Source organism: Motacilla alba, chromosome 4 (assembly GCF_015832195.1).
Source record: "Motacilla alba alba isolate MOTALB_02 chromosome 4, Motacilla_alba_V1.0_pri, whole genome shotgun sequence".
Lineage (NCBI taxonomy): Eukaryota > Metazoa > Chordata > Aves > Passeriformes > Motacillidae > Motacilla > Motacilla alba.
Genome location: NC_052019.1, coordinates 799,503 through 868,388, shown reverse-complemented (window position 1 = coordinate 868,388; position 68,886 = coordinate 799,503). Strand labels below are relative to the sequence as shown.

General features: G+C 60.1%; 3 protein-coding genes across 8 annotated transcripts in view; 1 reads left to right on the top strand and 2 right to left on the bottom strand.

Moving 5' to 3' along the window:
• Positions 1 to 9,954, bottom strand: part of SFXN5 (sideroflexin 5) — a 117,794-nt gene extending 107,840 nt beyond the window's left edge. For both annotated transcript variants that reach the window (XM_038136161.1, XM_038136162.1), the window contains exons 1-2: positions 9,851 to 9,954; positions 1,795 to 1,863 (exon numbers count right to left, since the gene is read on the bottom strand). In XM_038136161.1, the coding sequence (XP_037992089.1) occupies positions 1,795 to 1,863; positions 9,851 to 9,907 (126 nt within the window). In that variant the 5' untranslated portion in view covers positions 9,908 to 9,954. The remainder of the gene's footprint in view (positions 1 to 1,794; positions 1,864 to 9,850) is intronic.
• A 7,929-nt stretch (positions 9,955 to 17,883) lies between these two features.
• Positions 17,884 to 20,950, top strand: LOC119700870 (splicing factor YJU2-like). Its single transcript, XM_038136550.1, has one exon. It carries the CDS (start codon positions 18,131 to 18,133, stop codon positions 19,079 to 19,081), a length of 951 nt encoding a protein of 316 aa, XP_037992478.1. The 5' UTR covers positions 17,884 to 18,130; the 3' UTR covers positions 19,082 to 20,950.
• A 3,587-nt stretch (positions 20,951 to 24,537) lies between these two features.
• Positions 24,538 to 66,221, bottom strand: RAB11FIP5 (RAB11 family interacting protein 5). 5 transcript variants are annotated; one of them, XM_038135665.1, is made up of 6 exons: positions 65,766 to 66,221; positions 49,116 to 49,555; positions 46,517 to 47,183; positions 33,493 to 35,889; positions 27,078 to 27,258; positions 24,538 to 26,250 (listed from the first exon to the last, which is right to left on the bottom strand). In XM_038135665.1, the coding sequence occupies exons 1-6, from the start codon at positions 66,140 to 66,142 to the stop codon at positions 26,038 to 26,040; spliced, it is 4,275 nt and encodes a 1,424-aa protein (XP_037991593.1). In that variant the 5' UTR covers positions 66,143 to 66,221; the 3' UTR covers positions 24,538 to 26,037. The 5 variants fall into 5 exon arrangements, with proteins under 5 accessions (XP_037991593.1, XP_037991594.1, XP_037991595.1 ...); XM_038135666.1 differs by having other exon boundaries at positions 24,538 to 26,247; XM_038135667.1 differs by having other exon boundaries at positions 27,084 to 27,258.
• Positions 66,222 to 68,886: the final 2,665 nt, after the last annotated feature.

Here is a 68,886-nt window from a genome sequence, read left to right as displayed (position 1 = left end):
AAATGAAATACTGCCCCATTTCCCCATTTTCCGTGGATTCACCCCCACTCCCATCAGACGCTCCTTCTCTCCTCTTTTCCCCTGCAAGGCAGGCAGGGATGTGTTTGTTCCCTGCAGCCCTGGGAGAGGCAGCCAGGAAGGAGCTGCCTGCACAGCCCGGGGCCCAGCAAACCCCTGCTGGCTTCATCTGCCCCCTCAGTCACCTCGGAGTCCCAGACCTGCACCCCCAATCACTGCACACACCGAGCAGAGGGAGCAAAAAGCAGATTTTGCGCCCCGAGAAGTCACCCAGGTGATTGCTCTGCCAAGAGGCTTCTCCAGGGAAAGGGAATTTGTGGGGACGTTCAGGTCCCCTGAGGCATCCCTGCCACGGAATTCACGCCCCCAGAGGGAATGTCACAGGGCATCTCCCTCCCTGCAACGCCCCCAGGCCATTCCTGGAGCTCTGCCCTGCCCTGAGATGGACACCAGACCTCCCTGCTCTGTTGGGGTTCACTCTGGGACCCAAAACTGCTCAAAATTCACCCAGGATAAAACTGGGCCGCTCATCTTTGTTCTTTCTGTTCCCTGGGTTCCAGCTCCCTGAAAGAGCCTCACCAAAAGCTGTCTGGGAAAATGAACTGACACCAGCTGATCCCTCCGCACCCACACCCTTCCCAGCCCCCCAAAACCTGGGAAGGTTTGAACAGGGGACCAGGGGGAGGTGGAGAAGGGTGGGCCTGAGCCAGGGGTCACCCCAAGGGGCTCAGAGCAGGAGCTGAGCCCAGAGCTCAGCCAGGAGCCCAACGCCCCTGCAGCCCTGGGGAGCCACGAGCAGGAAAACTCCCCCAGGGCAGCAGAGACTGAGCCCTGGAAATGTGCTGGGAAGGGAATGGAGCAGCAGGAGGGGCTCAGGGAGCTGGGAAGGGGCTGCAGAGTTCCTGAGGGAGCCGGGAAGGGGCTGCAGAGTTCCCGAGGGAGCTGGGAAGGGGCTGCAGAGTTCCTGAGGGAGCTGGGAAGGGGCTGCAGAGTTCCCGAGGGAGCTGGGAAGGGGCTCAGCCTGGAGCAAAGGAGGCTCAGGGGGCCTTTGTGGCTCTGCACAGCTCCTGCCAGGAGGGGACAGCCGGGGGGGTCGGGCTCTGCTCCAGGGAACAGGGACAGGAGGTTCACAGGGTGGACACTGGGGAAAAGATACAATAAAAAGGAAAAAGCAGCTGGCCTTCACTGAAATTCCCAAGTTTTGTGGCCAAAGGGCAGAGCTCCAGACCAGGAGCAGAACTGTTCCTTCCCCAGGGCTCCCCGTCACCCTGAGCCATTCTCTGATGGAAGCACAGAGCTGCAGTAAAGCTGGACACCACCAAACAGAAATGAAGGGGCAGGATCCCCAAACCCTGCTACAAACAAGGCAAGACCTGAGGAGAAACCCCAGCCAAGACCTGAGGAGAAACCCCAGCCAAGATTTCCGAGTGCAGCCGCAGCAGAGCTGCCCCACAGCCACCCCGTCCACTCCCCCATGGAATTCCCATTTGCTCTCTCATCCCTCCACCTGCATTTCTGCCATGAAAACCTGCAGGAGTTTTCCTCCTGAGAGGACAGAATCAGAGGCAATTTTGCCCAAACCCGGTTCAGGGGGCAGGGGGAGCTGGGTGTGGGTTGACTGGTGCCAGGCAAGGTTGTGTTCCAGGTTTAGCAGCTCTCCTCGGGGCCATCAATCACCCGAGAGACACAAACCCACTGCGAGCACGGGAGATTCAGCTGCAGCTGCCAGAGCTGATCCCCAGCCCTGCCCAAAGGAGAGGAGGGCACATTCATTACCTCGGTCACAAAGAGAGTGCGGGGGTCGATGATGTCCAGGAAGTGCCTGAATCTGCCATAAAATGAAGTCTGGAAAACAGGAGACAAAACAAAAAATCGCATTCGGTGAGAAACTGCCTTTCAGGGTTCATTGCCTCTGCAGAATGAAGCATCAGCTGAAAGTAAATAAAATAGGAGGCTTTTACTGGTAGTTTGGGCTAGGACGCCCAGAGCACTCCAGGATTCCCTGGATCCCTCCCTTTGCTCCCAGCAGAAGCCTCTCCAGGCTCTTCCCAGCTTTTCCATCCCTGCACAAGCACAGCCAGCCTGGATGACTCCCAGAGTGCCCCCAGGAGCAGCCCGGGCTGCTGAGGGCTGCACGCCGAGCACCCCCAGGGGCAGAGGGCAGGGAGGGGACAGGAGCTGGGAACAGCAGGGGAAGCTCATGGACAGCTCCAGAGGAGAGGAGGAAACTCAGCTCAGTGTTCAGACAGCGAAAATAAAAACATCACTGCAGTCTGTGCCAACTCCAAGCGCCAGCCCAGGAAATACTGAGGGATGGGGAACCTTTGGGACACACGGACACCATCACTGCTGGCCCAGCTGCATTCCAGCCTCCTGAGGCAGGAGAATTCCACAGCCCCAGGCCAAGGGGACACACAGGGCAGCCCCTCTGGGCCTGGTGGCCTCTCCTCATCACCCAGAGCCCGTGGGGATCATGGCCAGGGACACCAGGAGCTCTGGGATCCTGGGAATTCTCCATCCTCACGTGCCTGCTGGGCTATGAATAAAGGCCTGGAGTGTGCATGGAGCATGGGAAGGGCGGCTAATCACTGCTGGATATTCCCAGAAGGTGTTGCTGCTGCTCCTCTGTTGGGTCTCCTGCCCACCCAGGGACACCAGATGTCGGGTTTCACCCCCGGGTGACCCCAAAAGATGGAAAAGTCTCTCCTCCAACCCGTGCCTTCGAAGAAAGGCTCAGCAGTCCTCTGCTGTCTGGTTCAAGGTAGTTTATTGTTGGTTATCTAAAGATTCTCCTCCTGAGCTGCTGTCCCCGTTCAGCAGGTCAGACAGAGGCACACTGCCCTCCCAGGGGCTGCTGCCATCTTTGATATCACACATTCCGTGTTCCATGTTTATGCTTTTTCCCCAATGCCTACTATCTATATTGAATGGTGACTTTCTACTCCAAACCAATCTGTGAGTGCCAACATCACCAACGAGATGGAGGCTGGGAAGGAGAGAGAAAGAGGACAGGGCACACCCAAATCCCTCCATCTTAGAACCCCTGACCCCCATGGACAAAACTTGGACCCCTGCGTGCAAGGCTTAAAACTCCCCTGTACAGCACTCAAAAACCCTTCCTTTCACTTTGTGATTATCTCTACTATGCAATCTAAACTTTTGTGTGTGGCTTGTGATTCTTCATACAGAGTTGGTGATTTGCTCCACGGGCTCAGATCCAAACCCCACGTGTGTCCTTGGCTGCTGCCAGGGTCTCAGAGCCCCCTGCCAGCAGCTCTGGCCACCCAGGGCACCCAGAGGAGAGTCCTGGGTTCTGACACTCCTCCAGGGATCCCCCCTGGTTCCTGCAGGAATCCCCCTGCAAGGCCCTGCCCCGGGCACGGCTGAGCACCCGCTGCAGCCTGAGCTCACCAACTCAGCATTCCTCCACCTTCTGCACCAAAAAACCCCCAAAAACAACCCCCCAGTGGAACCAAACAGCTCCACACGACTCCAGGAGAAAAGCACAGTGGTTTTTAATTAGCGTGGATCTAATTAATGCTAATTCTGGCGCTTTCCAAAGGATGTGAGCTTGACATTTTGCTGCCTCCCTTTTATTTTGGGTGTGGGATCCTTGCAGATGGCAGCAGCCTCCCAGCACGTGCCAGGGGTGGGGAGTGAGCAATTCCTGACTCAGCCAGCCCTGAGCAGCCCAGCGAGCAGCTCCAGCCCCCTGCCCATCCCTGAGCACCAGGGCAGCTGGGAGTGCTGCTAAACAACCCCTGGAATTACTGCTGAACAGCTGGAATTACTGTTAAACACATGGAATTATTGCTAACCTGCTGGAATTATTGTTAACCAGCTGGAATTACTGTTAAACACATGGAGTTATTGCTAACCTGCTGGAATTATTGTTAACCAGCTGGAATTATTGCTAACCTGCTGGAATTATTGTTAACCAGCTGGAATTACTGCTAAGCAACACCTGGAATTATTGTTAACCAGCTGGAATTACTGTTAAACACCTGGAATTATTGCTAAGGAACACCTGGAATTATTGCTAACCAGCTGGAATTATTGTTAACCAGCTGGAATTACTGTTAAACACCTGGAATTATTGCTAACCAGCTGGAATTATTGCTAACCAGCTGGAATTACTGTTAAACAACCCTTGGAATTACTGCTAACCAGCTGGAATTATTGTTAACCTGCTGGAATTGCTGCTAAACAAACACCAGGAATTATTGCTAAATAGTTGGAATTATTGTTAACCAGCTGGCACTGCTGCTAAACGACACCCGGAATAATTGTTAAACACCTGGATTTGCTGCTAACCAGTTGGAATTAGTGCTAAAAACCTGGAATTGCTGCTAACCTGCTGGAATTGCTGTTTAACACCTGGAATTGCTGCTAACCAGTTGGAATTGTTGTTAACCAGCTGGAATTATTGCTAACCAGTTGGAATTGCTGCTAACCAGCTGGAATTGCTGTTTAACCAGTTGGAATTGCTGCTAACCAGCTGGAATTGCTGTTTAACCAGCTGGAATTGCTGTTTAACCAGCTGGAATTGCTGCCTTCACCAACAGCAGAATGGGGGATCCTGAACCTGAGCGGCCCTGGCTTCCCCACTGCCTTCATCTGTGTGCCACTCTGAGAAGAGCAACTCCAAATGGAATTAAATGGAATTAAATGGAAAATAATGGAATGAAATAGAAAATAATGGAATTAAAGGAAATAAATGGAAAATAATGGAATTAAATGGAAAATAATGGAATTAAATGGAAATTAAATGGAATTAAATGGAAATTAAATGGAAATTAAATGAAAATTAAATGGAAATTAAATGGAATTAAATGGAAAATAATGGAATTAAATAGAAAATAATGGAATTAAATGGAAATAAATGGAAAATAATGGAATTAAATGGAATTAAATGGAAAATAAATGGAATTAAATGGAAAATAAATGGAATTAAATGGAAAATAAATGGAATTAAATGGAAAATAATGGAATTAAATAGGAATTAAATGGGAATGAATGGGATGAAATGGACCATCAGTGTTTTACACCCCCTTGACCGAGGAGTGGATGCCAAGGGAGGGGGAAGGAGCCCTCGGGTTCCAGGGGGCAGCATGGAAACGCCCTGTGGCATTCCCAGCTCCCACCGCCCGGCTGCCCAGGCCCTCGGGAGCCTGGAGCCGTGTCCCAGGGCTGAGCTCCTGCCAGGCCGGGCTCAGCAAGGCCCAGCTCAGGGACAGGTCTGAGCAGCTCAGCCTCACGTGCCCCGTGAGAGCGCCCAGACGCTGAGAGCAGCGAATGGTTTGGGTGGGAAGGGACCCGAATCCCAGCCAGTGCCACCCCGGCCACGGCAGGGACTGTCCCTCTGCCCCAGCCCCGTGCCCAGCAGGCCAAGGGCATGGCAGGAAGGCTCATCCCAGCCCTGTGCCAAGGTCATCCCAGCTCATCCCAGCCCTGTGCCAGGCTCATCCCAGCCCTGCTGTCCCCTGTGCCAGGCTCAGGCTGGTGGGATGGCTCTGGCCTGGCTCTCCCAATCCCCAGCCCTGCTGTCCCCTGTGCCAGGCTCACCCCAGCTCATCCCAGCCCTGTGCCAGGCTGATCCCAGCCCATCCCAGCCCTGTGCCAGGCTGATCCCAGCCCATCCCAGCCCTGTGCCAGGCTGATCCCAGCCCATCCCAGCCCTGTGCCAGGCTCATCCTGCCCTGTGCCAGGCTCACCCCAGCTCATCCCAGCCCTGTGCCAGGCTGATCCCAGCCCATCCCAGCCCTGCTGTCCCCTGTGCCAGGCTGATCCCAGCCCATGCCAGCCCTGCTGTCCCCTGTGCCAGGCTCAGGCTGGTGGGGTGGCCCTGGCCTGGCTCTCCCAATCCCCCCCCGGCTCCTTCCCCCTCTGGCTCCCGGAGCAGCTGCAGTGAGCCGGAGCACGGTGAGTTTGTCCCGTTTCCTGCCATCCATCGGGGCTATTTTGGGACCTTTCCCAGCAGCCTGCAGCACCGGCAGTGGTCGGGAATGTTAATTCCCTTCCAGCAGCTCGGGAGCATCCCGGAGCTGCAGCTGATCCCAAACCCCCGGGAAACAGCGGCGGGGATCATCGGAGAGAAGGGCGAGGTCATTAGCGAGCTGTTAATCACCTCCGGGAGGGAGAGAAGCCCGAGGAGCCGGGCTGGGCAGAGCAGGGCACGCACGGCTCCGGCACTGCGGTCACAGCCCGCTTCTAAACGGAGCTCATTGAGGCACAGCAAAGAGCAGGCAGGCTGGGGCTGGGGCTGAGCTCGGAACCAGGCTCACGGCAGCTCAGATTAATCAGGAGAGGTTTAAGCTGAAGCAAACCAAACTGAGACCATCGAAGCCACTGAGCAATGGGACTGGGACAGGGCACGGCCAGGGTTGTGTCATGTGTGACAGCCCCACTGCAAGGCTGGGCTAAAACTGGAACCCGTGGATGGCTTTCACTTGGTTTTCCAAAGCGGAGGAGCCAGGATTGCCATGGGAGAAGCTCCTGCACCACGGGCAGGGCACAGGAACCTGCCAGGAGCGGGAGCTGGGGCTTAAAACCCACAAATTCCCCTTTAAATCCAGTCCTGCAGGATGGAGATGGGGAAAAAACAACAGCAGGGGGATGTGGAGCTGCTGGAATAAACCCAGAGGAGGGCCTGGAGTTGCTGCAGGGCTGGAGCCCCTCTGCTCTGGAGCCAGGCTGGAGAGCTGGGAATGCTCCCCTGGAGAAGGGAAGGCTCCAGGCAGAGCTCAGAGCCCCTGGCAGGGCCTGCAGGGGCTCCAGGAGAGCTGCAGAGGGACTGGGGACAAGGGACAGAGGGACAGGAGCCAGGGAATGGCTGCCACTGGGAAAGGGGAGATTGGGCTGGGATCTTGGCAAGGAATTGCTGGCTGGGAGGGTGGGCAGGGGCTGGGCTGGAATTCCCAGAGCAGCTGGGGCTGCCCCTGCCTGGGGGCATTTCAGAGCCCGGGGCTGCCCCTGCCGTGCCCCCATCCCGGAGGGCAGTTCGGAATTGTGCCCTGAAGTGCAGCCCCAGGGCATCCCAGCACAGGATGGGAGCAGCGGCTCCGCTGCAGGGACAAGGGTGCCCCGGCTGTGTGGCAGCCCCTGTGGCAGCCCTGTCCCTGTGCAGAGCCCCAGAGCTGTCCCCGGGGCACGGGAGCGCTGCCATCCCCCCGGGGTGCGGCCGGGATTTGATTCCAGCTCACCCTGCCCTGAACACGGAGCAGGGTCTGGCTGTAGGGCTGGGACCTGACACTGAGCCGGGGGCAGGGAGGGCTGGGCAGAGCACAGAACGGCTGCAGGGAGCTTTGGGGACCCCCCGATCCCCTGGGAATGCCCTGGGGCTGGGCACAGCACAGAACGGCTGCAGGGAGCTTTGGGGGCCCCGATCCCCTGGGAATGCCCTGGGGCTGGGCACAGCAAAGCCTGCAAGGAAACACCCAGGCCAGGATGGGGAATAGGGAACTGGAGGGGCTGGAGCAGGGATGGAAGGGTCCCAGGCTGGGCTGGAGGGGTCTGGGCTCTCCATGAAGGTGTCCCAGGCAGGGATAGAGGGGCTGGAGCAGGGATAGAGGGGTTTAGGGCAGGGATGGAGGGGTCCCAGGCAGGGATGGAGGGGCTGGAGCAGGGATGGAGGGGTCCCAGGCAGGGATGGAAGGGTCTGGGCTCTCCATGAAGGTGTCCCAGGCAGGGATAGAGGGGCTGGAGCAGGGATAGAGGGGTTTAGGGCAGGGATGGAGGGGTCCCAGGCAGGGATGGAGGGGCTGGGCTCTCCGTGGAACAGTCTGGGATGGGATAGTGGGGCTGGGCTCTCACGGAGGATCCTGAAGCAGGGATGCAGGGGCTGGGCTCTCCATGAAGGTGTCCCAGGCTGGGATGGAGGGGCTGGAGCAGGGATAGAGGGGTTTGGGGCAGGGATGGAGGATTGTGAAGCAGGGATGGAGGGGCTGAGCTCTCCATGGAGGTGTCCCAGGCTGGGATGGAGGGCTGTTGGTTTCCGTGGAGGATCCTGAAGCCAGGATGCAGGGGCTGGGCTCTCCGTAGAACAGTCTGGGATGGGATGGGATGGGATAGTGGGGCTGGGCTCTCACGGAGGATCCTGAAGCCGGGATGCAGGGGCTGGGCTCTCCCAGGCCGCAGCGGGAGCAGGAATGTGAGTGGTGCTGCATCCCACACGGAGCAGAGCCGAGCGGGATCCACAGGCCCTGGGAACACCCCGAGCTCCTCCCTGCGTGACCCCACAGGGCTGCTGGCTCCCAGCCCGGGCTGCCCAGCCTTGGGCAGAGGGAGCAGCAGGGAATGTGCCATGGAGCCAGGGGGACGGCAGCACCCCAACGCCTGCCACAGCTCCCTGAAAAGCACAGGACAGGGAAAAAGCCCCTAGGGCGGAGAAGGGGGGGTTTGCCATGCTCAGGGCGGCCCCCTGGCAAAGCACTCCCACAGAACCCAGCACAGGGTGACCCTCGCCCGGGGCCCAGCCGCCAGGAGCACCTGCCCTGCTTCCCCCAGGGCTGCCCCAGTGCCCCAGGGAGCAGAAGGCAGCAGTTCCTGCCTGCCACGGGCTGTGCTGTCCAGGAGGGAGCAGGGAGCAGCTCCTCCTCCTCCTCCTTAAAAACTCCCCAGCTGGAGCGTCCCTCCCTTCCCAGGGGAGTCAGCCCTCCCTGGGGCTCTGAGATGTGCCTACAGGACCCCAAAGCCATTCCCAGCCCCAGTCCCAGTCCCATTCTCAGTCCTGTTCCCATTCCCAGCCCCATCCCCACTCCCTGGACCCCTCTGCTGCCCCAGGTCGCTCCAAGCCCGGAGGGATGTGGGATGTGGGAGAGGCAGGAGATCCACCCTGGAATGGCTCCCTGGGAAAGGCACAGCTCGGCCCAAGGGTGGCTGGGTCAAGCCAAGCACAGGTGTGGAGAGGGACTGGGGCTATGCAGGGGTTCAGTAGGGGTTCAATAGGGGTTCTGCAGGGGTTCTGGATTGTTGTGGATGGTGGGAATGGTCCCCAGTGGGGGCTGTCCCAGTGGTGGGACACGCTCACACACCCAGGGTAAGGAGCAGCTCCTCCAGGGGGTCCTGCCCAGCTCAGGAGGGACTGGCAGAGGTTTTGTGAGCCTTTTTTGTCAGCCTCAGTGGTTCCACCAGCACAAGTCCCCTCTGCTCATCCACACTGGGAAAACGAGGGCCACCTGCAGCTGCCCTGCTCACCTGGGCACAGGTGTGTGACCCAGCACAGGCCCACCTCAGATGTCAGCTGTGGCAGAGACTGCTCTTCTGTTAACCTGTACCCCGTCCTGGGGGCACCCCCCACCCCTCCATCCCGTGGCTCCCGAGCTGGGCTGTGCCTGGTGAGGTTGGCAAAGCGCCCAGCGGGCACCCCCGGCTCCCGGGAGCCCCGCTCCATGCCAGAGCTGCTCCTCCCCTCCCAGGCACCTCGGGCATTGCCCATTCCCTGGCAGCAGCCCCCAGGGGCAAGGACGAGCCCGCGCCATGCCGCACCGGGAGCGTGCCCGCCCCCGCGGGGCTCGAACCCGCCACCCCCGGGCCCCGCGCCCGCCGCGCTGCGCTCCGCGCCACAGGGGCGCGCGGGCCGCGCCAGTGCCCGCCGCCGCGGGACCCGCCGCGGGCAGGGGGCGGTGGCTCTGACGGACAGCTCGGCCGGCCAATGGCGCGGGGGCTGCGGGCCAATCGGCGCGCGGCACCGCGGGAGGGGCGGGGCGGAGCGGAGCGGGGAGCGGGGGGCTCCGTCCGCGGGGTGGGGGGGGGCGATGCCGCGCGCGGGGCGGGGGCGGCTCCCGCCGCCGCTCCCGGGGTCCCCCCCGCCGCCTCCCGCCGCCGGCAGTACCTGCTCGAAGCGGGGCTTCCCCAGCTGGAACGGGGGATAGTCCGCCGGCTCCGCCATCCCGCAAGCGCCACTTTAAACAGCCTCCCCCGCCGCCCGGCCACGCCCCCCGGCCGGCCCCGCGCTGATTGGCTGCGGCCAACCGCAGCTGCCGCGGGGCACGCCGGGACATGGAGTCCGCCGGCCACCGCCGGGGGCGGGGCCGCGCCGGCTGCGCCAGCCAATGGGGAGCGCGCTGGCCGCGGGGCACCATGGGAAATGTAGGCCCGCGGGGGAGAGCGGGGAAAGGGGGGATCCTGAGGGGGAGAGGCCGGTGAGCGGGACAGGAAAGAAGAGTTTCACCTTAATTGTGTAATAGACTGGGCTGATAAAGAAACACTGAGAGGTGAAAGCCCAAAACCGCCCGAAAAACCACCCCAAATGGTATTGAAGGACATCTGTGACAACAAGGACACGGAGGGGCTGGAGCAGGGCCTGGAGAGTTCCCGAGGGAGCTGGGAAGGGATGGAGAATCCCTGAGGGAGCTGGGAAGGGGCTGCAGAGTTCCCGAGGGAGCTGGGAAGGGGCTCAGCCTGGAGCAAAGGAGGCTCAGGGGGCCCTTGTGGCTCTGCACAGCTCCTGCCAGGAGGGGACAGCCGGGGGGTCGGGCTGTGCCCCCAGGGAACAGGGACAGGAGCAGAGGGAACGGCCTCATGTTGGATTATTTGGAATATTCCTACATGGAAAGGGTGCTCAGGAATTGGGATTGCCCAGGGAGGTTTGGAGTGGGCATTGGGGACACGGTCAGCGGTGGCCCTGGCAGTGCTGGGATGGCCGGACTCGATGCTCTCGGAGTTGTTCCCAATTCCACGAGCAATTCCCGGTGGAATTGCCTTTTGGGGAGCTGATGTGGGATGAGGAGCGGAGCTGATAACGATCCGGGCTGATAACGCCAAGGTCGGGCAGGGCAGGGGCACCCGGAGCCGTCCCCGGAATTGTCTGGCCCAGATTAGTGGGATGAGAAGTGTCTGGAGCTTCACGCGCCGGGAAATTGCTCGCAGGATTAGGATCGATTCCCCAGGGAAGCTCGGGGACGGCAAACACAGGGAGCGCGGCAGGGCTGGGAATGCAGGAGCAGCGTTTCCAGCCGAGGAGGAATTCAAAAATACACCTGCAACTAAAAAATCCCGTATTTTTGCCATTCAGGGAAAAGTGTGGATGCCCTGAAACAAGACAATCCCGTATTTTTGCCACCAGGAACAGCGTGGCTGCCCCGTTTCTGTGGAAATGCTGCGGCTGTGCCCCGTGGCTGCAGAGCCCATCCTTTCCTGTTTGCCTCTTTCCCTCTCAAAAAGCAAAAGCAGTTCCTGGTTTTGGGCTGAGTCAGCACCGATCCCCTTCAGGGAGCCCCAAATCTGCAGCTCCGGGGGGAAGGGACGGAAAAGGGGCTCTGAGGGGCAGAAAGGGGAGTAGGAAAGAGCAGGAAAATGGTATTTTGGCCCCAGAGCTCTGCAGGGACAGCCCTGGCCCCAAACCCAGCCTTGATCCCAAACTCAGCCCTGACCCCAAACTCAGCCCTGACCCCAAACTCACTCAGTTCCGACCCCAAACCCAGCCCTGGCCCCAAACCCAGACCTGGCCCCAAACTCAGTCCTGGCCCCAAAATCACTCAGTCCTGGCCCCAAACTTAGCCCTGACCCCAAACTCAGTCCTGGCCCCAAAATCACTCAGTCCTGGCCCCAAACTTAGCCCTGATCCCAAACTCAGCCCCAACCCCAAACCCAGCCCCGACCCAAGCTCACTCAGCTGCAGGGAAAACAAACCAGGTGAGAGCTGCGGGGGCTCTCTGTGGGAGCTGCAGAGTCATTTCTGGGGGCTGAAGGGAGCTCATGATCCTCAGGGAAAAGGCTTGAATGGAGAGAAGGAGCTGGGAAGGAAAAGGGCTGAGAGGGGAAAGGTGGGGGAACAGGAGCTGGGGAGGAGTCTGGGGAATCAGAGCTCCCAGGAGCACCGATGGAGCCAGGTCCTTCTCCTTATTCTTTCCTTCTCCTTTCCTTCTCCTTTTCCTTTTTCCTTTCCTTTCCTTTCCTTTCCTTTCCTTTCCTTTCCTTTCCTTTCCTTTCCTTTCCTTTCCTTTCCTTTCCTTTCCTTTCCTTTCCTTTCCTTCTTTCCTCCCTTTCCCTTTCCCTTTCCCTTTCCTCCCTGCTGATTTCCCCAAATCCTCAGCAATGCAGCCCCAGGCCCGACCCTCCTGCCGTGCAGGGGAGCCATGGAATGGTTCAGGTTGGAAATCAGAGACCTCTGGGATCAGAGTCCAGCCATCCCCAGCCCTGCCGCCACTGCCCCACGTCCCCAAGTGCCACCTCCCCAGAGCTCTGAAACCCCTCAGGGATGGGGGCTGCAGCCCTGCCCTTCCAGGATGGAATTCCCCAGTGCCCACCCTGACCCCCAGCCCCAGCCCCAATCCCTGGGTGCTCAGGAACCCCAAAGGATCCCAAACCCAAACCCCTCATCCAACCCCAACCCCAATCCATGGGTGCTCAGAGCACAGCACAAGAACCCCAAAGGATCCCAAACCCCTCATCCAACCCCAACCCCAATCGCTGGGTGCTCAGGAACCCCAAAGGATCCCAAACCCCTCATCCAATCCCAACCCAAATCCCTGGGTGCTCAGGGCACAGCACAAGAACCCCACAGGATCCCAAACCCCTCATTCAATGCCAGCCCCAATCCCTGGGTGCTCAGGAACCCCAAAGGATCCCACAGGATCCCACAGGATCCCAAACCCCTCATCCAATCCCAGCCCCAGTCCCTGGGTGCTCAGGGCTCACAAGAACCCCAAAAGATCCCACAGGATCCCAAACCCCTCATTCAATGCCAGCCCCAATCCCTGGGTGCTCAGGAACCCCAAAGGATCCCAAAGGATCCCAAACCCCTCGTCCAACCCAAACCCCAATCCCTGGGTGCTCAGGGCTCACCACAAGAACCCCAAAGGATCCCAAACCCCTCGTGCCCCACACCTGGGCCAGGAGCAGGATTTGGGGCAGAACTCGAGGTTCCTGCAGCATTCCCACTGCACAGCACTTGGGGACTGTCAGGGCAGGTGGGAAAGCTGCTGGAGGAGTTGGACACCCTCCTCCTCCTCCTCCTCCTCCTCCTCCTGCAGCAGATAAACAGAAATGTCACTCAGTGTCCAGGCGCCGTCAGCACAGACGCTGTTGTCAATGAATCAGAAGTGTCTAGGAACAGCTTGAACAACTTTTATTTTTTTTTAAAGTGCTTAAAACGTAAATAACAAGCTCTTTATAAACATTAGTTGCGACTCTGAAAACATGAGACACACAGAACCCACTTCCTGCGGACGTGAGGAACGGGGAAACCATCGACTCCAAAGCCCAGCACTTCTCCCACCTGGGGACGCTTTCCCAGGTTTTCAACCCCAAACTGGGGCTCCCTCCCAGACAAGGCTGAGTCCACGTCACACCGGAGAACCCACGTCCCTCAGGCTTGTTCCAGTTTGAGGACAAACCTCGGTGGCTCTGCTGGCCCACACGTGGCCAGGAGGACCAGGCAAGGGAAAAGAAACTGGCCAAAGCTGTTGAGAAGCAAAAGCCCAGCGGTGGGCTGGCAGCAAGGGCAGAGCACAGACCCTGCTGCAGCTCAGGGAGCAGCTCGAGCGTGGAAAAACAAACTCCAGGAGACTGCAAAACCACAGGGGCTGTTATGGCTGGGTTTAAAACAGAACAGGGAGAAGCTGCTGCCGGCCCAGAAAACCCTGGGGGCGTGCTGGGCTCAGCAGAGAGGGACAGAGCTCAGGGCACGGCCAGGACACGGAGCAGGAACGCTGCTCCTGCCCCTGGGACCCCAAATAAATCACTAAACAGGAGATTCAGTCACTGAACACAGAGATAAATCCCAGATGGGCAACTTGAGAACATTTCCCCAGTTCTCCTCCTCATCCCCTCCCTCTCTGGGGAAGCATTTAGGCCCTCAAAGCTGTTCCCTCGGGAAGGTGGAGGTTGAACACCAACACTGGAGACTGCGCTGCAGTGCTGCTGCGCTGCTCCCATGCACAGAACAGAACCTGTGTGCTGAGGGGGGAACCCCAAATCTGCAGCCCAGCGGGGTGGGGAAACACAGAACAGAGACAGGAGCGTCTGCAGGACACCTTTCCCTGCACGGGGAGGGACCTGCTGTGCACTGGAGGACAGACACGGGGACAGACACGGGGACAGACACGGAGCATCCCTCGAGGACGGACACGGAGCACCCACCGCTGCCCCACGCTTCTGCAGCCCCTGCAGCCCCTGCAGCCAGGCACACCTTGGCTCCTGGAGCCGGGAGGGGTGGGGATGGCTGCAAATGGGAGATGAGGGAGCAGGAACTGCTGGAAAGGCTGGAGATGGAAGGAGCAGGAACTGCTGGAAAGGCTGGAGATGAGGGAGCAGGCACTGCTGGAAAGGCTGGAGATGGAAGGAGCAGGCACTGCTGGAAAGGCTGGAGATGAGGGAGCAGGCACTGCTGGAAAGGCTGGAGATGGAAGGAGCAGGCACTGCTGGAAAGGGTGGAGATGAGGGAACAGGTATTGCTAGAAAGGCAAGAGGTGTGGAAGCACCTATTGCTGGAAAGGCAGGAAATGAGGGAACAGAACAGGTATTCCTGGAAAGGCTGGAGATGAGGGAACAGGTATTGCTGGAATGGCAGGAGATGGAAAGAGCAGATATTGCTGGAAATGGGAGCTATGGAAGCACCCATTGCTGGAAAGGCAGGAGAGGAGGGAATAGAAGAGGAATTGCTGGAAAGGCAGGAGGTATGCAAACACCCATTGCTGCAAGGGCAGGAGGTGAGGGAACAGAACAGGAATTGCTGGAAAGGCAAGAAGTGTGGAAGCACCTATTGCTGGAAAGGCAGGAGAGGAGGGAACAGGTATTGCCAGAAACAGGAGGTGAAGGAATAGTACAGGAATTGCTGGAAAGGCTGGAGACGAGGGAACACCCATTGCTTCAGGGGCAGGAGGTGAGGGAACAGAACAGGAATTGCTGGAAAGGCAAGAGGTGTGGAAGCACCCATTGCTGCAAGGGCAGGAGAGGAGGGAACAGGTATTGCTGGAAAGGCAGGAGATGGAAAGAGCAGATATTGCTGGAAATGGGAGCTGTGGAAGCACCCATTGCTGGAAAGGCAGGAGATGAGGGAACACCCATTGCTGGAAACAGGAGATGAAGGAATAGTACAGGAATTGCTAGAAAGGCAGGAGGTGAGGGAACAGGTATTGCTAGAAAGGCAAGAAGTGTGGAAGCACCCATTGCTGGAAAGGCAGGAGATGAGGGAACAGGTATTGCTGGAAAGGCAGGAGATGGAAAGAGCAGATATTGCTGGAAATGCAGGAGATATGGGAGCATGCATGGCTGGAAAGGCAGGAGGTGAGGGAACGGAACAGGCATCGCTAGAAAGGCAAGAAATGTGGAAACACCTATTGCTGAAAAGGCAGGAGATGTCAAAGCATCTGCTGCTGGAAAGGCAGGAAAGGAGGGAACAGGTATTGCTGAGAAGAGAACAGGTATTGCTGCAAACAGGAGATGAGGGAATGAAACAGGTATTGCTAGAACAGAACAGGTACTGCTGGGAACAGGAGATGAGGGAACAGGACAGGAATTACCGGGAACAGGACAGGTATTGCTGGGACAGGAGATGAGGGAATAGGACAGGAATTACCGGGAACAGGACAGGTATTGCTGGGACAGGACAGGTACTGCTGGGAACAGGAGATGAGGGAACAGGACAGGAATTACCGGGAACAGGACAGGTATTGCTGGGACAGGACAGGTACTGCTGGGAACAGGAGATGAGGGAACAGGACAGGTATTGCTGGGACAGGACAGGTATTGCTGGAACAGGAGATGTGGAAGCACCTATTGCTGGCAGGGCTGCACACCTGGTACAGCCTGCTGAGCTCTGAGAGTAACTTTTCATATTCAAGTGCAAAACGTTCAGGCTTTTGGAGCAAAACAAGGCAGAGCTGACTAAGGCAGAGCGGGCTGAGGGAGGCGGTGAGACACGACGGGAGAGGAGGGAGGTGGGAGGGAGGGGCCGTGGGATCCGTATAAACATCGGCACTTGCTGGGGAGCAGCCAGAGCCCTCCCGGCAGGGGCACGGGGCCAAGAACAGGATGTTTGTGAGGGCGGCAGTCAGAGAGGGGCCCTGGCTCCCGTGGGAGGTGTTGGCTCTGCACCTCCCCCGTTGGTGCCCGCCTGAGGAATTGCTCTCCCTTTTCCCAGCACTCGTTCCCGTGCCCGGCTGCATTCCCAGGGCTGCGTTCCCAGTGCCCGCAGGGACACAGCTGGGCACCCGGAGAGGCGCTCGGGCTGCCCGGCCACGGGACCTGACCCCACAGGCACACAGGCTCCTGGCACCTTCTGAAACGTGAGAAACGCCTTCCCCTGGACACCCCATCCCACCCCAGACACACAGAGGGAGGAGGAGCAGAAACACAGGAGGAGCAGCTGGAGCGGTGCAAGCCTCAGGTGTTTCCCAGGAGGGGAGAGGCCAGCAGGAGAGTGAGGCTGTCCCAGGGAACACATCCTCCTCCTCCTCCTCCTCGTGCAGGGGTGCAAGGCTTGCACAGGAGCAGAGCTCCTTCCCTCCTGACCCCATTCTGTCCCCAGCTGCATTTTAGCTCGGAACGCTCAGCCCGCCCTTCCCTGCTGTGCCAATTCCCGGTTTTACCCCCCAGCTCTCCCGAGCTGCTGTGCAGAACTCCTGGAAGGAGCCAGGGCACCTGCACGGGTGGCGGGGATGGCTCTGCTGTCCGTGGGTGACAACCAACTCCCTTTTCTTGGATGGGAAGGAAGCAGAGGAGGACCCTGCCCCAGGCGGGGTGTGTGGGGTGGAGGATTGGGTTGCAGAGCCTTTGTGGGGTAGGAAACTGCTACTGGCCCAAGGCAAAAGGCACCATTCTTCAAAGGCATGGTCACACTGAAGAGAGTAAAGACAAGAGCAGGGAGGTTTTAAAGGAACACAGTGACTTTGGGAGGTAGAGAAGAGGGAGACGATGCCTTTCATGTTGAAATCCCATCCCAACTGCCCCTCTGCCCGCACAGGCATCTCTCACAGCCAAAATCCTGGCAGGATGAGGGAGGGAACATCATCCTTCCTATCCCCTTCCACAGTAGCTCCAGTTCAGGTAAATCAGGTGTGCAATCCTTTGAAACCTCCAGGCTTGACCCTGGAAAGATCTACCATACAGTTTTCCCCAACAAGGCTGAAAGAGAAGACTTCCCCACGGAGCCTCACAACACTGATCCTCCCAGCCTGCCTTCCCCAGATGTCCCAGGCTCTCGGGGTTTCCCCTTTCCCTGTGTCCCCACAGGCTGTGGCACCCCTGCAGGGCAGGGCAGGGCAGCGGGCACTGTGCCACCCCTGTGCCCTCAGGTCACTGCCTGCTGGCCCCATACTGAAGGTTATGCAGAGCACATGGTCTCAGCTTCTGTCCCTGCTTTCCCTTCAGCCTGCTGGAATGAACCTCGCTGGAATTTATCACAAAAAGGCCCTTCTTGCCTCCCTCACTGAGCCAGTGGTGAGTGCGGTGTGTGGACCTGACTGCTTTGCCTGAATCCCGACCCAAGCAGGGGACTCCCACTCCTTTTCCACAGGAGATGTGTCTTAGGCTGGAAGGTTTAGTTGTGTATTCTGTTCCCATCTGTCAGAGCTGGGGCAGGTATCTTCTGTTAATTGAGCAGTTTTCTTTATCTCTTCCACAACCAATCCTCCCTCGGGGAATATCTTCTGTCACTGGGCTATTAATTATCAATTATCTTCTGTTAATGGGCTATTGAGTCACACTGATAAAATTCCATCATCCCACTGGAGATGCTCTGCCCAGGGGAGGAGCCAAGCATTCCTACCTGGATACAATCTGAGCTTTGGGACACCACAGCAGCCTCTGCCCCCTGCATTCCCAGAGGAGCAGCTTTCTCCTGCCCTGCATTCCCAGAGGAGCAGCTTTCTCCTGCCCTGCATTCCCAGAGGAATTCCAGGCCATCTCCAGCAGCCCTGGAGCTTCAGAGGGAAACTCCCCCCTTGTCCAGGATCCCTGCTCCAGCAGAACCACAGCTGTTTCCATCTTCCATTCCAGGGGAGGCTCCTGCCTTCCTCAGCAGACACCTGGCTTTTCAAACCAAGGCAAGACCCTTCTTGGGAATCAGGCAGCATCTTCCACCATCTAAACCCCACGCGGGTACAAAGTGGTGCCCAAGGTGGGTTGAGCAGCGCGGGGGCAGCTCCGGGCACCGGGAGGAGCCGCAGCCATGTCGGAACGGAAAGTGCTGAACAAATATTACCCCCCGGACTTCGATCCCGCCAAGATCCCGACGCTGAAGCTCCCCAAGGACCGGCAGGACATGGTGAGGCTGATGGCCTCCTTCAACATGAGGTGCAGGGCGTGTGGCGAGTACATCTACAAGGGCAAGAAGTTCAACGCCCGCAAGGAGACGGCGCAGAACGAGGCCTACCTGGGGCTGCCCATCTTCCGCTTCTACATCAAGTGCACGCGCTGCCTGGCTGAGATCACCTTCAAGACAGACCCCCAGAACACGGATTACGCCGTGGAGCACGGCGCCACCAGGAACTTCCAGGCAGAGAAGCTGCTGGAGGAGGAGGAGAAGAGGAGGCAGAAGGAGAGGGAAGAGGAGGAGCTCAACAATCCCATGAAGGTCCTGGAGAACCGAACCAAGCACTCCAAGCTGGAGATGGAGGTCCTGGAGAACCTGCAGGAGCTGAAGGAGCTCAACCAGCGCCAGGCCAACGTGGATTTTGAGGCCATGCTGAAGCAGCACAAGGAGCTGGAGGAGGAGCAGAGGCACAAGGAGCAGGAGGAGGACGAGCAGGAGATGAAGGCCTTGCTGGAACAGGCCCAGAACCGCCGGCTCCTGGCGGATTCTGACTTGGATGAAGAACCAGCCAAACGCTGTCCGAATCCCACAACCCAAACAAAACCCACGGACATCCTGCAGGAGGACCCCCGGAGCAAGAGGCCGAGGATGGAGAGCTGGGAGCGCAGTGTGGGCAAGCTCAGCACCAAGGCCCAGCTGGCCGGGCTGGTGGCCCGCAGGAAGCAGAAGCCAGATCCTGCCCTGGATAAGGGGATGGAAACCCCAGGCACCACGGCCACCACCGGCTCATTTCCAGCAGCAGCAGCAGCAGCAGCCACGTCCTCGCTGGGTTTGCTGGGAGCCTACTCAGACAGCGCCAGCGACTGAAGAGCCAGAGGGACAGGGACAGAGCAAGGATGAGGCTGTCCCTGCTCCCTGCTGCTCCTGGAGCCCCACCTGGAGCAGATCCCACCCCTGCACAACTGGGGGGCTCCTCCAGCCCCTCACTGCGGGGACAGGGCTGTCCTGCCAGCACCAGCTCCCCTGGATGTCCCCAGGAGCTCGGGGACAAATCCCTCCCTGCTGTTCTGTGCCTGCTGGGCTACAGCAGCCACAACTCTAGAATAAATGGGATCTGGCAGAAAAAAAACCAAAAAAGCACCAAAAAAACCAAACAAAAACAAAACAAACAAACAAAAAAGGACTTGACTGCTTTGCTTGGATTCCTACCCAAGCAGCTTGTCCACAGGAGATGCTTCTTGGGATTTAGGTAGCAGCTTCCCCCTCTAAACCCCACGCTGCTACAAACTGGCACCCTGGCCGTGGGGCTTCTCGTTAGCCCTCAGAAAGCGTCTCCACTGGCCAGCCACTGGATTTTAAGTTGCAGCCAAGTGCTCCAGTTCCCTGAGGGAAAAAACCCAACGTTCTGGGGAATTTCTCAGGGGCCAAGTGACAACCCTCAAGGCCTCGAGGGCTGGTGGACAAAGGGAAACTCCTGTGAGATCTTTCTTTTGAGCTGTTTTGTCCCTCTTTTCCCAACAATCTCAGAGCACTGAGGCACCGAGAAACCATCTGTGACAGCACTGCCTGTGAGGAAGGGTGCTGACTGTCCCAGGCCTACCAACACCTTCAGGCAGGGACATGGAGCACGCTGGTGAGAGCCCTTTCTGCTGAATCCAAGGATGAAGCGATCGCCGAATTCCAGCTGCTAAACCTGGACCTCCTGATGGGCCAGGAGATGTTTTAATCACAGGAGACTGTCACCATGATATTTTAGGAAAATCCCTTTGCCAGGATTTTTTCTCCTGAGAAGCTGAGAAGCCTCAGAGGAAAAGAAAAACAATAATTATCTGCTGCTGTGGAATGCAACTGGGGCATCTTTGAGTGGTCCATGTGAGCTGTTTCTACTTGATGACCAATCATCAGTCCAGCTGTGCCGAGGCTCTGAGCAGTCACGAGCTTTTGTTACCATTCCACTCTATTCCTTTCCAGCCTTCTGATGAATTCTTCTCTCTATTCTTTTAGTGCATTTTTAGTGTAGCATTTTTAATATGATATATATCATAATATAATAAATCAGCCTTCTGAAACACAGAGTCCAGATTCTCATCTCTTCCCCCGTCCTGGGGACCCTCGAGCACAGCCACAGAGATGCTGTAAATGAGTTCCATGTGTTTCCAGGAGTGCAGGCTGTGAGACAATGGATGAGACCACAGTGACTGCAACACGTGCAGACCCGCCTTGGTGCCTGACTAAGGGCACACCTACCCCCAAGCTTTTCTTGTACCACCTGGGCTGATGTTTTGCCAGAAAATCCTATGGGTTTTTGGGCAGAGCTGCTCTGCCAAGACAGACCTCTTATAGAGTGTGGTTATCTAACAAAGGCATCAAAGTTTCTCCTGCAGGTGTGGCTGACACCTGGTCAGATGTCACCATCACTGCTCACCCCAAGTGGCCACAGGGCTGGGAAGTGCCAGCCAAGGGAGTCATCTCTGGGACTGGAGCAGCTGCCACCTCTGTGTGGAGTGAAAGGCCAATCCTTACTGAAGGTCCCAAGGGTCAAACTGCCACAGTAAGACCTTTCATGGTAAAGGCACCTGTCATTCTGTGGGGCACGGAGCTTGGAACACGAGCTGTGTGAAGAACGGCTGAGGGAGCTGGGGGTGTTCAGCCTGGAGAAAAGGAGACTCAGAGGTGACCTTGTCACTCTCTGCAGCCTCCTGAAGGGGGGCTGTGCTGAGCTGGGGTCGGTCTCTTTCTCCGGGCAGCACTGACAGAACAAGAGGACGCAGTCTCGAGCTGCGCCAAGGGAGATCCAGGCTGGAATTGAGGAGGAAGTTTTTCACAGAAAGAGTGGGCAAACACTGGAATCATCTGCCCAGGGAGGTGGTGGAGTCACCATCCCTGGATGTGTTTAAAAACAGACTGGATGTGGCACTGGGTGCCATGATCTGGTTGAGGTGTTAGAACATGGGGTAGACTCGATGATCTTAAAGGTCTCTTCCAACCTAGAAATCCTGTGACTCTGTGATTGTCACAATGGGAGCCAGACTAGAAATCCCTCCCCACCTACAGGATTTCCAGCTGGGGCCACTGTAGAGAGCCCCACCCCACCACTCACGTGGAAGTCGGATGGTCCCATTTGGGTGGAACAGTGTCAAACCAAAGGCACTCGACTCCCTCGTGCAGCAGCAGCTATCTAAGGGCACACAGCACCATCCACTAGCCCTTGGAACACCCCTGCTTGTCATTTGCAAACCAGGCAAAAACAAGCAGAGGCTCCTGCAAGACCTCAGAAAGGTCAACGAGGTCATTTTTACAGCCTGGCTTGCCCTCACCTTCAATGCTCCAGAGAGACTGGAAATTGGCAGTCATTGATATTAAGGATTGGTTTTTTAATACCCCATTCCATCCTAGAGATGCCCCAAGATTTGCATTTCCTGTGCCATCGGTTAATAGACAAGCCCCTCTCAAAGGTGTCAACGGGAAGCTCTTTCTCAAGGGATGAAAAACTCATGAGCCATCTGCTAAATGTTTGCTGCCTGCATTCTCTCGCCCATTCGGGAAAACTCCCTGATGCCGTAACTCATCACTGTATGGATGATATCCTCACACGCACTGACTGCTATCTGGAGCCTGTTCAGGCCCTCCAAGGAGCAGGGTTTGAAACTGCGACAGAGGAGATTCAGCACACCTGCCCGTGGACCTGCCTTGGACTCTGGATCAGCAAAAGAACCATCGTGCCCCAGCAGCTCACCATCAAGGACGACCCAAGAACCCTGAGGGACCTCCACCAGCTCTGCGGGAGAATCAGATGGGTTTGTACACTGCTAGGGATCACAACTGAGGACGTGTCACCCCTTTTCAACCTCCTGAGAGGCCCTGATGACCTCGACTCCCCAGGAACCATCACACCAGAAGCCCAGGCAGTGATCCAGAAGGAATCAGAAGCATTGTCCATGAGACAAGCCCACTGCTGATCCTACCCTGCCTTTCCAATTTGTCATCCTGGGTAGGTCACCCACGTTCCATGGGCTCATTTTCCAGTGGGACCCCGCTCTGAGAGATCAGCTCCTAATCACAGAGTGGGTGTTTCAATCACACAGACCAAATAAAACCATCACAACACCTCAGGACCTCATGGCCCAGCTTACCACAAAGGCCAGAGCTCGCCTCAGGGCCCCAGTGGGGTGTGAATTCACAGGCATGTACCTTCCAGTGACATTAAACAGTCTAGAACCTCTGCTCCAGACCAATGAGCACCTCCAGTTCGCTCTGGACAGCTACCCAGGCCAAATCTCCACCTACCTACCAAAACATAAACTGTTTAATGCTTGCTTTAATTTGGTCCCAAATTCATTAAAAAGTAGAACTCCCCTAAAGGCATAGACTGTGTTGACTGATGGTTCAGGGGGATCCCACAAGGCAGTTATGACGTGGAAGAATCCTGACACTCAAGAGTGGGAGTCTGATGTTCAGACTGTTCGAGGATCCCCACAAATTGCAGAATTAGCAGCTGTTGTCAGAGCCCTTGAGAAATTCAAACAACCCTTAAATTTAGTTACTGATTTGGCCTATGCTGCTGGGATAGCTGAAAGAGCAGAACATTCCTCGTTAAAGGAAGTGCCAAATCCAGATTTCTACGGCTTGCTCTCAAAGTTAACATACCTCCCCTCCCACCGAGAGCAACCATACCACATCATGCACGCGAGGTCACACACTGACCTCCCAGGACCAGTTACAGAAGGCAGCTGGAGGGCAGATATTTCAGCCATGGCAGTGCAGACCACCCTACCAGACATTTTCCATCAGGCTAAACTGAGCCATCAGTTTTTCCACCAAAATCTGCCAGCCCTGGTCTGGATGTTTACAGTCACAAGGGAACAGGCAAGAGCAGTCATGGGCTCCTGCCCCAATTGCCAGGAGCTTGCTCTGCCCTCTGTGAGGGCTGGGGTTAACCTTGGAAGTCTACAGTTGTGGCAAACAGATGTCACACCCCATGCACGCTTTGGGAGACTAAATACATTCATGTGTCCATAGACAGGTTCTCTGGGGCAGTATTTGCATCAGCCCATGCAGGAGAAAGGACAAAAGATGTCATCCAACATTTTCTCCTAGTGTTTTCCACCCTAGGCATTGTCCAAACGGATAATGGTCCTGCTTACACCTCCAAAAATTTCAAACGGTTCCCAGATCAATGGGGGTGAAACACACCACTGGCATTCCCCACTCCCCAAGAGGGCAATCCATTGGAGAGAGGGCTCACTGTACGCTCAAGAGAGTCCTTGATCAGCAGCACGGGGGAGTTGAAACACTACTGAATGTAGAAAGATTATGTAAGGCTCTTTATGTCATCAATTTTCTTAATAATTCATGAATGGAGCCAGATCCCCCCACTGCCAGGCACTTCTCCAACACGAGCAGAGCTCAGCTCTCAGAGAAACCCCTGTGCTGATCAAAGACCGAATCCAAACAAATAATGGGCCCATTTCCACTCATTACTCGCGGGAGAGGCGATGCTTGCATGTCTACAGGATCTGGCCCAGGGTGGATTCCAGGCAGGAATGTCAAGCTGTACATCCAACTGCCAATGCAGCACCCAGAGAAACTCCTCCTGGACCTCAGAGACAGCACAGACATCGAGCTCGGGTGGCGAGGAGGAAAGAAGGAAAAGGAGTGAAACACAGCTGTCTGTCACAGAGGATGACTCTGCAGTGCTCCAGAAGATCGTCAGACTCTGCTGAGTTTCATTCACTCACTGTTTGGCACTGTTTGCCCTCTTTGGTTGGTTTTACTGCTGCCCCTCTGGAGTTTGTTGCACTCTTACCCCTTCTTGTTTTCCCTCCCCTTTTCTACTCAGTACAAACTGAGGGGGTAAGGTGGGAAGATATGAGGGGCTGGTAAAGTCATATAAGTCTAAAAATCCAATTTTCCCAAACTCACAGATCAACTCCTGCCCCCCAAGGCTCCTGCCATGTCTCCAGTGGCAGGGAATCCCCAGCTGCTCCAGATGGGATTGTGGATGCTCCTCACCTTTCCACCAGCTGGTGCATGGATCGTGCCTCAGCCCAGCCAGAACATCTGGGTCACACTGGCCAAGACTTTGCAGCAGGACAATCTCTGCCTGTCCACGGGCAGCGTGGACAGCCCTCTGTCCATCTGCCTGGTGGGGATTCCTTTAGCAGCAAATGAACACCCACGTACAGGTAAGAAACCCGCTCCAGCACACACTTGGGATGGGAGCACCAAGAGCCTGCCTCGAGCTGCAGAGGAACCCCAGGAATTAGAGCTCCTCCAAAGCTCATTACTGTGTCCAACCTCATTGTCAACCTCCTGACCAACACCTGACCCACCTTGAACTTATTAGGTCTACCCACAGGAAAGATGTAACCCCATCTAACAAAAATTATACCCCACCACATTATTTACCCCACCATAATTATACCCCACCAAATTATACACCAGCCCCACACTTTCTCCATCCTCACTCCATCCCAAAGTGCTGCCCTGGGGAGTGTTCCTTATCTGTGGAGACTGAGGATGGGCTGGGATCCCCTCAGGCCTTCAAGGGGGTCCCTGTAGCCTTGGCCAGCTTGCCACCCTCACCCCAAACATAATTTACTGCAAAATTGCAAACAAAAAGGGAAAATTGGCACGCCAAGAGATCACGTACTGAATTTGATGAAAATTGCAACAGACGAGTTTACAACTGGAACAAAGGAAAGAGTCGTGGTCTCACGCTGCTGCACCTTTGGGTGTCACTCGGGGGTCAGCAGGGCACAGAGCTGCCCCTGAGCGGACACTGCCCTGGAGAGCTGATCCCAGCGTGTGCGTGTGACCGGGGGAGCAGGCTGGGCACTGCCCTGCCAGGATTTGGGAATTCTGGGCTGTGCCAGGAGTGTTTGGGGTGCCTGACCCCGCGGGGGCCCTGCAGAGGGGTCAGACCCCGCAGGCCTTGCTCTGGGGGCATTTTCTGGCTATGCTGGACAGACGAGGCAGAGGCAGGGCGGAGAAGCCGTGAGCAGCCATTCCTGGGAATGCTGAGTGGAAATTCAGTGTGGGCTCTGCACTCCTTGGTCCCTCCGGGGCACAGCAGCCCCTGCTGGGAGGGGGCTGCACAGGATCTCCTGGGGCACCGTGCCATGCTCCCTTTGCATATTCCCAGCGCAGCCATGAGGGAGCCAGCCTGGCACTGGTGCTGTGACAGAGCCAGCGTGGCCCTGCCAGGCTCTGACGCCACCCCCGGGGCGCTGTCCCTGTGTGCAGCATCTCCCACAAGTGTGGTGAGGGAGTGGCACAAACTGGAGTTGGCTCTGCACCCTTCACTGGGGGTAACTGGGGCAGGAGGGGAAGGGGCGTCCCACAGGCCCTGGTCAGGAACGTGCTGGGGGAGCCTCACTGGGTCTCAGTGTCCCCAGTGTCACCCACCAGCCCAGCAGCCAGGGGACACCACCCTCAGGGGCCACAGGAGGAGGAGGAGGAGTGTGGGCAGAGGAGCAGCAGCAGGATGAAGTCACGAGGAGATGGTTTCCAGCTCTCAGATGTCCAGGGGTCACTTAAAGCTCTGGCAGGAGGAGTGCCCAGGTGGTGGCACTCGGTGACAGCGACGGGAACCTGGGGTGGGGAGGGCTCTGCTCCTCCCCACAGGGTGCTGGCTGCCCACCACCCCACAGCTGCCTGGAGCCGAGCTGGGGGAAGCTGGGGCCGGGAAGGAGCAGGTGACCCTTGCTGCTAACTCTGGGGTTGAAGCCGCTGGAGCCCTCGGGTGGGAGCAGGGGTGCAGGGGTGCTGGCAGCGTGGTGGCTGGGGCGCAGCTCTGCTGGCTGCTGCTGCCCTGGGCAGGCTCACGGGGCCTGGCTGCCCCCCAGCGGGATCTGCAGCAGCGTGGGGGACTGCTCCATGATGCGCACCAGCAGCTGGTCAATGTAGTTCTCCAGCTCGTGGATGTGCTCCTCCTTCTTGCTCAGCTCGCCCTCCTTCTGCAGCAGCAGCTGGATCAGCTCGTCGTGGGTCAGGTGGTAATACTTGGCTGACTGGTCCAGCTGGGCAGGGTCCTGCTGGGAAGCCAGAGGGACGTTCAGGGACCGGGATTAAAACCTCTGCTCCTGGCAATGTTTGCAGGATGCAGCGACAGCCAGAGCACTCCTACTTTCCACGTCTGTCTTTCCAAACTGGAGAGGCAGGAGCAGCACAGGGGACCCACAGAGACCTCGTGTGCTCAAAAAGCAGCAGCTGAACTCCCTGCAGCACCCACAGGGGGCAGAGACCCGCAGGGTTCTGCTTGTCCTTCAATCAGGTGAACCCCAGCAGCATTTTCTGCGTGACACTGGGGAGGCAAAGGGAGTGGGAGTGGACAAAGGGATGGAGGGGTCACCCTCAGAACACCCTCTGTGTCCTCAGAGGTGCCACAGGTGCTTTGCTGGCCCCAGCACAGCAGTGTTTGGAGCATATCCAGGTCAGCAAAGCTTCAGGAAGGACCTTCCCCCTGCCAGGATCAGGAGCCCTTCAGAGCATCAGCCAGGCAGCTCCTACACCTTCCACCCCTTGTGGAGACCAGGCTGGATGGGGCTTGGAGCACCCTGGGACAGTGGGACGTGTCCCTGCCATGGCAGGGGTGGCACGGGATGGGATTTAAGGTCCCTCCCAACGCATTCCATGTTTCTACAAGCAGGGATTCACCCGCACACTGCACAGCACCACCCCCAGAGCAAAGCAGGAGATGGGAGAACCACGGGGCGAGGAGCTGCAGAGCCCGTGGGAGAAGGGAGCAGAGCAGCCCACGGCCCTCACCCACCCCATGGCAGGCCCTGCTCTGCCTCCCCCCACAGCAGCTCCCTGCCCCTGCCAGCAGCACGCCTGCAGCAGGTGTGGCACAGCCTCCTACCTTTACCTTGGGGTCGCTTTTGTCCGGCTGGGCGGGGGCCAGGGGCTGGACGCTGCTCGTGGTCACTGTCTTCAGCCTCTCCAGGCCATTGCTCAGCGCCGAGCTCAGGCTGGCCCTGGGCTGCTGCTTCCTCTCGCTGGAGCCCTCCTGCACTGCACTCAGGGGCTTCACGGGGTGGGGGCTGTGGGCAACAAGGGTGGGACAATCAGCACCCCCAGTGCTCCCTCTCCCTGGCCTCGTGCAGGGATGGCACCGCCCAGGAGACTGAGGAACCCTGGTGTCTGTGCCACCCAAAGCTCTCCAGCTCCAAGGAGAGCCAGCAGGGCAGAGCCCTGGAGCTGCTCCCACCCAGACAGGAGATGGGGAGCCCCAGCACACGTGTTAGGCTGGCTGAGGTCCTGGTGCCCACACGTGCACTGCCCATCCTCGCTGGGAACGCTGTGGGCCACCACTGCCGGCTGCCAGGGCTCAAACGCAGCTCCAGTGTGATCAGAGCCTGCTGCACCCACTGCCCAGAGCAGCTTTTGCTGCCCAGCGACCCCCAGATCAGAATGGGGTCACCCCTGATGCTCCAGCCCAAGAGTCGAATGTCAGCTGCCTGAAAGCCACCACAGAATTTGTCCCCCTCCACGAGGCCAAAAGGAGGGTGAGGAGCCAGTTAAGGGGGAATTTGATTTTCATTCATTTTTGTCTCACTTTTCACCAAAAAAAAAGGTTCTTTCTGGGCTTGAACAAAGTCCAGTTCCTTCTCAGCGTGATGGAAAGAGAAGTGACCTGATACTCCCTCCCTGCAAGGAGCAGGCATCCTTGGGATGGAAACATCCAAACCTCCATCCACTGGGATGGAAACGTCCAAACCTCCATCCATTGGGATGGAAACATCCAAACTCCATCCACGGGGATGGAAACGTCCAAACCTCCATCCACTGGGATGGAAACATCCAAACTCCATCCACGGGGATGGAAACATCCAAACCTCCATCCACTGGGATGGAAACATCCAAACGTCCATCCACTGGGATGGAAACACCCAAACCTCCATCCACTGGGATGGAAACATCCAAACCTCCATCCACTGGGATGGAAACATCCAAACTTCCATCCACTGGGATGGAAACATCCAAACCTCCATCCACTGGGATGGAAACATCCAAACCTCCATCCACTGGGATGGAAATATCCCAAGCTCCATCCACGGGGATGGAAACATCCCAACTTCCAAACGTCCATCCACTGAGATGGAAACATCCAAACATCCATCCATGGAGATGAAAACATCCAAACATCCATCCATTGGGATGGAAACACCCAAACCTCCATCCATGGAGATGGAAACACCCAAACATCCATCCATGGAGATGGAAACATCTGAACCTCCATCCACTGGCATGGAACCATCCAAATCTCCATCCACTGGGATGGAACCATCCAAAGCTCCATCCACTGGGATGGAACCATCCAAAGCTCCATCCACTGGGATGGACACATCCAAAGCTCCATCCATGGAGATGGAAACATCCAAACATCCATCCATTGGGATGGAAACACCCAAACCTCCATCCATGGAGATGGAAACACCCAAACATCACTGAGATGGAAACATCCAAACATCCATCCACTGGGATGGAAATATCCAAACCTTCATCCACGGGGATGGAAACATCCAAACCTCCATCCACTGGGATGGAACCATCCCAACTTCCAAACTTCCATCCACTGGGATGGAAACATCCAAACCTCCATCCACTGGGATGGAAACATCCAAACCTCCATCCATCCACTGGGATGGAACCATCCAAAGCCCCACCTGGTTGCTCTGCAAAGCTCTCACAGGTGACAGCCCCACCTGCTGTGTGTCCCAGCAGTGCTGTGTCCTCACGCCTTGGCCATGGTGATGGGATCAGGACATACCAAGGATGTGGAAATCCTCTTCCACCACGATGATGCCTCCCGCTGTCCCTGTGCTGGGAGGGGACAGCACTGGCAGCCACCCCCCTGCTCCAGCAAGCCAAAGGATCAGCTCCTCCCAAGGGACAGCACAGGGGCAGCTCCGATCTCCTCCCTCTGGGACAGGACCAGGGAATGCTGGAGCTGGGCCAGGGCAGCTCAGGATGGATTTTAGGGTAAGGTTCCTCCCCAGAGGTGCTGGCACAGCCCAGGCTCCCCAGGGAATGGGCACCAAGGCTGCCAGAGCTCCAGGAGCCTTTGGACAGTGCTCCAGGGGTGCCCAGGGTGGGATTTTGGGGTGTCTGAGCAGGGACAGGGTTGGATGGATGCCTCTGGCGGGTCTCTCCCAGCTCAGCACGCTCTGAGATTCTCTGATCCCCTGGCAGAGTTGTCCAAGCACAAGGACAGAGGCCAGCACTCCTGGGAAGGATGAGAGGGATCCCACAGCCCTAAGGGGAGCCACTGACAGTGCCAGGGGCTGCAGGATCTGCTGTTCTGCACACCAGGCTCAGCACTGCCTGCTGGGACTAAACCCTGACCAGGAGCTACAACCAGCAGGACACGGCAGGACCGGGGTGAGGAGAGGGCTGGGGGAGCCACCAAAATGTCACTGTCACCTTGTGACAGCACAGAGACCACAACTGGAGCGTGGCTGGGAACCTCCCTGGGACCAAGCTGCCCCGGGAAGTCAGTGGGAATGCTTGGGTGTGTTTGGAACAGGGAGATATTCCCACCCAGGGGTGGTGACAGGCAGCTGCCAGCCCCATGGCCAGCGGGAACAGTCCCTGCTGCAGGGCTGGAAAAGGCACTTGTGGAGAGAATTCATTATCCTGCTGCTTCCCACTGAGGGTGCTGCGTGCAGGGCTCGGCTGAGCAGAGCAGGGCTCCCCTGCCCCATGTGTCTCTGGGAGGATCCAAGAGCTGGAGACATTCCTGCAGCTGACTTTGTCCTGGGATGCTGGCACCAGGTCCTCCAGGGGAGCTTCACACCTCACACCAGGTCTGAAGGTCTGGTGGACCTGCCAAGAAGCTGGACCAGCTTCCTCTCCTGGTCCATGAACATCAACTGGAGCGTGGAAGCAGCTGCCCAGCAGCTCCTGATCCAGAGCTGCATCCCAAGTGGAGCTGAGGTATGATGGAGCTTAAGGCCAAGGTGGAACACCTCAGGGTGACACTGACCCAGCCCTGTCCCCCTCTCTGAGCCAGCCTTGCCCTGTCCCAGCTTTCACTGGTGCTCCCAAGGTCACTGCAGAGCACAGGGGAAAACCAGCTGCATTTCCCTCAGCAGCTCCCAAAGGGAGCCTTTAAATGCTGCTCACTCAGAGAGAAGGAATCCAAGGGAATCCCTCTCCCATGGCCCTGGAGCACCACAGCACCCAAGGGCCAGCTCCCCATGGAGCAAGGGCCCAGAGGAGGAGGGGGAATGGCTGGGCTCGGGATCAGCTCTCCAGGTCCGCCCTGGGTGGGCCAAGCCATGCTCCCAGCTCCAGGGGCTCCACGAGGATCACCGAGATGAGGTGACCTAACCCGACACCTCATTTTCAGAACAGTGATTCTCCGATTCCCTCTTGACACGAGGGAGGCACAGCCTGTGCCACCACTCGGTACCTGGGACATCCCCAGTCCTGTCACCGTGCCACAGGATGCTGGGCCAGCCCCACATCCAGAGGAGCAGGAGCTGCACAGCTGCTGGATCCCAGTGGAGCAGGAGCTGCACAGCTGCTGGATCCCAGTGGAGGCCAGGAGCTGCACAGCTGCTGGATCCCAGTGGAGGGGCAGGAGCTGCACAGCTGCAGGATCCCAGTGGAGGAGCAGGAGCTGCACAGCTGCAGGATCCCAGTGGAGGAGCAGGAGCTGCACAGCTGCAGGATTCCAGTGGAGCAGGAGCTGCACAGCTGCTGGATTCCAACACAGCAGGAGCTGCACAGCTGCTGGATCCCAGTGAAGGCCAGGAGCTGCAAAGCTGCAGGATCCCAGTGGAGGAGCAGGAGCTGCACAGCTGCTGGATCCCAGTGAAGGCCAGGAGCTGCAAAGCTGCAGGATCCCAGTGGAGGAGCAGGAGCTGCACAGCTGCTGGATCCCAGTGGAGGCCAGGAGCTGCACAGCTGCTGGATCCCAGTGGAGCAGGAGCTGCACAGCTGCTGGATCCCAGTGGAGGCCAGGAGCTGCACAGCTGCTGGATCCCAGTGGAGCAGGAGCTGCACAGCTGCTGCATCCCAGTGGAGGCCAGGAGCTGCACAGCTGCTGGATCCCAGTGGAGGCCAGGAGCTGCACAGCTGCTGGATCCCAGTGGAGGCCAGGAGCTGCACAGCTGCTGGATCCCAGTGGAGGCCAGGAGCTGCACAGCTGCTGGATCCCAGTGGAGGAGCAGGAGCTGCACAGCTGCTGGATCCCAGTGAAGGCCAGGAGCTGCACAGCTGCAGGATCCCAGTGAAGGCCAGGAGCTGCACAGCTGCCAGGCTCCTCCAGGCAGTGGAGCTCCCAAGGCACGGCCCCAGGCTGTCCTTGGGGTCCCTCCTGTCCCAGGGATGTCACACATTCCCAGAGGCACCATCCCCAGGCCCTGTCCCCAGGAGCAGCAAAGGGTCCTCCACACACCCGGGAGCTGCAGCTGATGCTCCCTTGCCCCAGCAGCCACACAAGATGACCAAAGAGGAAGGGCCATGGGACCCCACTCTCCGTTTCCAGCTCTCTCGAGGAGGCCCTGAAGCCCCTCACCCCAAACTCTCCCCAGGTCCCCGCTCCCCTTCACCTGCAGACCCTTTTGTTCCAGCCAGGACTCAATGCCCATTCCAAGTCTGAAGTATTTCCTTTTTTCCTTCCACCTTTTTTCTACCATCTTTTCCTCATCTGTGTGCCGCTGGCAACTCCAACAGGAGATGATCCTGGGAAGGGAAGCATGGCCACAGGGCCTGGGAAAAGATCCCTTCCAGCCTTCCTCCCTCACCTGGGACAGTTCTCACATCTCCCCAGTGCTATAAAGCAGTTCAGAGCCTCAGAGCCCTCCCCAGAGGCCTCAGGAGCTCTTCAGAGGTTCCTCAGTCACAGCAAGTCTCCAAAAGGTGCTGCAGGAACCCGAGCAGGGAAGTTCAGGAGCTCCTGGCCACGTGTCACCACAGAAGCCAGCACTGATATCCAGGACATGCAGCTCTTGGATCCCAGCCCACTCCAGGGCAGGCCTGGATGGATGCACAGGCAGGGCTGGGATGGCCAGGAGCAGCTACTACCAACGCACTCCTGTACGTCCCTCACGGCCTCAGTGACCCCGTTGGGACTGCAGGACACTTCTCTTTCCATGAAACAACAAAATCCAGGTTTGTGGGCAGCAGCCCTGCAAATTTTGAAGAAGGCTATCTGCTGGTGGATGAATAATCCAATTAAAAATGACCGGAGGGTCTGGCTTAAGAAAGAAGAGTAAATATCCTGTGACAGACCCAGCCAGGTGCCGCCTTTGCTCCTGAGATCACTCTGCACCTCATGCTCAGCCCAGGGAGGGATGCCCTGGTGGAAGGACTGGAGCTCAGTGAGTTCTGCTGGCCCCATCCTCCCTCCCCTCCTCTCCCCAGGGCCACAGCCCATCTTGCTCTTGGGGCAGGTGGCATTTCAGCGTTTTGGTGCCCCCAGGAAGCTCCATTTGCCTCATGATCAGTGAGGCTGATCAGGAAATCCCTGCAGGAGCTCAGTGAATCCCCTGGGCAGGCAGAGCCCAGGCAGACCAGGGGAAGGAGAACCAGGAGAATGAGATGAACTGAAGGACACAAAGCAAGACTCTGTGCCCTGAGCTCACCAGCTTTGCTTCGTGGCATTTGTACAGACCCAGGAGTGACCTGGGAGGAGGAACAGCCCCTTCTTTCCACCCTTCCCATTCCCACCAGCCTCAGGGCTAAATCCCACGTGCCTCATCACCAGGGGACACCTCGGCAGGAGGGAGGGCAGAGGGGCATTTCACCCTGGTGAGGAAACTCTTTGTTTGGCTATGGACAGAAGGTTTTCAGTACCCAGTGGGCACGTGAGAGGAAAGCAGCCAAAGCTGGATGGATGGCGAGGGCAGGGGCAGCAGCTGTGCACATGCCATGAGGGAGCTCAGGAGAGCACAGACAGCCACAAGCTCTCCTGGCAGGCACGGGAAAGGCATTTCTTCTGCAAGCACGGGGGGGATGATGGAGCCAAAACCAGCGCTGGGTGCAATGTGCGTGCAGCTCTGGATTTCCAGCTGGGGCAGGTCGTGGGTGCACGGAACCCTTCGCCCTGGCCACACCAGACACCAGTGGCCACTGCCCCCAGCACCCCAGAGAGCCAAGGCTCCCAGCAGCTTGGGCTGGGCTCCCTGGGACCAGGGGCAGGCGAGGGAACGGGAGCTGCAGCTCCTTGGAGCGAGCCCAGCTGGGTGCAGCCCTGCCAGGAGCAGGGGGGGGCCAGGGCTCGCCTCTCCCACACGCACGCCCTTCTCCTTCCCCGCAGTGCTCACCTGCTCGTCTGCTGGCCAAGGGGCTTCTCAGCCGGCCGTGTCTCCCAGGGCAGAACCAGGAGCGCCGAAGCTTCCCCGGGCTGCGGGCACGGGCAGGGCCGGGCGGCGGCGCGGCGGGCGGGGACCCCCGGGGGGGGCCGGGGGGGGCCACACGGCTCGGGGTTAGTGGCAGCCACGAGGAAAGGGGTGGAGAAGGCCAGGGGCTGGCTGACATGCAGGGGGGTAGCGTTAGTGGGCTGCAAGCCGTGCCCGGGGGCTTCCTCCTGCGGGCTGCGGAAGCTGAAGTCGCCCTGCTCAAGCTTTTCGGGCAGCACAGCTTGGACAGGGATGGGGGCTGGGGGCCTCTCCACGAAGGGGTTGCTCAGGGAATTGGGGCTCAGCGCCAGGGTGAAGGGGTTTCTCGGGACTGAAGCTCCCTGCGTGTGCCTCTCTGCCCTATCTGGCTTCCAGAAATCGGCTTTCTTGAAGTCTATCCTGCTCTCTGCCCAGCGCCCCTCGGGCTCCTTGCTGGCGGGGGTCCTGCTCTGCTCTGCCTCCTCGGGAGGGGCACGGGGCTCGGGCTGCTCTCCTGCTCGCCCCTCACCATCGTGGCACGCCAGCTGCAGCTGGGATGGACTCTGCCTGCGTTCTGACCTTTGGGGCTGCGGGTGTGGGTGCCCGGCTGCCTCCTGCTCTTCCAGAGCTGTCCAGCTGGTCGGCTGGCCCAGGTCTAGCTTGGAAGGTGGGTTTAGTCCTGAAATACTGAGCTTCTCAGGGAACAGCTCCTGTCTGGAGGCCGTTTCCCCCTTGGCACTGTCTGTGGCCCCCTGAGGGGATGAACGGGGCTGGCTCCAGCTCTCCTCAGCACCCGAGCGGTCCAGTCCATCCAGGGAGAACTTGGATATGCAAGTCTCAAACTGCTCGGCCACATCTGTCTCGTTCATCTCTGATGGGTGTTCCCCCACAGAGGTGTCCCCTGTCCCCAGCTGGCCAGCTGCCGAGTCCACAGCAGCAGCTCTGGCCCCCTCGGACGCTGGGAACTCGCTCCCGGCTTCAGCGGCGTCCGCTCCCGCTGCGGGCAGGCTGGGAGACGCTGGCACGGAGAGCTCGCTGCTCCCGCGGCTCCTTGGCAATTCCGCCCCTGCTCCTGGGCCCTCTGAGTCTTCCCACGGCTCCCGTTTGCCTCGCTGGGTGCCACCAGGCTCCTCCTCCTCCTCCTCGCCGTCCCCCACGGCCGCGAACCGCCGGGGGGGTTTGGGGGGCGGCAGGGCCGGGCCGGGCAGCGGCTCCGGGCGGCCCTGGGGCGCTGCCCAGGGCGCCAGCACCACGCGCCGCTCGCGGATGTCGGAGCTGAACTTGAGGAGGCCGTCGCTGGCCTCCAGCCGCATGCTGGCCTGCAGCCGGAACACCGAGCTGCGGATGTCCAAGGCGCCCTCCGGGCCGCCCCCGGGCTCCGCGCCTGCCTCGGGGAGCCTCCGGCCCGCCGCGTCCCCCAGCACCCGCGGGGGCACGGCCACCACGGCGCCGCCGGGCAGGGCCTCGGGGGCCAGCTCGGGGGGCAAGGAGCTCCTGGGGAGCGCACGCGTGGCGGCACGGGACGAGCTCTGCGCTTCGAAGGCGCCCTCGGCCAGGAAGGGCGGGTGCGGGCCGAAGGGGCCCCGGGGAGCCGCGTGCTCCTCGGCGCTCTCCGAGGGCTCCTCGGCGGTTTCTGTGGCTATGGTCATCCAGCCGTTTGTCCCCGTGCTGCAGGACTCCTCCTCACCGCTGTCCCCTTCCTCCCTAGCGCTATTTTCAGTGCTCAGTGCTGTTGAGGCCTCTTTGTCCCCGGGGTTGCCCGAGGCAAACGCGGCCGTCCAGACCGTGGGCGCGCTGCTTTTCCTCCTCCTGGCCATGGAGCCCGCCGACACGGGGCTCAGCACATCCTCAATCACCGTGGCCTCCTGGGTGGTGCTCACTAGGTTGGCCCCCACGTCTAAAGTGGAGAAATTTGTCCAAGAGCGGAGAGCTGCAGGGATTTCAGCGGCCTTTTCCAGCACTTTGGAGCCCTTCTGGCAGGGCGGCTCCACCGAGCTCTCCGTCGGGCTGGCTCTGTCGGGGTCGTCGATGAAAGCCATGCCCTCTGCCGCCACCGAGGCAAAGAAGTTCTCCTTCTTCCGCTCCGGTTTGAGCCTGCTGGTGGCAAAGGCATCGAAGGTATCGTCCCACTCCGAGGGCAGCGGGGGGACGGCGGGGTCGGTGTCGGCAGGAGGGAGCTCTCCCGGCGCTGGGGGAGTGGTTTCTGGCACGGGGACACCAACGCTCTGGGCTGGAGACTCCCCCTCGGGGTCTGTCTGCCTTGGGGAGCCAGAGGGACCGCAATCCTCAGAGGAATAAAAGCTCCCAGCGACCTCTGGCGCAGCACGCGGCCCAGGCGGGAAACTAGAGAGAAAGTGAGTAGGTGAAGGAGAATTTAGTACCTGGTCAGCGAGGAGCTCCTCAAAGAAGGGATTGCTCTGCAGGGAGTTGAGGAATGGGTTGGTGGGGGCCAAGCATCCGGCCTGTCTGTCTCCAGGAGCGCCAGGGAGGTTAGAGCTCGGCATGCTAGCGGGAAGGGCAGCGGGGCACGGGGCAGGGGAGCAGGGAGCAGAATGAGAAGGAGCATCTGAGCTGGTTTCTACCTGAGGAGACACTTCCAGGCTGTGGAGGGAAGACAGAACAGTCCTCCTGGTTAATGCTGTGACAGGGCTGGAAGCACACACCACACACACCACAGACGCTCCGCTCCAAGCAGCGCAATGACCAGCTCCATGCCTGGCTCTGGTTAGGCACAGCAATGGTTATGGAGTCACGGCGTGGTGGAAAGGGCATGCACGACACCCAGGCAGGGGCAGCCCTGCTCCCAGGACACTCCTCCACACTCCCCTTCTGCCTCAGCACGCCCAGGAGCCAGAGAGGCTTCCCCACCTCCTGCAGCCCGACGACTCGCCCGGTGAGTTCGTCCCGGTGCTGGTGGCACCCAGGGCAGGTGGAGCACCAGGAGCAGCCCGGGCTCTGGGATCAGGGTCACCTGAACCCGTGCAGGCACACTGAGGAGTCCTTCCCACTTCACCCCAGTGCCTCCACACTGAGGATGACCAGGATGGGAACACACACGGAGCTCACGCTTGCACAGGAGGGAGGGACAAGAGCCCAGCAGGAAGGAGCCTGTGGCCAGGACAGGGCCCTGTCCCCACTCTGGACTCTGCCCCACCTCCCACATGCCCCTTGTCACATCACTTCTGCCCGAGACGCCTGAAACCCCAGGGGGATCCCAAGGTGGAAGGAATTCAGCACACCTGGAATTCAGAATCTCCCCCCAGGTGAGGCTGACAGGGCCCTGCTGCCTGCTCCAGCAGGACTGAGGGACCTTTCCTGGGGATTTCACTGATCTTCCTTTGGGAACTGCTCCAGCAATGTGGAGTCACCACCCCGAGGGGGCTCACCAGGCTCAGAGGTTTTCACATCACAGAGCGGGGCGTGGCGTGGACACCCCACATCCGTCTGGTGCTCTGACTGCCACGCTCCCTCCATTCCCTTGCCTCACCCTTGGGAGGAGCAATCCCATCCCCAGGACAGGAGACCTGGCCCTGCCCCGTAACAGATCCTATGGGATTGATGCCCCCTGCACCAGAGACCTGCAGAGAGTTCCCCTCTTGGCTGGGGAGAGATATGGGCGTGGATCAGCCAGCTCTGGGCACGCCAAGGTTTTTAAGAGGAAGGAAGAAATGAATTGCTTTGCCGGGGTGCCCAGGGTATGTCCAGCCCTGGGGCTCCACCCTGGGATTTCCTGCCCAGCTGCCGGGAGGGCTTGCAGGTGGCACTGCAAGATCACAAAGTTGCTTGGACAACTATTTCCACGTTCCTGTGCATCCACCAAGCGCCTCAGACACATTTGAAAGCACAAAATGCCATCTTGAGGCAAGAGCTGACGCTGGGGATGGTGCGGCTGGCCGGTCCCAAAGCAGGGAGGGCGTTGGGCTGGCAGCACCCCAGCCCAGGAGTGATGCCCCCACCATGGGCACCCCCTGCTCCCACTCCTGGCAGCTGCACAGCCCCTTCCCACATCCTGCTCTGAGCAGCTCCTTGGAAAGGTGCCCATTGAGGCCATCCCTGCCACCAAAGTCCCCTGTGCCAGTCGGGGGCAGAGAACACTCCTGGCTCTGCTCCAGCACCCATGGGACACCACTGAAGGGACCTGGCAACCCAGGGACAAAGAAAAGCCTGGGCCCCTTCCTCCTGAGTGAGAGCTGCACTCCCTCTGGGCACACACGGCTCGTGGGTGCCCTCTCCTGCTGTCACAAAGCAGCCTGGTGGCCGTGCCCAGCCTGGGCCACACCTGGCCCTGCCCTGCTCCGTGTCCTCTTCTGCCTGGCCCAGGCAGGAGCAGCCAGGAACAAACCCCACAGCTGCAGCCCAGCTCCTCCCAGGCGTTTTGAGCTCTGGGTGAGCACACAAAGCCTCCAGAAGTTCTGGGAGAAGCTGATGGACCCTGAGGCACAAACCACCCCAGACTGGCAGCCCTCTGTGTGGAGGGAAAGCTCTCCAGGCATTCCCAGCCTGGAGATCAGCAGAGGCTTGGACCTTTTTCCCCAATCCCCCTCGAATCTGAGCTCCCAGAAGAGGGGAGCAGCTGCTCGGTACCTCAGCTGGGTGAGTTCACAACATCCACAAACAGATTTAAACGGGGCAAACCATGGCAAATTCTCCTTCCCAGCTGGAAGGGGAAGGTGACAAGGGAAGGTGACAAGGTCCAACCACCAGGATCCCAGGGTGGTTGCAAGGGGCACACGGCCCTGCCCCACCTCTGCTTGTCCTGCTGGCACTGCTTCCATGTCTTGCTCCAGACTGAGATCCAGCCTTTGTGCTGAGTAAGAGCAGCCAGGGCCTGATCCAGCTCTGCTGGGCTCCAGCCCTAAGAGGCTGCAGAGCACTAATCAGCTGCAGAGCATTAATCAGCTGCACTGATTAACGAGCCCTGGCTGCTAACAACCGTGCCAGCTGCCAGAAGCTGAGTGGGTGAAGTTCCCTCCTCAGGGGTGGCTGATGCCAGAGCAGCCATTCCAGGTGCCTGGGATTGCACCAATCCCCACCTGCACAGGTGCAGGAACAGCTTCGAGGCCTCCTCAAACCCCTGGGATGATCCTGTCTGCATTCCCCAGGTCACCATGGAATGGTTTGGGTGGGAAGGGGCCTTAAAGCCCATCCCATTCCACCCCTGCCATGGCAGGGACACCTCCCACTGTCCCAGGCTGCTCCAGCCCCAGTGCCCAGCCTGGCCTTGGGCACTGCCAGGGATCCAGGGGCAGCCCCAGCAAATCTGGGAATTCCAGCCCAGCCCTTGCCCACCCTCCCAGCCAGCAATTCCTTCCCCAGATCCCAGCCCAATCTCCCCTTTCCCAGTGGCAGCCATTCCCTGGCTCCTGTCCCTCCATCCCTTGTGAAGTCCTGATGGGGCTCAGGAGGTGCTGGACCTGCTGATGTTGGCTAAATACGTAAAGACAGAACTTGAATCCATCTTTGTTGGATTCTCATTTTCCTCCTCCAACTGCCCTGTAGAAATTTCCTTTCTGCTCCTCAACCCCATTCCTGCTGGGACTCACTGGGGTTTCTTCAGGGGCTCCTGGCTGCAAATTCCAGGCAGAAGAATCATGGAACGTTTGGGCTGGAAATGCCCTCTAAGATCACCAAGTCCAACCACCCCTACAGTGCCAAGGTCATCGCTGACCCCTGTCCCCAAGCGTCACATCCACAGGGCTTTTAAAGCCCTCCAGGGATGGGAACTCCACCCCTGCCCTGGGCAGCTGTGCCAGGGCTGGACAAACCTTTACAGGGAGAAATTTTCCCACTATCCAGCCTGACCCTCCCCTGGCACAGCCTGAGGCTCTTTGAGAATCTGTGACTTTCTACTGGGATTTCAAATTGCAGCATCACTGTTTGCCCCCATTCCTTGGGATGAGCATCCCTGCCCTGGGACCAGCCCCCATTCCTCGGGATGAACATCCCTGCCCTGGGACCATTCCTTGGGATGAACATCCCTGCTTGACCCCATTCCTTGGGATGAGCATCCCTGCCCTGGGATCAGCCTCCATCCCTCAGGATGAACATCCCTGCTCTGGGATCTGCCCCCATTCCTTGGGATGAGCATCCCTGCCCTGGGACCAGCCCCCATCCCTCGGGATGAACATCCCTGCTTGACCCCATTCCTCGGGATGAACATCCCTGCCCTGGGACCAGCCCCCATCCCTTGGGATGAACATCCCTGCTTTGGGACCAGCCCCCATCCCTTGGGATGAACATCCCTGCTTTGGGACCAGCCCCCATCCCTCAGGATGAACATCCCTGCTTTGGGACCAGCCCCCATTCCTTGGGATGAACATCCCTGCCCTGGGACCAGCCCCCATCCCTTGGGATGAACATCCCTGCTCTGGGACCAGCCCCCATTCCTTGGGATGAACATCCCTGCCCTGGGACCAGCCCCCATCCCTTGGGATGAACATCCCTGCCCTGGAACCAGCCCCCATTCCTTGGGATGAACATCCCTGCCCTGGGACCAGCCCCCATTTCTCAGGATGAACATCCCTGCTTTGGGACCAGCCCCCATTTCTCGGGATGAACATCCCTGCCCTGGAACCAGCCCCCATTTCTCGGGATGAACATCCCTGCTTTGGGACCAGCCCCAATCCCTTGGGATGAACATCCCTGCCCTGGGACCAGCCCCCATTCCTTGGGATGAACATCCCTGCCCTGGGACCAGCCCCCATCCCTTGGGATGAACATCCCTGCCCTGGAACCAGCCCCCATTCCTTGGGATGAACATCCCTGCCCTGGGACCAGCCCCCATTTCTCAGGATGAACATCCCTGCTTTGGGACCAGCCCCCATTTCTCGGGATGAACATCCCTGCCCTGGAACCAGCCCCCATTTCTCGGGATGAACATCCCTGCTTTGGGACCAGCCCCAATCCCTTGGGATGAACATCCCTGCTTGACCCCATTCCTCGGGATGAACATCCCTGCCCTGGGACCAGCCCCCATCCCTTGGGATGAACATCCCTGCCCTGGGACCAGCCCCCATTTCTCGGGATGAACATCCCTGCTTTGGGACCAGCCCCAATCCCTTGGGATGAACATCCCTGCTTGACCCCATTCCTTGGGATGAACATCCCTGCCCTGGGACCAGCCCCATTCCTTGGGATGAACATCCCTGCTTGACCCCATTCCTCGGGATGAACATCCCTGCCCTGGGACCAGCCTGGCACTGCCAGGAGCCCTGCTCCGAGCCCAAAATGCCCTTTCCCACCCCTTGAGGGGGGATGCTGGAAGTGCTGGGTGAAAGCAGGAGTGGAGCACGGCAGATTCCTCTAGAGGGAAACCTACACTTGCCTGATGGGAGCAGCTCTGTGCAGCACTGAAACGCTGACTCACCCTCCTCCTCCTCCTCCCGCTCCTCCTTCCCCTCCCATTCCCAGCACACGGCTCCGCCAGCCAAAATAAATCTCGGGTGCCTCCCTGCCCTCATTTATTTGTTTGGCAGCACTTCACAGACGCCTTTGAGCCTCGCAGCAATAAAAAAAAAAAAAAAAAGGAAATAAAATATTGCTGAGCAACCCCCTGATGGAAAAAGTCCACTGGAAGCAGCTTGCTCAGCGCAGGGGATGCGTCCCTCGGGATCCCGGGCTGCTCCCAGGCTGGGCAGGGCTCCGCAGCAGCAGGAGCAGCAGCCCGGGCAGGGGCAGGCAGGAGCCAGCGCTGCCGTGCTGCGGGAAGAGCTGTGCCGCAGCCCAGGGACACCAACCCCTGCAGGAGGGCAGGGCCCGGCTGCGCCGTGCGTGCCGCTCCCAAAAAGCCGCTTTTGGCCCCGTTTTCCCACGGACGGGGCTCGCCGGGGTGGGAAAGCACAGGATGGGGGTGCTGGGCATCCCGCAGCCCGGGCAGGGAGCAGGAGCCTCCTCCCGGCGGCAGCAGCAGGGCTGGCACAGCGGGGACTGTGCAGGAGGGGCTTGGGAAGGGATGGCAACAGCAGCCTGGCACATTTTTGTACAGGGTGGGAGCACCCGTGGGAAGGAGTCAGGGAATGAGTTTTAAATAGGAATTCCAGAGGTGGAAGGACTGGATTTCTCTGTAATAAATCACCTATAACAATCCATAAATGATCTGTAATAATTATCTGTGCAATGACCACTTTGCTCTTCCCTTGGGCCTCACCTGTCCATCACCCCCATTCAAATGGACAGATCTTCCTCTGCAGACATTTGCCCTCAAAAACACTGGAATTAAAAAAAAATAGGAGAAATCTGGGCAGTAGGAACCCAGGGAGATGCCAAGTTCAACCCCCAGTTCCCACTTTTAGGAGTGGGAGTGGGGCTGTGCTTCTCCTGGATGGCTCCAAAGCACATCAGGGCTGAGCTGGTGCCAGCTCTGGGTCCCATGGATTCATCCCTGCTAGCCTCAACGCCCTGCTTTCACATCGTGGCCTTCATCTTCCTCTTGCTCAGCCTCTGCAGCTTCCCAGGCTCTGCTCTCGGGGTCCTGCTGGCTCTGGAGGGGCTGCCACAGGCTCCAGGCTCCATGGCAGCCTGGCCCAGCACTCTGCTCCAGCCATGCCAAGCCTGGCTCCCACTGCCAGCCCGTAGCAAGGGCACGTTTTAGGAGCACATGAGGAGCAGGGAGAACTCAGTATCTGGCCTCACTGCTGGATCCAAGGCTGTGGGCTCTGGGAAGGGGCTTGAACCTGAAAATGGAAGTGGAGCCCCTGCTTTTATAGGACAGAGCACAGCTTCCTCTTTCTCCTGCTGCCAGGCCTCAGATGCAGCCCCATTTTATCATCAGGATTCTCCCCAGGAAGCAGGAGCTGCAGAGCTCTGATAACACTGGAGGAAGGCCTGGAAACATGTAAAGAATTGTTTGAGCCCCAGGCTCTGCCTCAAATAAACCTGCTGAGCTTCTTCCTTACACACAGCCCTTAACCACTGACATTCAAAACAACAACCCCCAGCCAGGCTTTATTCAGCCTCCAAAGAGCAAACGCCACCTTCCTACTGCTCCATCCCCTCCAGAATCAAAGCCTGGAGCTCCCGGGGATTAGCCAAGCCAGGGATGATGAGCAGAGCCCTTGGGACCTGCTTTCCTGAGAAGAACCAGGGAAAACAGGCTGTAAATAAGGGCTGAAGGCAGAAATGGCCAGGTCTGTCCCCAGGGAGAGCACAGGCAGGTTTGCAGAGCCAGCTCCCACGCTGAGGGCTCAGCAAAACCCACCCAGCACACAACAAAACCCTCTTTGTAAGCTGCAGCTAAACCCAGCCCAAAGCAGCACTCCTTATTTTGGGAAGGGTGTGCTTGGCAGAGCAAGTGGGTAAAGATCAGCTGTGCCAGGCTGGGCTCTGCTGCAGGCAAACTCAAACCATCCTTCTAATTACAGACCTTTTAACTAATTACAGGCTGGGGTTCCTGGGCTGCCAAAGTGACTGACTTTGATGCTTTCTCACCACGTTCAGCTCTGGGTTAAACTTGGCCTATCCAAGGTGGCCAAACAGGTGAGAAGGTGCTGCTGGCAGAAGTTTCCAGAGTCAGGAGAGCAGGAGGGGTAAAGTCCTTTCTGCAAAGAAGCCAAGACTTAAAACTGCTCAGTTCAGAGGCTGCTTCTCTCCAGAGCAAGGGTTAGTCCAGCTCTAGGAACAGATGGACACCCACAGATGGACATCAGAGACCCCCAGAGAGCAGAGAATCTGGAAAGGTTTGGGTGCAAGGGACCTTAAATCCCTCCCAGTGCCACCCTGCCATGGCAGGGACACCTCCCACTGTCCCAGGGTGTCCCAGTGTCCAGCCTGGCCTGGGGCACTGCCAGGGGTCCAGGGGCAGCCCCAGCTGCTCTGGGCACCTGTGCCAGGGCCTCACGCCCTCCCAGCCAGGAATTCCTTGCCAAGATCCCAGCTGGCCCTGCTCTCTGGCACTGTGAAGCCACCAAGACCTAAAAGCTCTTCCACAGCTTTGACCTGAACCAGCTTGGCCCACGAGGTCACTCAGCGTAAGGAAGCAAAATGGAATCAGAGAGGTCAGTTGTGTATAATTAAAACGAGTAATGGTGTCCTAATGAACGGCCAGGAAAACTGAAGCACTGGGAAGAGCGGGGCAGAGACAAACCCTGTCCCTGTGAGGATGGACAGGGCCCTTCTGCAGCAAATCAGGCCTGGTCACCAATGATCCCTGGAATGGTCCCCAGAGGTTCTCAGCTATCCCAGTCCCTGGTTCTCAGCTATCCCAGTCCCTGGACACCGGGAGGGAGACTCCTTCCCAGCCAGGCAGCTCCAGCACTTCCCCATCCTCCAGGAGCTCCTCCCAGCTCCTCCTCCCAATCCCCCTGCTCCAGCTCAAGCTCACTATTTCCCATTCTCAGTTGCAACCTGCACCTAAAGCCCTCCCGGATGCTCCTAAGCACCCCAGAGGGGTTCTGTGGATTGCTCCCCTGCAGCCCATGCTGCTTGGAATCCATCCCTGGCTTTGGGGAGACGACCCCAGGCAGAGGAGCTGCTGCCACAGCTCACCCAAGTCTGTGCTCACAGGCAGACAAAGTGCTCAGCAAGGCAGCTCCCAGCAAAGCTCAGCTTGGCTGAGCCTGGATTAAACTGCGAGTGCTGCAGGAGAGTTAAACAAAGCCAGGGAGGGGAACTCAGGGAGAGGGGCAAGGCTGGGGATGAGCGCAGGGAGCTGGCAGAAAGCAGCGGGGTTTAGGGGCACTCCTGGGGATTGTCCCTGGGTTGGGTGGACAGGGAGCTGAGCTCCAGCCGGATCTGACACCCCTGCCTGGAAATCAGAGGATCATGGCCCTGCCTGCCTCCTTGCCAGGACTGCCAAGGGGGGAAAACCTGCTGGATTCTCACCCATCTCCCAAGGAAAAGGGAAAACCTGCTGGATTCTCACCCATCTCCCAAGGAAAAGGGAAAACCTGCTGGATTCTCACCCATTTCCCAAAGAAAAGAGGAAAACCTGCTGGATTCTCATCCGTTTCCCAAGGAAAATGGAAAACCTGCTGGATTCTCACCCGTTTCCCAAAGAAAAGGGGAAAACCTGATGGATTCTCTCTCATTTCCCAAAGAAAAGGGGAAAACCTGCTGGATTCTCTCTCATTTCCCAAGGAAAAGGGAAAACCTGCTGGATTCTCACCCGTTTCCCAAAGAAAAGGGAAAAACCTGCTGGATTCTCACCTATCTCCCATGGAAAAGGGGAAAAACCTGCTGCCTTCTCACCCATTTCCCAAGAAAAAGGGAAAAACCTGCTGGATTCTTACCCATCTGCCAAGGAAAAGGGGAAAACCTGCTGGTTTTGCTCCCATCTCCCAAGGAAAAGGGGAAAACCTGCTGGATTCTCACCCGTTTCCCAAGGAAAAGGCCCCAGAGAGAGATGCCGAGGGCAGCTCCATCCCATCCCACCCCATCCCATCCCACCCCATCCCACCCCATCCCACCCCATCCCATCCCACCCCCGCTTCCCTGGCTGCCTCAGGCACTTGTGGTGTCACTGCCTGGATTCAGCAGGATTTTTAAGCCTTGATTTTTTATTCTGGGCCTTAACCAGCGGGTTTCTTACCCCAAAATTAGAAAGAAAAATTAAAAGAACGCTCTTGAGCGGGAATGCTGTGTCCTTCCTCAAGGACAGGGTGCAGAGTCCGGAGTCCTTCAGGCCCATGCACAAACCCTGCCCTGGGATGTGACACCAAAGCACTGCCAGGGCTCTGAGCCTCCTGGGAACCCCAGAATCACAGCATGGTGAGGGCTGGAAGGGACCTTAAAGCCCATCCCATTCCACCCCTGCCACGGACAGGGACCTTCCACCGTGCCAGGGTGCTGCAAGCCCCATCCAGCCTGGCCTGGGGCACTGCCAGGGACAGGGAATGCCAGGGATGCAGCACAGCAGCCCCCAGCCCTGCTCCTTCCCTACCATGCACTTTGTGGGACTGAGCTCCAGGCCCGTGGGATGGGACGTTCCTGATGTTCCCGACCCAGGGGAGCAGCTCCTGCCTGTCCCAGTGTCCCCAGCTCTGCCTGTGCAGCCCCAAGGCCACCACGAGCACGACACCTTCCCGTGGAAAGGGGCAATTTTGGGGCTGGTGCTGGGGCCAGGCTGAGGGATGTGCCCATCCCTTCACAAGTTTAACCCACGTGGGAGCCAGGTTTTGTGGAATAAACCAGGAGTGCCCTCTTCATTAAAGGAGGCTCAGACTGAACCAAAATCCTTCTGCTCAATAAATGAGGTTAAAGTCAGCCCAGATGAGAAAATCCCTCCAATAAACCAAGCCTGCAGACTGGAGCAGCTCTGAGTGCTGCTTGTTTTCTCTGGCTGATTTTAACCCCATTTCCTGCCCCACACTGACACCACCCTCGACCTCTGGACTGCCAGCTCAGCTCCAGGGGGGACACGGGTGATAAACTCCTCCCAGGAGCAGCACAAACACCACAAACCCCGAGGATCTGGAGGGATGAACTGCCACACAAAGCAAGAACAGCTAGAGGTTCCTAACTGGGGGAAGGGAAGGCTGGGTGGGCTGGGATTAGTTACTCTGGGAATATCAATGATACCTCATGAACCAAAGTGCTGCACCCTGACCTGACCCCATAGGGGGGTGTGGGGTTCCTAACAGGAATGTGGTTACCAATCCCAGTATCCCACATCCACCCTGACTGCCAGGGAAGCTGTTCTAGCTCATTAAAGGATAACGAATCTGTATTTCCAGGCCACAGAACCACTTGGTGCGACCACACTGAGCCTCACCTCTGCAGAGGGAAACCTCTCCACGGAGGGGATCCCTCCATCCCTGAGAGCAAAACACATCCCCCATCCAGCAGAGGGGGCTTCTGGCAGGAGCCAGCAGAGGATCCAGGAAAACCCCCTTCCCTTTGAGGCATTTAAGAGCAAGGAAGCATTTCCCCTGCTCTGCCCTTGCCTGAGCGCTCCCAGGAGCACCCAGGAGCTGCTGGAGACGGGAATTTGGGGCAGGAATCACCAGCCTGGGCCTCCCCAGCCCCTTGCACTGACCTGGGTTTCTGAGGGGACTCTTTGGGCTCCTTGGACCCAAACCAGCCGCTCTTACTCCGCTCGTCCCCCGCGGCCGAGGCGTGCGCGGGGGTCCCTCTGTCCCCCTGGCCTTTGCCCCCGTGGTGGAAGAAGCCTCCCTTGGCTCTCTTGTCCTCCTTCCTGGTGTCCTCGGGCGCTCTGTCCTGGGCTGGCTCGGCGGGGAAGCCCGGAGCAGCCGCGGCCTGGCCGGCTTTGCTCTCCTCCATCCTGGCCCTGCCCAGGTGGTTGCTGAGGGTCACGGCCTTGGTGGACACCTTGAGCTCTTCCTGCAGGGCCAGGCTGGGAGGGGACGGGATGAACCTGGGCTCGTCCCTCTGCTGGGCCCTCTCCAGGCCGCCCAGCCCCCAGGGCGCCTCGTGGGGCTCGGGGTGCAGCGGGGTGAAGCCCAGGGGCTCGTCCTGCCGGCGGGGCACGGGCAGGGGGGCAGAGGCGGGCAGGGCACGGGGGGCCGCCTCCTCCCCGTACACGTGGCTGCCGTTGATGCACAGGGACGAGCGGGAGCCGGGCTCCTTCCTGGCCTGGGGGCTCTGCGGGGCGCTGGGCTGCGGCGCTGCGGGGCTGACCTGCGACACGTTGTCGCTGAAGGCTCTCTTGTGGCTCAGCTTCGGCGAGGCCAGCAGCTCCTTCACTGCGGGGGCAAACACACGACACGTGAGGCCACGGGTACGGCGTCCTCTTCTTCCACCTGGACACGCCAAAGAGCGCTGGGAAACCGCCCCGGCCTTCTCCCCGCCAGGGGATTATCACGAAATCCTTGGAAAGCACAGCAAAGCACAGCTTTGGAAAGCTCTCTGGTGCAGCTGGGATGTGGCACGCAGGACCTGACCCCTCTCTGGTGCACCTGGGACATGGCACACACACGAAATCCTTGGAAAGCACAGCAAAACACAGGCAAAGCACAGCTCACTGGTGTGCGGCCACACTGGGGACACAAAACTGTCCCCGAGCACAGCAGGGGACACCCCCAGAGGAGGCTCTGCACCATGACAAAGCCATTGTCCGAGAGGATCTGAGCTTGATAACAAATGCAAGGAACTGCTCAGAAGCTCCCTAAAGGGTTTTAAAGCTTCCATGTGATGTATGAGTGTGCACCGAACAAGAGATGAGGGTGCCATGAGCTCCAGGCCACTGCTCGGTGTGATGAGCCAGGAGGGTCCAGTGCCTGCCTCTCCCTCCCACTGCCTCGAGGGGTGGACTTGATCATCTTAAAAATCTTTCCCAACCTTAACAACTCCGTGATCCTTTGATCTCGTGGCCACTGCCAATTTTTGGGGGTAAAATTCATGAGAACCTGAGGAAAACAACTGACAGCTGCTCGCCTCTCCCCGCTGGAGATGCTGCCTACTTCACAGAATCGTGGAATGGTTTGGGCTGGAAGCAACTTCAAGATCACCCAGTTCCAGTCCCCTGCCATGGGAAGGGAAGCTCCCAGTAGCTGGAAGGCCCAGCCCAAGGATGATGGAACCAGCACAGGAATGTCACCAGCAGAGCCACAGGGCCTCCCCGGGGACTCCCACCCGACCTGGCAATGCCTGTCTCAGCCAACTGAACCATTTAACCATGTATTTGTTTCCAAGGGAGAATTAATTCCCTACAAGGGCCTTTTTTGTTTGTAAATGACTGCCCTGGGAGTGCCAAGAGCTCAGATTGTTTTAATCACCCGAGCCGGCCGGTTTGGGCTTTGCCTTCGAGCTGGAGGCGGCTCATTAGAGAGAGCAGTGCCCCAGGGCAGGGCCAGCAGCTGCCAGCCCAGCACAGCCCAGCTGGGCTCAGCCCAGCCCAGCTCAGCCCGGCCCAGCCCAGCCCAGCCCAGCTCAGCTCAGCCCGGCTCGGCTCAGCTCAGCCCAGCCCGGCCCAGCCCAGCCCAGCCCAGCTCAGCACAGCCCAGCCCAGCTCAGCTCAGCCCAGCCCAGCTCAGCCCAGCTCAGCCCGGCCTCTCTGCTCCGAGGGGCTGAAAGGAACAGCCCTGAGGAACCCCAGATGCTGGGAGCTCATGGTGCAGGCACGGAAAAGCAAAATCTGGGATGTTCCTCCCGTTCTGGCAAACGCCTCTGTGCCAGCACACAGGTCTCGGGGATGTCACCTCTTAGTGACAGCCTGGAGCAAAGGAGGCTCAGGGGGGCCCTTGTGGCTCTGCACAGCTCCTGCCAGGAGGGGACAGCCGGGGGGGTCGGGCTCTGCTCCAGGGAACAGGGACAGGAGCAGAGGGAACGGCCTCAGGGGAGCCTCAGGGTGGGCACTGGGGACATTCCTCATGGAAAGGGCAGGGGTGGGATCCCCATCCCTGGGGGGATTTCGCAGCCCTGTGGCTCTGGCACCTGGGGACACAGTGAGTGGTGGCTCTGGCAATGCTGAGGGAACAGGTGGACTCCATGATCCTGGAGGGCTTTCCCAAGCTAACCAATTCCACACTGCTGGTTCCATTCCTGGAATGGAATAACCAGTGCCCAGGTGCTGCTCTGAGGCTGGGTAAGCCATCAGCCCACAGAGCTGCACGGCCCCCTCAGCAGCCCCTTGCACAGAAAGGCAGGCAGCGGGGGATTAGCCCTGATCCTCTTACCAGAGCGCTCGGTGGACAGGCTGCCGTGTCTGCTGGGGGACCTGGTCACCTCGGGGACGTTGGCTGCCAGGCTCAGGCTGGCAGAGGAGATGGTGCTGTCGGAGCCCAGGGACGTGCTGGACTGCGTCAGGGACGACCTGCGCAGCTTGTTCTTCAGGAAGAAGCCCTTCAGCTTGGACTTCTTGCCCCCGAGCTCCAAGTCGTCCTCCATGTCCAGGGCCGCCATGCTGCTGGGGATGATGGCAGAGGCCGACTCCAGGTCGTACTTCTTCTTGCCCGTCACCTTGTCCTTCAGCCTGCCCAAGGGCGAGCGCGCCTTGTCCTTCACGGACAGGTCGAACATGCTGGCGGTCAGGCTGTGCCTGGTGAACTGGATGCTCACCAGGATCTCACCACGCTCCTTCTCCTTCTTCCCAGCCTTGGAGTGCAGCTTGTGCCACCTGTGGCCAGAGGGGAGACAAAAGGGAAGGGCCCTCTGTCACCTCCCAGAGCCACAGGCCGGGAGAGCTTTGAGGAGAGAAAGCACCAGGGATACCTAGCACGAATTTCTCCAGGGAAAGGGCTGGAAAACGTTGGAACTACCCAGGGAGGTTTGGAGTCCCCGTCCCTGGAGGTGTCCAAAGAGTGCCTGGATGTGACACTCAGTGCTTTGGGCATTGGGGACTGGACTCAATGATCCAGGAGGGCTTTCCCAACCTCGGTGATGCTGGGATTCCAACCCAAGTGTCCCAGGTATCACCTAAACCCCGAGTCAGAGACACAAACACCCCACACGGAGGTGGCACACAGGACCTGACCCTTCCGTGGCGCACCTGGGACGTGGCACACGGGACCTGACCCCTCCCTGGTGCACCTGGGACACGGCACACAGGACCTGACCCCTCCCTGGTGCACCTGGGACACGGCACACAGGACCTGACCCCTCCCTGGTGCACCTGGGACGTGGCACACACGACCTGACCCCTCCCTGGTGCACCTGGGACACGGCACACAGGACCTGACCCCTCTCTGGTGCACCTGGGAGGTGGCACACAGGACCTGACCCCTCTGTGGTGCACCTGGGATGTGGCACACGGGACCTGACCCCTCTCTGGTGCACCTGGGACACAGCACACAGGACCTGACCCCTCTGTGGGGCACCTCCAGCTCCATCTCCATCCCTGTCCTCACCCCAAACGCTGCCCTTCCACTGCACAGCCTGGAGAGCAGCACCTCCCCGAGCCCTCCAGACAGCACTGTGATTCCCAGGCAAAGCTGGCTGCTGTGTCTGGAAGGAGACAAAGCCAGCGGCGTTTTGTGCTCGTGGTTTGAATGTCCCAGAGCCGGTGACTCGGGGATCCTCTCAGCAGAGGCTGACCCACAGTGGCAAAGGAGCTCAGCAGCATCCATGAAATCAACTTCCTGCCAGTGTGACTCCAGCAGAGCTGCTCAGGGCTGCCTGGCAGTGTCCTTGGATCAAGGCTTTAGAGGGTGATGCCTCCCGGGAGCTCTCTGGGGGCAGCAGCAGCAGCTGAGCAGCTCCAAGCCCACCCAACACAAGCCCACCCTTCCCAGGCTGCTGATGTGGGGCAACTCCCACACTGCCACAGCAGGGTCCAGAAGGAGCTACGGGCCATGCCCAGCACAAAGCTCCCACTGATTCCAGAGGATTCCTGGGAATGCTTCCCACTCACAAAACCCCTAACGCAGACTTTGCTCCAAAGCTGCCCGTGGAAATGGGGGAACATTGGACAAGCCTCCAAAGCACTCCCTGCACAAGGCAAACACACCCCCAGGATCCCTTTAGGGGCTGGTGCTTCCTCAGGGAATGGCTGGGAGCTGGCAGGGCACGGAGCAGCCTCAGGAATGGGATGGCACAGGGGTCTGGACTGCTGCCAGAGGGGAGGAACAGTGGCACTGGGGACACCAAAGCAAAGACACGGCCAGAGCCACCCCTGGTTCTCCACTCCCACATTCCAAAGGGGCAGCACCAAACACAGGCCACCAGGGAACCATGTTTCCCTGTTCTTTCCCAAAAATCTGTTCCTTTCCAAAAATCTCTTCACTCCCCCATCTCCCTGCCACTCCAGGCACCACTTCCCAGGGGTGCAGCAGGATGAGCAGGAACCCAGCACAGCCACTGCCCTGATCCCACCCAGATCCAAGTTTTAAATGAATTTCTGATTGCAATTCCTCTTAACAAGGCCCAAGGAAAGCTGCAGACTCGGGACAGATCCTGTTTCTCCATGTTGTGCTTCCTGGGAGCAACGGGAGATGAAGACACTTCTGACATGCATTAACAATTTCCCAGAAAATAAAAATCCCACTGGTGTCTTACACCCACCCGGAGAGTGAAGGCACTGAGAAGAAAAAAAACAGGGAACAAAATGGGACGGGGTGGGATGGAATGGGGTGGGGTGGGTGTGACCCTGCTGGAATCACCAGGGTGAGGAACAAACTCGAGTTGTGTCCTCCAGGAGCTCCTGAATTTCTGCCAGGGAAGTTATCACAGCCTGGATGAAGGGAGGAGCTGGAGGTCTGGGAATGCTGCAGCACAGCCTGGAAGTGTCCCAGGCCAGGCTGGACACTGGGGCTTGGAGGAACTGGGACAGTGGGAGGTGTCCCTGCCCGTGGCACTGGATGCCCTTTAAGGTCCCTTCCAACCCAAACCAGTCTGGGGTGCCACGAAGGGGGCACAAAATGCCCTCATTCCCTGATAAATATCCCAGGGGCACAGCTGGCAGCACACAAGGGCAGGAGGGAGGGACAGTGCCTGGGACTTGGCAGGGCACAGAGCTCAGTCCCAGCCAATCCACTCTATTCCCACCACTCACTTATCCCCAATGCCCGCTGCAAAACGTTCAGTGCTCAGGCTGCCAGCTTGAAAATAGCCAGGCAGGGGGAAAAAAACCATAAAATCCATGGGGAAAGGCAGCGTGAACCCCTAAGAGCAGGGCAGGGCTGAGCCCCTGGCAGGGAGCAGCAGCAGCTCCATCAGGAGAACCCTTCCCAGAGGACTGGAGGGGAAAAGGCTGCCTGGAACACCCCCCAGGGCATTCTTCACTCGAAGGAGGGGCTGGAAGCAGCTCGGGAGGGAGGGAAGGGCTGCAGCAGCCTGGCAGCTGGGGAGGGAGAGCCCGGGGGGCTGAATCACTGCCCAGGAAAAAGAAACAGCTCCTGAGAGGAGTTTGTGTACCTGACACCATCCCACGGAAAAAAACAGTGAGAACCTGGGGGCATTTACACAGGGAAGGCAGGAGCTCCCCAGGAGGAGCTGGAACAGCCTGGATGTGCCCCCAGCACCCTGAGAGCATCCAAGGGGATTGGGGGGCTGAGCCTGAGCTGCCCCAAAAAGCAGCTGTTGAAGGCAAGCCTCAGCTCCTGCTGGGACTCAGGAGCTATTTCTGCTTCCCAAGACCTCATCAGCAGCCAGGGCTACACTTCCAGCAGGCAGTGGGGCTATTTTTAGGCTGAGCTCTCAGTTCATGGCACAGGACGAGGCTTTGGGAGGATTCAGCTGTTCCATGTCGTGTGCTTGGGTTTTTTATGAATCAGCCCCAGTGGAAACAGGAGGTGCAAACTGCTGGGATGCAGCAGGACAGCAGGATCAGGGAGGGAGCAAGTCCCAGGCAGCAACTCACAAACTCCCACAGCAGCTTTCCATCAGGAACCCCGTCCCACGGCCCTTGGTCTCCCAAATTCCTTCCAGGAGCTGCCCTTGGGGGCATGCTGGGAGGGGTTTCTGCACTGGGGTCACCCAAGGCCACATCTTGGACAGGGACAAGATGTTTTTTATGGGAAAAGGTAACACACCTGGAAAACGAGCATGAAATCCCTTCTCCAGGTCTGGAGGAGCAGAACTGGGTTACGTCACTCAGCTCAGGAGCAGGGGAGGGAGGGAGGGAGCTGTGCCAAGCACACCCAGCCCCAGGGATCCACCAGGATCTGCTTCCTGGGGGGCTGGGAGGCCACAGCAGGGATCCAGCCCCTCACTGCCCAGGACAAGCCACTCACCCCCAGCCACCCACTCTGCCAAGGTCTGGAGCCTTTGCAGGTTACAAAATTCCAATTAAAGTGCAGTTAAACCCTGTCCCAGAGCCAGAGCTGGTGGGCAGCAGCAGCAGGATTGCTCCCAGCTGAGGAGATGTGTCCCAGCCTGTGCTGCTTCCCCTGCTCCCCACAGCTGGAATGTGCTTCCAGAGGAGGGAACCTCCTGGACCAGCAGCCTCTGCTCCCTGGGCAGCTGCTCCTTTCTGCTCCTTTTCCCCCAGCTCCTGCCCTCTGCCCTGCCAGGTGGTGTCCTGCTGGCACACCGAGAGCTTGGGGACACCTCCAGGGTGGCTCCTCCATGGGACACCTCCAGGGTGACATACCCAGAGAATGGAGAGCCCAGGGACACCTCCAGGGTGACACCTCCATGGGACATCTCCAGGGTGACATATCCAAGGTGACACATCCAGGGACACCTCCAGGGTGGCTCCTCCATGGGACATCCCCAGGGTGACATACCCAGAGAATAGAGAGACCAGGGACACCTCCAGGGTGACACATCCAAGGTGACACACCCAGGGACACCTCCAGGGAATGGGGACACCTCCAGGGTGACACATCCAGGGAATGGAGAGCCCAGGGACATCTGCAGGGTGCCACACCACCAGAGCAGCCCCAGCCAGAGGGAAGGCACAAGCCACAGGCAGGGACATTCTCTTTGCTAACAAATGTCTATTGTCCCTGTGACACTGCACAGAGCCAGCGCTGCTGGGGTGCACTCCCGAAGTGAGGGACCCCAGATCTGCTTTCCATGAGGGCAGGGATGGAGAGCAGCCCCAGAGCTGTTATCCATGAGGGAAGGATGGAGAGCAGCCCCAGGTCTGTTATCCATGAGGGAAGGATGGAGAGCAGCCCCAGAGCTGTTATCCATGAGGGAAGGATGGAGAGCAGCCCCAGGTCTGTTATCCATGAGGGAAGGATGGAGAGCAGCCCCAGGTCTGTTATCCATGAGGGAAGGGATGGAGAGCAGCCCCAGGTCTGTTATCCATGAGGGAAGGATGGAGAGCAGCCCCAGAGCTGTTATCCATGAGGGAAGGATGGAGAGCAGCCCCAGGTCTGTTATCCATGAGGGAAGGATGGAGAGCAGCCCCAGGTCTGTTATCCATGAGGGAAGGGATGGAGAGCAGCCCCAGAGCTGTTATCCATGAGGGAAGGATGGAGAGCAGCCCCAGGTCTGTTATCCATGAGGGAAGGGATGGAGAGCAGCCCCAGAGCTGTTATCCATGAGGGAAGGGATGGAGAGCAGCCCCAGGTCTGTTATCCATGAGGGAAGGATGGAGAGCAGCCCCAGAGCTGTTATCCATGAGGGAAGGATGGAGAGCAGCCCCAGAGCTGTTATCCATGAGGGAAGGATGGAGAGCAGCCCCAGGTCTGTTATCCATGCGCAGGGAAGGGATGGAGAGCAGCCCCAGAGCTGTTATCCATGCACAGGGAAGGGATGGAGAGCAGCCCCAGGTCTGTTATCCATGCACAGGGAAGGATGGAGAGCAGCCCCAGAGCTGTTATCCATGCACAGGGAAGGATGGAGAGCAGCCCCAGAGCTGTTATCCATGAGGGAAGGATGGAGAGCAGCCCCAGAGCTGTTATCCATGAGGGAAGGATGGAGAGCAGCCCCAGAGCTGTTATCCATGCTCAGGGAAGGGATGGAGAGCAGCCCCAGAGCTGTTATCCATGAGGGAAGGATGGAGAGCAGCCCCAGAGCTGTTATCCATGCACAGGGAAGGGATGGAGAGCAGCCCCAGAGCTGTTATCCATGCACAGGGAAGGGATGGAGAGCAGCCCCAGAGCTGTTATCCATGAGGGAAGGATGGAGAGCAGCCCCAGAGCTGTTATCCATGAGGGAAGGATGGAGAGCAGCCCCAGAGCTGTTATCCATGCACAGGGAAGGGATGGAGAGCAGCCTGCTGAGGCTGAGGAGGAGGAAGCAGCCACTCAGCCCAGCTGGGCAGAGGAGCCCAGGCAGGAGTGCGTGGCAGGGGGAAGCTGCTGCAGCCCCCGTGGGCTCAGGGGAGGCTCCTGGGAGCTGGGGGGGCTCTGCAGCTCCCGTTCCTGGGCTGTCCCCCGGATCAGGAGCAGCCGCGTGCGGCAGAGGCTGCCCAGCCCCCACGGTGGGGCTGCGCACCCCCATCTAGGTCAGGGTGGTTAATGAGCACAGCCCAGCTCTCCCAGACACCCGTCAGTTCCCTGCTCCCCACGGCGAGGAGCAGAGCCGTGCCAGGGGCACCCAGCTCTATTTTTACATCTGCTGTTGCCAGGATCAGGGCAGGCACGGGGAGCAGACGCAGAGCTCCCCAAAACACAGCTGGGGCCTCGTCCTGCAGCATCCCTGCCTGAGCCGGGGAAACAGGAGCACGGGAATGTGGCTACAGAGGGAAAGGGACCCCACAGAGCACGAGGATGGGGTGGATTTGCTCAGGACAAATTTCCTTCTCCTCTGAGCTTTGTCCTCCCCTGGGCAGCAGGGGACAGGCCAGGGGGGCACAGGGACACTCCTGGCCCATGAAACATTCATGGAGCTACAGGGGAATGCCTGGGCACTGCTCACTCCCCAGCAGGGAGAAACCTCTGGGGATTGGGGAGCACTGGGCTGGCCCAGCACCCAGGGTGGCATGAGCAGGACACAGCCACCCTGATGGCATGAGCAGGACACAGCCAGCACCCCTGGGATGGCATGAGCAGGACACAGCCAGCACCAACGCCATGAGCAGGACACAGCCAGCACCCCTAAGATGGCATGAGCAGGACACAGCCAGCACCCCAGGGTGGCATGAGCAGGACACAGCCACCCTGATGGCATGAGCAGGACACAGCCAGCACCAACGCCATGAGCAGGACACAGCCAGCACCCACGATGGCATGAGCAGGACACAGCCAGCACCCCAGGGTGGCATGAGCAGGACACAGACAGCACCAACGCCATGAGCAGGACACAGCCAGCACCTCCAGGATGGCATGAGCAGGACACAGCCACCCTGATGGCATGAGCAGGACACAGCCAGCACCCCAGGATGGCATGAGCAGGACACAGCCAGCACCCCAGGGTGGCATGAGCAGGACACAGCCAGCTCTGATGGTATGAGCAGGACACAGCCAGCACCAATGGCATGAGCAGGACACAGCCACCCTGATGGCATGGGCAGGACACAGCCAGCACCAATGGCATGAGCAGGACACAGCCACCCTGATGGCATGGGCAGGACACAGCCAGCACCCCTAAGATGGCATGAGCAGGACACAGCCAGCACCCCAGGATGGCGTGAGCAGGACACAGCCAGCACCAATGGCATGAGCAGGACACAGCCAGCACCCCTGGGATGGCATGAGCAGGACACAGCCACCCTGATGGCATGAGCAGGACACAGCCAGCACCCCCAGGATGGCATGAGCAGCTTATTCCCAGGGGGAACAGGGGTCATTCCAAAGAGGATGTAGGTTATTCCAGGGAGGACCACCTTTGCCCTCCAATGGCTCTGGTTGGGGTCCCCAAGATTGCTCTCCAAGCTGCAGCTCAGCTGGGCCTCCTGTGGCCCACCAGCCCTGCTGAGCACACCCTGGGCACCAGGACCTCCAGTTTCCCTCTCAGACTGGTCCCAGTGCTTTGCCAGCAGGGAGTTCAAAGGAGTTTCCTGGGGGAGTGAAGTCCCTCGGTGACCCCTGGGGTCCAGGGATGCACCAGGGGAGGAGGCACAGCTGGAGCATTTCTGGAGCACCTCCACTTCAGGTGCTCCCCCAAAGGCTCCCAAAAGCACGGAGCACTGTCAGGGCAGGCCAGGATCACCCAAAGCAGCAGAAACGCTCCTGCCCTGCACAGCTCAGAGCTGCAGTCAGACACAGGCACATCCCAGAGCCAGAGGCTCTTCCCAGCCTGCTCCAGGCTGGCATTTCCTGCTGATTCATCCCTGCAGCAAGGTCAGCCTGGCTGGGCAGCAGAGCCCCGAGCAAAGCAAGGATCCCCTGGGCTGCTACAGTGACAGAGCAGGGCAGGGCATGGAGAGCCAAGCCAGGGAAAACACAGCGGCCAGCTCCTCTAGGCACAGCCCCCCTGAGAGCCCAGCACGGGGACATTCCCTGCAGCTGAGGCAGCTGGGCCAGGAGGAAGCTCACCTAGCCGGGAGGGGAAGCACAGGGTGGAAAACAAGCCAGCCCCAGGGAATTCTGTGCTTTTTTGTCTGGCTCCGTGTTCCTGCCCCAGCTTCCCCCGCCAGGGCTGGGAAGCCTTTCTGCAGGGCTGGTTCCCGGGCTGCTTTTGGATGGCTGATCCTGCCAGGTGATCCCTGCGAGCTGCTGAGAGCACAGATGGAAAATAACCACAGGCTGATGGAGCAGCCGAGGTGGGAAGTTCATCTCTCCAAATGTTCTTCCCAGAAGGGCTCACAAACAAGGCTGCAAGGAGCCCAGCCCCAGCTCCTCACACAGCCAAGAGCCCAGCCCTGCTCCTCTAACGGGGAGAGCAGGAAGCCCTGGCATGGTGCTCCTCTGGGACAGCCAGGGGAGAAAATCCCAAGGAGAGCCTGGAAGCCAGGGGAGAAAATCCCAAGGAGAGCCTGGAAGCCAGGGGAGAAAATCCCAAGGAGAGCCTGGAAGCCAGGGGAGAAAATCCCAAGGAGAGCCTGGAAGCCAGGGGAGAAAATCCCAAGGAGAGCCTGGGAAGCCAGGGGAGAAAATCCCAGCATGGACTGGCACTGGCCAAAGGGCTCAGCGCAAGATTCAGAGGTGTTGTCACTCCAGTGGGACTCGGTGGCAGGAACAGCCTGGAAAGCAGGGAAAAGCCAGCCCTGCTGGTGTCCCAGCTGCTGGCTGTGCCCAGGGATGAGACAAGGCCTGGCATGGTCAGAGGCAAGCAGGGGATGGCACGGAGGGGACAGCTTTTGGACCAGGACGGACACCAGGGATGGACAAGAGCTCCGAGCCACCAGGATGGTGCTGGCGTGGGAGCACAGGCAGCAGCTTCATCCCAAATCAGGTTTTTTTGGGATCTGAGGTTTTCTCTAGCACAGGATGGACAGGTGGGAAGGAGGGGAGATTTCAGGAGCTGTAAAAGAGGGTGGAACATTTCTGACTGGGGACAGCAAGGGCAGCAGTCAGGATGTGATCAGCCCAGCTGGATTTATCTGCTCACACTCCACAGCAGCCACGGTTTGTGTCCCCCCAGCTGCCTCCCCACAAACCAGCCTCGTGGGCACCCAGTGACCTGAGCTGCCCAGACACCACAACCCTGGGGACAAGGTGACACTGGCAGCGCTGCTGATCCCTGCCCTGGGCACAAGAAGCCAAAGTTAACCCAACACGAGCCCTGAGCTGAACCTGTGAGGCTGCAGAGCACCAGGAGCTGCTGCACAGGCCCCACGGGAGCAGCGGCTCCTGGCAGCCCCTCCAGGGCACAGGGGACACAGGACAAACAGCCCCTGCTGTGAATGCTTCCCACGTGCAGCTGGGAGAGGCACCAGGGCGGGTGAACACACAGAACCAGCAGCCAGAGCCTGGGGAATGCCTGTTCTCCACAGGGACACCAATGACAGGGCATGGACACCAACCCCGGGGCAGGGACACCAATGACAGGAAAGGGACACCAACCCCGGGGCAGGGACACCAACCCCGGGGCAGGGACACCAATGACAGGAAAGGGACACCAACCCCGGGGCAGGGACACCAATGACAGGGCAGGGACACCAACCCCGGGGCAGGGACACCAATGACAGGTGCAGGGACACCAGCCCCAGGGCAGGGACACCAACCCCGGGGCAGGGACACCAATGACAGGGACACCAATGGCGGGGCAGGGACACCAACCCCGGGGCAGGGACACCAATGACAGGGGAAGGGACACCAATGACAGGGGAAGGGACACCAGCCCCAGGGCAGGGACACCGACGCCAAGGAAGGGACACCGACGCCAAGGAAGGGACACCGATGCCAGGGAAGGGACATCAGCCCCAGGGCAGGGACATCAGCCCCAGGGCAGGGACACCGTGGCTCCACAGAACCTAAAGCACAGGCTCAGTGGCTCTGGGAACAGCTCACACGGGGATTGCTCATCCACCCCACCAAGCCCTGCTCAGGAGTGAGTCAAACACGAAGAAGGGGGAAGGGGAAGGAATCCCAAGCCCAGCTGCAGGCTCCACTCCTTCATCCTCGCTGGATTGGCAGGGAAGAGCCCCCCGGGAAGGGGAAGGAATCCCGAGCCCAGCAGCAGGCTCCACTCCTTCATCCTTGCTGGATTGGCAGGGAAGAGCCTCCTGGGAATGGGAAGGAGCCCCGGGGTGCTGCTCCAGGGATGGAATTCCCAAAGCCCACGTCCCAGGCAGCTTCGGATGGAGCAGGAGAACTGCAGGGCAGCTCTGAGCACGCCTCAGCCAGGCACAGGCCCTGCCAGGCGCAGAGAGGGGCACAGCAGTGCCTCCGAGGCCATTTCCACCCGGCGCTGGGGACGATGCCACGTTTTCCTTGGGCTCCTGCACCACGGAGCAGATTCCTCCAGGAGCCACAGGGAGCAACCCCAAAAGGAGGGGAGCAGAGCCCAGCCTCCAGCCAGGAAAGGCTCGGCCAGGCTCTGGAGGCAGCGGGGAGGCTCCTGGAGCAGGGCCTGAGCACAGCTGAGCTCAGCACGGCAGCAGCACCAGCTCCCCAGGCCCACAGCTCCGCACCAACAGCACCGAGGGGTTTGCCCAGCTGCTGCAGGTTCTCCTGCAGCTGGAGGCACTCGGGGCCCTGGAAAATCCACGTGAAACAGGGAAAAGCCCGACTCTGCAGCTTTTCGGGGTGTAAGATGATGGAGGGTGATGGGCCAGGGCTCTCAGCCACCAACACACCAGACCCAATGTGCCAGACTAGCTGGAGCAGACCACTCAAATATCTTAAAAAATGAGAAAAGCAGAGTTTTCCTGCAGGAGAGCAGAGCAAGGGCCTCAAACCCCTTAAACCAGCAATGGCAACTGGGTGAAAATGGGGTTAGCTGGGCAGGTAGGAGCAAAATCAGACCCTGTGGAGCACCTGGGGCCTCTGCCCCAGGCTCCCAGCTTGGGGCAAACACTTCCTGGGGACAGCTGGTCACCACGGGTGCCATCCCACCCTGGTCACCACGGGTGTCACCCCACCCTGGTCACCACAGCTGCTATCCCACCCTGGTCACCACGGGTGCCACCCCACCCGGGTCCCCACGGGTGCCATGCCAGCCCCCGTGCCCCCGAGCAGAGCATCGTGCCCCAGTCGCTGGCAGCAGCAGCCCCTCCTCCCCTGCAGCATTTCGACACTCCAGGGCGTTTCCTGCCTCAGAGCTGCCTTTGCAGCCCGAACCATCCCAGCTCAGGGCATGCCAGCAGCTCCCTGGCGCTCCCGGCCCCCTCAGAGACCCTCACCAGCCTGGCTGGGCGCTCTGCCCACAGGGAAGAGGGCTCTTTGCCCTGGGATGCCAAGCTCCCCTCCCAGAGCCATCCCAGAGCAGCAGTTCCCTCCCCGCCCCGCTGCAAGGTCTCTCCCTCTCCCCGGCCTAAGGACAGCCGAGCCAAGGACAGAGCTGCAGGGATTTGGCCCTGGCTCAGCTCCCCAGGGAGCAGAGAGAGCTCCAGCCTGGGTGTGACAGTGTCCCCTGGCACGAGGAGCCAAGGCCAGGCTGGCAATGGAAAGGAGCAGCAGGTCCCAGGGGGATGGCACAGCCCCGAGCCTGCGGGCTGCCATGGCCCCACTGCACTGCTAATGATCTCTGATCTTCATTCAATGAGGGAGGAGACCCCACAGGCACAGCGTGGGCTCACACAGGTCCAGAGGGAGGAGATGACAGCAGGTCCATGCCAGGGGGAGCACCAGGACAGCGCCAGGGAAGCATCTCCCACAGCAAGGAGGGGACAGGATGGGTGCCAGCAGTCCAGCAAGGGACGAGAGCCTGGTGTGGGGCTCCTGGCAGGGATCTGGGACCATCCTCGGCCCTGAGGGACCTTCTCACCCCTGCAGCACACTGAGCAGGCAGGCAGCCCCCATCACTGGGCCCCTCCGGGTCAGCCCTCTCCTCTCCCAGCCTCCGTGCCCGTGCTGGGGCTCACACCGCCTCCTCTGCTCTCTGTGCCCCCACGGCATTCCCCCAAACCCAGGAATTCCCTGTCCCTCCCCTCGAGGAGCTCCTCCGTCCCCACGTGCAGCAGAGAAGCCCTGGTGGCCTCCAGGACTGGGCTGGCAGAGTTTGGCAGCCAGAGGAGAGGCCCTGTGCTGGCGGAGAGGAGGAGAGCCCCAGCTCTGGCAGCCCCAGAGCCCCCCAGCAGCAGGTGCCCCCACAGCTGGGCAGGAAGGGGAACCACAAAAGGGAAGCGCAGCACGGAAGGGCTGTGGGGAAGTCAGAGCTGAGCTAATTCTGCACGGGGAACAACTCCCCCAGACGAGTTCCCTGTCAGGAGCAAGCGCGAGTCGCTGCAGGAAAAGCAGAGCCAGGAGTCCTGACTCCTGCTGCCCCCACTGCCCCTCAGACAGACCCCAGCCCTGGGGGCAGCCCTGGCAGCTCCCTGCTTGCACCTTCAGCCTTTCCCACGGGAGAACTTCGGGACAGAAGAGAAATGGAAATGGTCCTGCAGAGAGGGAGGGACCAGGGAACGGCCACTAAGGGCCTGCTTCAGCCAGCCGGGAAACTTGGACCTGAGCTGCTTCCTCCCGCCATCAGCCTCATCCTCACCCTGCAGACCAGGGTATCCGGGGTTCCCAGGCAGGGAGATGCAAGGCCCAGCCCTGCAGGTGTTCCCAGGCGCCCCCTGTCCCCTCAGTGTCCCCTCCCTTGCTGCTCACCCAAGGGGTGCCACACCTGGGCCAGGGGAAAGGTCTCCAAGGCCTCTGCAGAGGGACTGGGGACAAGGGCTGCAGGGACAGGACACAGGGAATGGCTGCCACTGCCAGAGGGCAGCATGGATGGGACCTTGGGAATGAGGAAATCCTGGCTGGGCTGGAATTCCCAGAGCAGCTGTGGCTGCCCCTGGACCCCTGGCAGTGCCCAGGCCAGGCTGGACACTGGGAGCAGCCTGGGACAGTGGGAGGTGTCCCTGCCATGGCAGGGTGGCACTGGGTGACTTTTACAGCCCCTTCCAACCCCAACCACTCCAGGATTCTCTGATTCCACGCAAACCCAGCCTGGTGTCTTGGGTGGAACCCTGTTTCTCTGGATGCCCTCCCAGCTTTCCAGGTGCCAGCTGATGGGCTGGGTGTGCAGGGGACAGCCCCTGGCTCGCTGCCACCCCACAGGATGAGCCCCATGGGGGACTCCAAGGGCATTTCCCCGATTTTGGGAAGCAGAAGCAACAGCCGCCTTGAGAGTTCCCAAAAACCCCTCTCTTCCTGGGCTGGAGCCTGGCTTTGCAGGGGCTGAGCACAGGAAGGGAGCTGCAGGATCAGGCCCAGGGGAGGGAGGTGAGCACCAGGAGATCCTGCCCAGGGCTCTCTGGATGCACGACGGCTCAATGCAAGGGGGAAATGATGCTCAGAGCTTGCTTTGCCTGCCAAGCGTGATCCCCGGGGCTGCCTGAGCGTGGGACAAACCCTGGGACGCCCAAAAAGGCCACGAGAGCTCTCAGGCTGCTCTTGTGCAACTCCAGGAGTTGATTTTCCCCTGGCAAAGCAGCACGAGGCAGCTCGTAAACACCCCCGGCCCCCCTTCCCGGGGAAGAGTCCAAGCTTGACGGAACATTTTCCAGCCAGCCGAAAACAAGGATAACAATTATCACTGCTCGAGTTCCTGTGCAGTAAAAACCTGCAGGGAAATGAGAGCGAGGCCACCACACTGCCAAGGGATGCTTTGCTGGAGCAGCCCCCCCTGCCCGGGCAGCAGGGCGAGGATGGGATGTCAGCAGCTGGGCACAGCTCAGCCCCACAGCCCCGTTATCTCCCCAGCACAGGCCTGCCCGGGCCCAGCAGGGCCAGCCCCAGGGTGGGAGCCTCTGTTTGTTTTGCTCTTTCTAATCTGGGACTCGAAGTTTCCTCCTGAACAAAGTTGTTTCCAGACGTCGGAGCCGGCCGGGAGCTCCCAAAGAGCCAGGACCCCCCCAGCTGTCCCTGGTCCTTCTCCCACCCAGCTGGACAAGATCCAGCCCTGGGATTCTCCTCCAAAAACCAGCGTGGCCCCTCCAGGCTGCAGAGGTGCCACCCACCCTCGGGGCACGGGGTGAGAGCTTCCCTCGTGTTTTCCGTGCTCATTTCCATCCTCGGGGCCACGGGTGAACAGAGAGTTTTGAAAGCTCCTGTGATCCTGAATGCCTCAAGGGGAAGTGAATTTTCCTTATGCAAGCAAAGCTACAGGAAGGGAGGGAGACAGACAGCAAATGAGAGAATCATGGAATGGCTTGGGCTGGAAGGGAACTCAAAGCTCATCCCCTTCCATCCCTCCCACTGTCCCAGGTAGATCCAAGCCCCAGTGTCCAGCCTGGCCTGGGATCCAAGGATTCTCTGGGAATTCCAGCCCAGCCCCTGCCCACCCTCCCAGCCAGCAATTCCTTGCCAAGATCCCAGCCCAATCTCCCCTTTCCCAGTGGCAGCCATTCCCTGCCTCCTGTCCCTCTGTCCCTTGTCCCCAGTCCCTCTGCAGCTCTCCTGGAGCCCCTGCAGGCCCTGCAAGGTGCTGGAAGCTCTCCCCAGAGCCTTCTCCAAGCCCCTGGGGATCTCCAGCCTGGCAGCCCGGCTCTCCCTTGGCTGCAGCACTGGTGTCACGGGGCGACACAGGCTGGACATTGTCCCTGTGGGATTAACAGCCCCTGACCTGACCTTTGGGACGCCGGGCCCAAGGAGCAGCCCCTGGCCGAGGAGCAGCCCTGGCGAGGCTCCCGCTCCACAAAAGCCTCTCCCCAGGGCAGGGCTCTCCCCACATCCCCCGTGTCTCTGCCCAGGCCCTGCAGTGCTGTGGGTTTCCAGCAGGCCCGGGAAGCCCGGGCCAGCCCCGACACGGCCCAGCCGCCGGGTTTGGCCCAGGAAAGCAGGATAACCGCGGGGAGCCAGCGTGTCCGGGGCTCCCCACACTCCTGCCCGGCCCACGCTCCCCTCGGGGCCAGTGGGAGGCTCCAGGGCTGGGCAGCTGCCTTCCTCCACGGGAAAGTTCCCCCTTCCCCCAGCAGCGAGCTGCTCTGCGCGGCCGCAGCCTCGGGCAGGGAGCCAGCAGGGTTCGGGGGGCACTGCCAGCTCTGCCTGGAACCGAGCCCCCAAAACCCCTGCCCTGCAGCAATTCCAGCCGCATTCCTGCCCTTCTGTGCCTGGCAAAGGCTGCTCTGAGTGTTTAAACCCTCCTGGGGAGGGAGCAGGAGCAGCAATCCCCCCCATCACAGGATTTGTGCTGGGGCAGCACGGGGTTGGGGTCTGCACCCCCAAACTAGGGACACCCTGCCACAAACCAGGTGACAACGGGGGGGGGGGGGGGGGGGGGGGGCTGCAAAGCACAGCAGCCACCAGGGGACAAACCACGAGGTGCAGGACAGACTGGGGGATGCAGAGGGCCCACGGGCCATGCTGTGCCTGCCCGGGGCAAGGATGCTCGGGCGCCTGGTCCGGCAGATTCCCTCCCGGGGGATGCAGGGACCCCCGTTCCGCAGCCCCCTCCTGGCACAGCCAGGATGTCAGCACGTCCTTTCCGAGCATCCCCAGGCCCTGCCATGCCCTGAGTCCTTCGGGGGGGGTCACACAGCCAGCCCGGCTTCAGGACCCCTCCCCAGGGCACCCCGGGCCACCCTCGTGTGGGGGCACAGCCCACAGACAGTGGGGGAGCCCTGCAAAGCCCAGACAGGCACACCCAGACCCACCACACCCAGTCCCTGTGGCACATCCTGAGGGTGCCCAGGGAAGCCGTGATGCCCTTCCTCCTCCAGCAGCCGTCCTGGGGACCCAGGGACCCCGCGGTGCCCTCCCTGGGACACTGTGACAGCCATGCCAGGGCAGTGGGAGGGTGCATGTGCCCACCCTGGGGCACACAGTGACACAGTGACAGCCACGCCAGGGCACTGGGAGGGTCCATGTGCCCACCCTGGAGCACACAGTGACACAGTGACAGCCATGCCAGGGCAGTGGGAGGGTGCATGTGCCCACCCTGGGGCACACAGTGACACAGTGACAGCCACGCCAGGGCACTGGGAGGGTCCATGTGCCCACCCTGGAGCACACAGTGACACAGTGACAGCCATGACAGGGCACCGGGGGGGTCCATGTACCCACCCTGGGGTACAGTGACACAGTGACAGCCACGCCATGGCACTGGGAGGGTCCGTGTGCCCACCCTGGGGCACACAGTGACACAGTGACAGCCATGACAGGGCACTGAGGGATTCCATGTGCCCACCCTGCGGTACAGTGACACAGTGACAGCCACGCCATGGCACTGGGAGGGTCCGTGTGCCCACCCTGGGGCACACAGTGACACAGTGACAGCCATGACAGGGCACTGAGGGATTCCATGTGCCCACCCTGGGGCACACAGTGACCCCGCTGCCCCTCCAGGGGTACCCGGGCACGCCGTGACGCCACCCTGGGACAGGCGAGGACGCCAGGACACCAGTCCCAGGGCACACGGGGGGGGTCCACGTGCCCACCCTGGGACCCCGTGCCGCCCACCGGGGCCGCGGGTGAAGCCCCAGCCCCGCTCCCGGCCCCCTCCCGCGGCCGCCCCGCACTCACCGCTCGTCGGGCTCGCGGCCGCGCTGCCGGCCGGGCTCCAGGGGCACCAGGGCCTGGCCCAGGAACCGGTCCATGCCCACGAGGGCCCGGTGCATCACGGTGAGCAGCAGCCCGGCGCAGGCCGCGGGCTCGGGGGGCAGCTCGAAGGCACATTCCTCCCTCCACTCGGGGCTGCCGCCGCTCTTCTCGGCCACCGAGGTGCTGTACTTCTCGCGGCCCAGCTGGATCACGGTGTACGCGTCGCTGCCGCCCGCTTTGCCTTTGCCGCCGCCCTTGCAGCGCAGCCCGCGGGCCCGCACCACCGTCACCTGGACGTGCGTGGGCAGCCAGGCCGGGCAGCCCTCGGCGGGCAGCGCGGCCGCCCGCAGCAGCGCCATGGCCGGGCCGGGCGGGGCCGGGAGGAGCCGGGCAGGGCCGGGAGGAGCGGCCGGGCGGGGAGGAGCGGGGCAGGGCCGGGAGGAGCGGCCGGGCAGGGCCGGGAGGAGCGGGGCAGGGCCGTGGAGGAGCGGCCGGGCCGGGCCGGGCCCCGCTCCGGAGCCGCCGCTGCCGCAGCGCCAGCGATACCGGCCGGGCCGGCCCCGCCCACAACGGCGCAGGGCACGCCCTCAACGGCGCTGGCCACGCCCCCGTGCAGCGCTGGCCACGCCCACGGCGCGCTCTGCCTCGGCCCCGCTCGGCTTTAGCCCCGCCCCAACCGGCCCCGCCGCGCGCTAGCCCCGCCCCTGAGGCTTAGCCACGCCCCACGGGCAGACCATGCCCCGCCCCACCCGCAATGACTCCGCCCCCCGACCGCTCCCAACCGGCCCCGCCCCGCCTGGCCGTTGGAGGGGGCGGGGCGCGTGCAGGGGGCGGGGCATGGGCGGGGCCGGCGTGACGTCAAGCCCTCATGCGGCCACACCCCTGCAGTCACACTCGGGGGGGGGGGTCACACCCCTGCGGCCACTCCCCTGCGGTCACACCCCTGCGGCCACACCCCTGCGGCCACACCCCTGCGGTCACTCCCCTGCGGCCACACCCCTGCAGCCACACCCCTGCAGCCACACCCCTCTAGCCACACCCCTGTGGCCACCCCCCTGCAGCCACACCCCTGCAGCCACACCCCTACAGTCACACCCCTGCAGCCACACCCCTGCAGCCACACCCCTGCAGCCACACCCCTCTGGCCACACCCCTGTGGCCACCCCCCTGCAGCCACACCCCTGCGGTCACTCCCCTGCAGCCACACCCGTGGCACACACATCGCCACAGTCCCGGGCACCCCCGGCATGGCTCCGCCTGTCTGTCCCCCAGACCCAGGTGTGTCCCTGCACAGGTGTGTCCCCATGTGCCATGTGCTTATAGGCATACAGGTATGTCCGTACCCAGGTGTGCTCATGCCCAGGCGTGTCCGTGTCCTGATGTGCTCATGCCCAGGTGTGCTCATGCCCAGGTGTGCCCATGTTCACGTGTATCTGTGCTCAGGTACATCCATTCCCAGGTGTGCCCATTCCCAGGTGTGCCCATTCCCAGGTGTGCCCATGTTCACGTGTATCTGTGCTCAGGTACATCCATTCCCAGGTGTGCCCATTCCCAGGTGTGCCCATGCCCAGGTGTGCCCATGTTCACGTGTATCTGTGCTCAGGTACATCCATTCCCAGATGTGCCCATTCCCAGGTGTGCCCATGCCCAGGTGTGCCCATGTTCACGTGTATCTGTGCTCAGGTACATCCATTCCCAGGTGTGCCCATTCCCAGGTGTGCCCATTCCCAGGTGTGCCCATGCCCAGGTGTGCCCATGTTCAGGTGTGCCCATGCCCAGGTGTGTCTGTGCTCAGGTGGGTCCATGTCCGTGTGTGCCCATTCCCAGGCGTGCCCATGTCCAGGTCTGTCCATTCCCAGGTGTGCCCATTCCCAGGTGTGCCCGTGTCCATGTGTGCCCATTCCCAGGTGTGCCCATGTCCAGATGTGTGCCCATGCCCAGGTGTGCCCATTCCCACGTGTGTCCATGCCCAGGTGTGCTCATGCCCAGGTGTGCCCATGCCCAGGTGTGCCCATTCCCAGGTGTGCCCATGCCCAGGTGTGCCCATTCCCACGTGTGTCCATGCCCAGGTGTGCTCATGCCCAGGTGTGTCCATGTCCAGGTGTGCCCATTCCCAGGTGTATCCATGCCCAGATGTGCCCATGCCCAGGTGTGCCCATGCCCAGGTGTGCCCATTCCCAGGCGTGCCCATGTCCAGGTGTGCCCTGCCCGCCCCCCCACACCTGTGTGTGCCCCCCCGGCTGCCGGAGCCCCCCCGGGCTGTTCTGCCGTGGCCAGGCACCCAGGGGAGCAGCTCCCCGGTGTCCCCACGGCTGAGCCCGGTGTCCCCATGCCTGATCCCCGGTGTCCCCACGCCTGATCCCCGGTGTCCCCACTGCAGCTCCCCGGTGTCCCCATGCCCGATCCCTGGTGTCCCCACGGCTGAGCCCGGTGTCCCTACGTCTGATCCCCGGTGTCCCCACGGCTGGCCCCCGGTGTCCCCACTGCAGCTCCCCGGTGTCCCCATGCCTGACCCCCGGTGTCCCCATGCCTGATCCCGGTGTCCCCACGCCTCACCCCCGGTGTCCCCACGCCCGACCCCCGGTGTCCCCAAGCCCAGCGCACCCTTCCCCACAGCTCACCCTCCCCCCCGGCAGCGTTTCCCAGGCCGGGCCGGGCCCCAGTGCCAATGTCCCCTGTGTGTCCCCAGTGTCCCCTCCCAGGGTCCCTAATGTCCCGTTAACGCCGTTAAACCCCCAGCTGCGGCCCCGCCGCCGTTCCGTGCCCGGGGCAAGGTCGGGCCCGGCGGGGCCGCGATCCCGCCGCGATAAGGGACAGCGGGGACAGCGGCGACAGCGGGGCCGCGCCAGCCCTGCCCTATCGCTGCCATCTGCCACCGCCGCCACCGCCCCCGGCGCGCCCGTTCCGCCCCAGCGCGGGGACACGAGAGGGGAGGGGGACACCGAGAGGGGACACCGAGAGGGGAGACCGAGAGGGGAGACCGAGAGGGGAGGGGGACACCAAGAGGGGACACAGAGAGGGGAGGGAGACACCGAGCGGGGACATTGAGCAGGGACACCGAGAGAGGAGGGGGACACCGAGCGGGGACACTGAGAAGGGAAGG

What these genes read in the sequence shown, in the direction of transcription:
- LOC119700870 (XM_038136550.1), top strand. Translation starts at nt 18,131, where the DNA reads ATGTCGGAACGGAAAGTGCTGAACAAATATTACCCCCCGGACTTCGAT.
- RAB11FIP5 (XM_038135665.1), bottom strand. Translation starts at nt 66,142, where the DNA reads ATGGCGCTGCTGCGGGCGGCCGCGCTGCCCGCCGAGGGCTGCCCGGCC. An exon ending in CCTGTCCACCGAGCGCTCTG is followed by an intron (nt 47,184 to 49,115) that starts GTAAGAGGATCA and finishes TTGCCCCCGCAG; the next exon opens with TGAAGGAGCTGCTGGCCTCG. An exon ending in CTTGGCCAGCAGACGAGCAG is followed by an intron (nt 27,259 to 33,492) that starts GTGAGCACTGCG and finishes TGTTGCCCACAG; the next exon opens with CCCCCACCCCGTGAAGCCCC.